Here is a 72,089-nt window from a genome sequence, read left to right as displayed (position 1 = left end):
AGTAGCGGACGGGAAAGGCTTTATGGACGGTAGAGAACAGTAAATAATAAAGACTACTAGTACACAGTAATACAGACTAGAAAGCATCGCGTCTCATCATTGTTGTAAATGGCATCATATTGACGAGGTATCGAAGCTATATGTCTAAGGTGTTTTGACCCATGCTAAATACTGTAAACCCACTTGAATATTTTCCAATAGCTTACCTACTAGATGATATACATATGTTATGGTGTTAAACTGAGGCGGGGTGCTTAGCGATTTCCTATAAAAATTATATGGGATCAGACAGACAGTAGTAAATTAGTTAAGAGTATAACATTCAAGCACGTAGATGTTCGGACGTCAACTGCAGTTATAATGCAACTGCAGTTGATGTCAGAATGTTTACGTGCAGTGCAGTTGCGGTTTTTACGATTTAGCGATAGTAGCTATTAAAAGTATGAAAAGTTCAATTATCAGAAAAACCATGAACCTTTCATTGACCCATAAGTCCATTTTCTAGACGAGTCTAAGGTCTCGGCGGTTAGGAGCTTATGCGTTTATTACCGGACACTCAGTATAAGTAAAAAATAAGAGCGTTATTTATTAAAAATAAGATAACAAATGTCAACATCTGCTCTAGAAGTTTTATCCTCAAGCTGCCTCCAGAGACTTTAATTAGGATTGTTATCAGGCAAATCAAAATTACATTTGTTTTGGTAGGTCTTGGTTTATGCGCGGCTAAAGTCAAAAGCAAATTACAATGTTGAACGAGTTATTTCACGTCTTTGTCCACCGGCATGCAACATGGCCATATTAGTCCTCGTCAGTGTCACGTTAAGCGTCGGCCGCCAGGACGCTCGCTTTGGAACGCTGTGCCTGGAATCTTACGGCGTTTGTGAGGGCTCCGTGCTTCTTGTAACACGCAACTATTAGATACGGGGCCAGTGGGATAGTATTTTAAAATAAACTGTTTTTTAAACAAGTTAAGACGAAAGACGATTGAAAAATATACTGACTTAATCTATAAGTATTTGGGCCTTCTGCAACTTCTGCAACTAAGATGAATAGTAAAAGGATAAAATATAGTAGATTGTTAACCAAGGGATGAAAGTCGTTTTTAGTCAAATTTTTTTATTTTAATTTCTCTATTTATTTTGGTTTAAATGTATGTGTGGAAGAAATAAAGCTCTTTATTATATTATTATTATCCGAGAGGATTAAAAATAGTTAAAAGTGGATGGCGCTGTATAAAATGCTTTTATTTTGTTTCATTGTATGACAGCGGTCAGGCAAATCTAATTTTACTGATCCACCACTGGGGCCCGTCAGTTGCATTTACATCTGTTTTAGCCTCGTAAGGCCCAAGGTTCTATCTATCATTCTACACGTGCAGCCTGTGGATCAATTATACGAAGCTCGCTTATAGTGCTCTGCGTGTTCAGTTCAATAATACCTTCAGGATGCTGTTGGGGCTGCCAGGCTTTTGCAGTGCATCAGGCATGTTTGCGCAAGCACGAATTGACGATTTTCATGCCATAATGAGGTAAAGAATCGCCTCTCAAATGTATCGCCTGCGGGGTAGCACCAACAACTTGCTGGTAGATATAGCGGAGAGATGGAATGTCCGTTTTTTAGTCACTGGGCGTCTGCTCATCGTCCTGTGCACTAGGACTCCAAATGAGTAATTTATAAACTGTTAGACGTAGGTTAAGATGCACTAACACTAGCATTGTATGTCTGTATATAACTAACAATCTATGGGCAAACTGGCCTGAAATAAATAATTTTATTATTATTATAGCACTTATTCACATTCAACAGAGTTGCATTTGTTTTGTTTCTTTCAATTTTTAAATAAAATAAAATCAACTGTATTCCCTGCACTATAGGTTCAAATTTCAATGGCAAATTTTGGATTTTTCATTTGTATGGCTGGGCCTTAGGAGGGTAATTATAACTTGCGCCGTTACATGTATAGCCGTGACAGTCCCTGATAGACATTTTGTGTATACTGTATAACATTGCATGTAAATTGTCTTTATTATTTGCTGGTCTCTAGTTTTATGGCGGCTGACGCTGACAAAACGACTCCCATCTGAACTGCAATCGCCCGTTACCGCCGACCTCTCGACTACGATTTTTAGGATTGATAGTTTAGGTATATTACTTCTCAACTTGTAAGCAGCGGGTCAATATTTTTCTGTGCTGATCCGGAATGTTAGAACGTGGGTAAAACAAACGATCAAAATATTTTGGACCGAAGTGAACTACTTCGGATAGATTTGACTAATTAAATACCAAATAAACACACAGAAATTAGGCTTGAGTTAAAATTTGGAAACACTTTTTTTTTCTGTTTAGGCTAGCCAATGATGCGGTGGAGCCAGTAGTACCTTTTTCAAATAAGCTACCAAAGCTTACTTGTATCAGTAGTATCAAACGACCCATCCATACGAGTGTAATATTGCCATTAGGCATTACACTTTCCTACACTTAATTATTTTTCCTTCAATCTCAAACTGTAATTTTGTTTGTAGTCAACATTAATTAACGACAGTTTATTTCCGCACTAGGCCAAAAAGAAAGTTGAAGAAAAAACATGCCAGGCCCAATCACGCCCCGGGCAATTAATGCCCCTCGGCATCCAATAAAACAGAAGCACGTATAAATCCGGACGAGTGGATAGTTTCCGTATAATCTGAGCATTATCGCCCGCCTTTGTTATCCTTAGGAAACGTCTAAAAAATGTACGGGTTTTAGGATAAGAATTTGATACTAGACAGTGATCAAATTGTATCATGTGGTTTTTGGTTAAGATAGAGATTTAGGCATTCTTTTTAAGAATTAATAATTAATAGCTTACATTTACATTTATTGGAAGAAGAAAAAGTACAAACAAGTCGTATTTAAGATTTCCGTAACTAAATTTGGGAAAACAAAATCCCACGTCACGAGTATACAGCGTGTATTTTTGATATTAACACATAATCAAAGGGCAGTTAGTTTAGGCTGTAATGAACACACTTTCATAGGTTTTATAAAAAATGGACGACTTTTATTTTTTCATACAAAATAATTCAGCAAGCAATGTATCACTACTTTGATTTAACTCAAAACGTCTCATTAATGACGCGACGGCGTCACAACTGTCAAAAGTGATCATGATGTACGATATAGTGAAGACTAAACTAAAAAAATCTTTCAGAATTGTTTTATAGCACTAAAACCTACGCCTTGTTTAAGTTTGAGGTTATATCAAAATTACACACTGTATGAGATTCAGCATAACGGATTTAAATAACATGATATTACATATTACAGTGCACCTCACACTGATATAGGTACATACAAAATGGTCGGCCTAATATTGATATTACGAGTTTGTTAATACTAACATGGTTAGTTCAAGACAGCAGTCACAAATTTATATAGAAATAAGATCATATATACCTAGGTAACTTTTCCTTCCTATTTAGTTACATATATACAAAGTCTAAGTAATTAGTTTATGTGCATACGTATATACACTATGTCTCTCTAAACACTTGTAATGTCAGTCTTAAGTCTTAAGTGGTATTAGGTATATGTTCTTCGTGAGATGCGTATGGAAGCATCTGTATTTAAGGACATTTATGCTATTTAAGTCTTTTTTGTTCATGCCATGTATGTTTTCTTTGTTATCTCCTCAATAAATAAATGGCTATAAAATTGTAACCACTGGAACCCTAAAATTTTGGTCTCTTCTGTTTGCATTAACCACCACCAATGCCAGCCTGTAGCAATATACCACGGTGCTCTAAGCGCTTATCTTTTAACTTACAGATTTTTTGGCAGAGTTCTCAGTTTTCCAGTCTCATAATTTTCTCCACGGTGACATAACGTTTCGAGCCACGCTGTTAGGAAGTTTAAAAGAGTTTGTCACGCGATACGTACCTAACTATCAAGCGAGTAAGTTGGGAGATGCAATGAGATTAGTTGACTGAAGTCTCTGAGGATGCTAGTATGTCTCTGTTTATCAATCTGAGTTTATGATGCAAACCCCTACCAAGCACAGTAAAAGCCGGAACGTCGCTCGCAAGTGAAACATTAAATAAATAAATTACAATATCACGTGACCATGTTACTACAATAAACCAAGACCTAAATGTAACCTAACTCAATTAGGACAATAATTCTTATGAATCACCAGTAATCAATCAATACCTACCAACGAGTGCGTTCACTGTCGAAACATAGGTATGGTAGGCAAGTGCCTACCATAGTTATAAAATATCAGAATATATATATGTACCTATAACAACCAACATGAAAAACCACGCGTACGAAGTCGCGGGCAACAGCGAGTAGATACGTATTTAATTCGAGGTCATGCCACTAATCGAAATACATGGCTCTAACGCGGCTTTCGAACCCTGGATTTTATCTTCTTTTAAGTCATCATTATTCCAAACGTAGAGACTACCGCAGGCATCAAAAACCAAAATTTCGTTCTGTCTCTCTATCACTCATACTTAGTCCACCGAAAGAGGCAGATAAGGAATGTAACTGAAATGAATAATTACGCTCTCGTACGACTGCATTAGTAGGGGGAGCGCCTCAATGTGTGGTGACCGCGAGTAATTTTCTAATTTTACGAGTAAGTACGTGGAATTTGTGCGTATAAGTCATGTTCTTAAAGCAATGGATGCAAAAATTATAATACTTGCGTACTGTCACGTATTTCCCACGCTTAAAAACTTTCAAGTGATTTAGGTACTTTTCTTTCCAATTTTGTAGTAGTTCCCGTCCTACCGTCACGAGGGACCATTAGGAACCCCTGGGACTATCCGGAATTATGATATTTACAGTGAAACCTGGATAAGTGTCTCACTGTAAATATTATATCACTTACCCAGGGTCTCAATTAGCCAGGTATAAATAAATGTTTGTCTCATTTACAGAGGGTTCCATTAATAGAGGTTAGAATAGAGGATATTTCAGTTATGGAGATCGTTAATAATAAGGTATTTTAGAAGCATTATTAATAAGGTACTCAAGTTGGGAAATTGTAGCACTTGCACTATAAATTAAAACTAGTAGAAATCTGACACTGATTTATTATTCACCAAGTTGTTGGTACAAAAATCGCAAGGGAAGAGTCGCCTCAGGTCACGACCCCTTTTATTAACATTCGCTAACCCCCTCCAGGAGTTGAATCAAGTAATTATTAAACATACTTTTAAAATATATTCTAATACAAATATATATCCTGAAATATATATTAACAATCAAAATATTTAAGTTTATAACGATTAATTAACTTATAGGGATAATTGGATGATTGCAATGAATATGACAGAAATTTCAGTGACGCCATCTAACGGACGCTGTAGTGACGTAGGCTGGTAGTTCCGATACCCCGCAGTATTTGGTGCTTTCGTAGTAGGTCTTCTTATAATGGCTTTCGTAGGTCCTATTATGCTGGTTTGGATGTCGGCAAGGTGGATGCCGGTAATGTTATGTATGAGTTGTAATCATAAAATAAATAAGGTAAAATAATCCTTGTCCTTAAATATTTTTAAGTCTGTTTAAAAGGATAGATTTTGTTAAATTAAATTTGACATGAAATTCATCGCGTCTTTCTAAGAACACGATAAATGAAAATTATTTTTTTGCTTTTCTCGTGTTACTTATTAAGATTTTACCTTACGTTTCAGTAATTTTTACTACTTAAACTTGAAGTCGTTTCGACACAATTTAAGATACATAAGATTTTAGATACAAGTTAAACAGTAAAAATACGGAATAAAGTCCAAGTTAGAGAGGTCATAGATTTACGTTATCTCAGATAAAGTACAGAGGTAAATTCCTATTCCATAAAAAAAAACAAGTGTAATCTTTCAAATATAGTCTCAGTAAAAGCGGTCAAATACACTCTCTGTGTCAGTAATAGAGGTACATGTGACTATAAAATCGAAACAGCTAAACCCAGTTATAGAGGTGTGTTTTATCTCACTAACAGAGGTAATTCAGTGCTAAAGTGTCGGAACCGCACCATGAGTCCCAGCTATAGAGGTTTACCACTTAACCAAGTTTCACGTATAAACTTTGAGTAGGATATCTAACGATTTTCAAAGAGCTTAGCCTAGTCGGTAGGTATATAAAGTCGGACCACGCTAAGTTTTCATGCCAAAGTGTTACATCAAGTACCTATGGAGCTTTTAGGGATTGGATGCATTCTTACTGCCGAGTTTACTCATTAATTAATTAATATTACAACATTGGTTAGTACAAGTAATACCCACTAAAAACAAATACAAAGTTCCTAAGTACTGGTTAGTACATAAACGAAATAATCATTTACATTTTCTTAAGTTTATTATTCACCTAAGAGTCCTAAGACGTAATAAATACCGAGATAGTAGTCTTTGCTACCTAGAAATTTCCATCGAAAAGAATCTTGTTTAAAATAAAATCAAGTCATTTCCAAGATATTGGAACCTTTCCATCTTTAATATTATGTAGTTCCTGGAATACATTTTACTGTCGTATGTACTGAGATAGAAGGTCACACCTAATCAAATTCAGCCAGGTTTACTTGATATGCCCGTTTTTATACTCAAACTAATAATTGTAGGTAGCTGCAGGAAAATTTTGCTATTAATAAGTCTTGACTTCAAAGGATTCAGATTTTTTTTTGTAAGACCCTTGACTATCGGCCAGATTCGAAGAATGATTAAGACACGTTTAGGGTCTTGGCAAGATCTTTAAAAGATCGATAAGTAAACGACATGTCAAAATTTACGTTTATTTCGATTCCGATATTTCTAACGTCAAAGTGACATTGGTTGCCCGAATCGAGCTGCTTCTGTCAATTATACGACATATAAACGATATCTAAATGAGAACTTATCTAAACCAGAACTTATCGTTATCGTATCTCGTTCTTCGAATCGGGCCGTATAGAACCGGCCGCTATAACTGTGATTATTTTTCGTCAGCAGCTAGACATAGTCTCCCATAGTCTCCCTCCGTTGGAGAAAAGAAGAGCATATAGATGTTTTAATTTTATTTAAAATTATTAGAAATCACATAGATTATAACATACTATTATAGAAAACGTTTGTAATATTAGTTTTCTTAGCAACGTGGGAAGCTTTAGGCCTATTTTTAGTTCATTTATGTAAGACATATTTGTAAAAGACTGTTTTCTATAAAAAAAGGTTTGGTTAAAAAAAGAATCCAATAATTTAAGGCATCGACAAAAACGTAGCTATTAATCTAAGAGCTTAAAATTGATATAAATTACAAGGATGCACGTTTTACTCCGACGGGATCCGTTCTGGCTGCTCTTATAGATAGCCGGCCTCATCTCTTACTTGCTCCATTTAATTTTAGTCCGCACCAGTTGGATTACACTTTAATAAACGGCCAAGCTGGGTAGCCCCCAGGTGTGACCCATTCGCATTAACAAGCGTGAAATAAGAATCGTTATCTTCGCACATAAGGGCTATTTTAATCAAAATAACACTAAACCGACACTTACATTATACTTATACTTATATCAACCCGTGTTATCCCTTAGAACCCATTTTCTTACAAGTCAGGTTACAGGAAATGAACGTCGCGCTTTCATGCTAAATATGAGAGTGCCGTGTGGTGACCTCAAGTTGTTTTATATGGCCCATTTAGTAGATACTTAAATGATCTCTGCGTTGAGATGTAGCATCGATGTTATATAACAGTGCAACTTTTGTACGTTAGTGCAATTATCTATTCTGTGCCCGCCGCACGTAGCCATATTCCATTTCCATTATTTATGTCTATGGAAAAGTCATACTAAACATGCCTTTCGTATTATTCCGCTCGTTCACTGCCCGAGATTATCCATCTAAATTCTGTCTTATTACGCAATAAAAATGCCACAATGAATGAAGCTATGTTGCCGCCGGTATACTTTTATCCAAAGTGTTTTGAGAATTTTAATATGAGGATACTTTTTCTCCGGACCTTTCGAGCCGAAATTTATTCTTTATTCATGACGATTTCCGAGATTAATGTATTAATCTTAATAAAAAAAAGTCATTTAAAGTTATGACAAAAATATTAAATGTAGATTGGGTAAAAATTAAACAAGGCGGGTATCAAGTCAGCTTACGTAAAATAAGTAAGTTAAACAAGATACGAAGTTAAGTATAAGTGCAGGGTCTCAAGTTTCCCTAAGATGCAAGAAGAAAATACTATTACACTTGCCAGCAAACGAAAATTTAGCTTCTTTTCTCTGCATTTATAATATGACCAAACTTGCGGAAACTTTCTTAATTAGATTCGTCTTAACGGAAAGTTAATGTAAAATACAGCCGACTTTTGCTCTCTTAATGTCACGTAGGTTCGCCAACATCTATAACTCAAAACTCTTTGAATGCACTCGAGTGGAAAACTTGAATTCTCGTTATTTTACGGGTCACTTAAATTCTGTTCCCGAATGTGCACTTTGTTAGGTACCGTTTCTGTGGAAATCACGTTTCTTTACTGGCTGTGGAAAAAGATTTTTTCTTTTCCTTCGTACCTGTTTCACCTGACTATTTTTTTGTGCTAGTATCTTACCAAGCAATGCATGACTCACATTTTAAAGTTAGAGAAAATGTACTATAATAATTATGCATTCGCAAAGCAATTATTTACAAGACAGTTAACATATTGGGTCGCTACGCTTTTGTATAAAAAATATTAATAGGGTTAGATTGCCGAGAGGCTCGCAGGTTCTTTACGGACGCTGCCGAAAAAACGTAAAAAAAAGGATAACAAAAAACCGGCCAAGAGCATGTAGGGTCATGCTCAGTGTAGGATAGTTACCCTTCCGTCACAATGAGCTGCCTTGAACGGGCGCTATTAGTTAGTATCATGTAATTTATTAGCGAAAGGGAGTACCGCTTTGTATTTAAGTAAGTTTTTTTACTAAGACGGGAAGATTGTTTGCTAAATTAATAACTAAAAAAACCGGCCAAGAGCATGTCGGGCCATGCTCAGTGTAGGGTTCCGTAGTTACTCTTCCGTCACAATAAGCTAAACTGGAGCTTAAAGTATAGTAAATTGTTAACCAAGGCATGAAACGCGAGTTAAACAAATAGACAAATTTGCATAATCAGTACCTAATTAAAGTCTTTTTACTATGAAGGGGAAACTTTTTGCGATAACTCAAAAACAGCTAAACTGATCATGTCCGCTATAGTTTTCATTTAAAGTCTTTCTTAAGCTCTACTTCCACGATTTTTTCATATTTTTTGTACCTATGGTTCCAAAGTTAGGGGGGGGACACATTTTTTTTTTCTTTCGGAGCGATCATCTCCGAATATATTCACTTTATCAAAAAATGTATGTTGAAGACCCCTATTAGTTTTGAAAGCCCTTTCCAACGATACCCCACACTGTAGGGTTGAAGCAGAAAAAAAATTCACCCCCACTTTACGTGTAGGGGAGGTACCCTCAAAAAAATTATTTTTTTTAGATTTTATTGTACGACTTTGTCGGCTTTATTGATTTATATATCCATGCCGAATTTCAGCTTTCTAGCACTAACGACCACGGAGCAAAGCCTCGGACAGACAGACAGACAGACAGACGGACATGGCGAAACTATAAGGGTTCCTAGTTGACTACGGAACCCTAAAAACGCCGTAACCGATCATGTTCGCTATAGTTTACATTGAAATTCTTTATCAAGCTTTACTTTCATGTTTGCTTTTTTATATTTTAGGACCCTTGGTTCCATTTTTATTTTGGAGCGATTATTTCCGATCTATGTCAGATGACTGAGCAGAAACCCATAGGACGGGAAATCCTTTCAAGGAAATGGCGTTGGATCGGCCACGTGCTCCGTAGACCGGACAACCATCTAGCCAAGCAGGTACTGGCAGTGGACGGTCGGAGAGGTTTAAATCAAGGCGATTAGTTGAGAAGGAGGCTGAATCAACTGGACTCGGCTGGAAAGAGCTGGAAGTAGTCGCTCAAGATCGCGAAAAATGGAAAATTCTTCTGCGAGCCGTATGTCTTTAACGAGGGATTTTCGTGAATATCCACTTTACATGCAAGGGAAATACCCTAACATTTTTTTTTAAGTTTTTATTTTACCACTATTTCAGCATGATTGATTTATATATCCATGCCAAATTGCAGACTTCTAGTGATTACGAAGCAAAGCCTCGAAAGGACAGACAGATAAACATGGTGAAACTATAAGGGTTTCTACTTACTTGACTATGGAACCCTAAGGTTCTATTGATTACCTTAAAAGCTATATAAATTACTAACTTAGGTAATAATGTGAGCTTGCTCCATTAAACAACACTAAATTCTTAAGAGGGAAGAATAGGTTTGCAATCCTAACGAAATAACGGTACCTATTTCTATGAAATTTCCATTCCGGGAGAAAGCGGTTTCCGCTAACTACATCTTAACAAATCACTTAAATTTTGATGTCGTCCGTTTCAGCCTAAAATATTCTAGGATTATATGTTTCGTTCGTTAAAAAAAATAATGAATAGAAATCCTATAAACCTAGTTTTTCATTGTGTTAATAAAATCACGAAGAATGGAAAATATTTAGAAGTGGAAATACATTTTGTATGGACAAGTACATGGTATAATTCCCTCTTAAACTAGAAACAACTAAAATTGTAGTCAGTATTTGGGACGAGGTTTATATATTATAATTTTTTTTTCACTTCAATGTCATATTGAAATCCAATATCCACATCTTGTCAAAATCATGCAATCGTTTCAGCTAGAACGACGGAAGGGACGAGCCAAGTCAACCGCATAAACGAGTTATCAAAATAAGAGTAACAAGCCCCAAATAGTTCCGGATTGAAATTAGGGCAACCCAGTCGAAAATATGATGAATCCTGTCGGGATAATAATTTACTCGCGTCATCTTTAATTTGCAGCCCCTACTAGGGATCACGCAAAAAGTATTTTTGCATAATTTTTGGATATATATTATGATTTTTTTACTCATCACTCACGCACTGAAGTCACTGTACAATGAAAATAGAAGTGTAGGTAGGTACAGTACCTAATGTAGTTGCTTCAATGCAGTTTTTCATAGTGTTAGTTACTAGCATGCAAAGTTTGGATCAGTTTCCGATATCTTATTGGGTAGAAGCCTAAAGAAACTTATGTAAAACGTTGTTGTATCATGTTATTGACAATTGAGTATACATATAGTTATGATTGCATCAACTGATATATGTAGTGATGAATACTGAAGAACTCTCTACTACATAAAACAACGTAACTTCATTGGGTTTAGGCTAATTAATATCAGGCTAATAATAATCACGACACATTTTCGCTACAAGCCCATGTTATTAGCTACGACGTAGCGCTACGATCATAGCTCAGCGGTGAATATGTTAGAATAGCTTCGATAAGTGACGGGTGACTGTTTAAAAATAAAAATAAAATAGTTTACGATAAAAGCAAAATCTATGTCAATTTTTTTATTTTAATGATATTTAATAAAATATTTGCAGGTATTAGGGCTCACAACTTTGGATAAGAGTAAATTTGGTCACAACTCGTTTCAAATAAGCTGAACAGGTTAATTAAGAGCTCCTCTGGGGTGTGAAATTGTAAACGTATGTGGAAACATTCGGCGGTTTATAACTGCGGATCTACCTACGTTACTGTCTCCTTGTTTCCGAATAATGAGATGAGAGTTCAACTTTTATATTAGATTCCGGAGTTTTTTTACGTCAGTGACAAATAAGCGTTATGCTGAGCTGTTTTTATAGGCTGCTTGTGTTAACAGGTTATCGTACACGCGTCATCGATCCTTTAATAGTTATTTGTTTTACACAAGGGGGCAAAGTTGTTGTTTAGCCGCTCGTGCTACTATCAAAGGACGCTGGTTCGATTCCAGCCTGGGGCACTGGAAACCTTCGTCACTTTTTCTTAGTATATGATATTTATTTCAGATTATAATTTATAGTCAGTAGTGTTTCTACTTGAAATAAAAACAAATTAAAAAAAAATCTGAAAATAATTTAATTTGTTCTAATACTTCTAATAGTAAGTATTATTACGTATTAGGATGTTATACTTGTATTTCATAAGCCCAAGGCTTTTGTTTAATAGGTAGCCGGCCACATAAAAGGTTTCAATAATATGAATAGCTTTTGTTCTCGTGCTAATTTTGTTACACTCCCTTCAAGCTTCTAAGTAAACAAATGTAAATACGTTTCCCATCATATACAAGCAGGCATCTCGCTCGTTTTTGCCCGTAACGTGCAAGTTGTGGAATGAGCTACGTTCTGAGTTGTTTCCCTTGCGCTATGACATGGGGTTCTACAAGAAGCAGATATTTAGGGTTCTCAACGGTTTATGGGCGGCGATGACTGCTTCCTATCAGTCATCGTCATTCACTAATTTATTCTCAATCGTTTCCTTTTACACTCTCATCATCCATCTCACATCTCACAATCTCACAATCCATCATCAGGGATTCTTTGGTTTATAGCTCTGGTTTTCTATACCACATCAGCGGGTATGTATCATTAAAATCAAATTAAATTCGGATTAAAACGTAGCACTTTGTTAATTACTTGGGTTTTAGGGTTCTATACACAAAAGGAGAAAACGTAACCCTATTACAAAGCCATTGCTGTCCGCCATATGTCCGCTTTTTAGATATACCTACGTGGTATGAATTGTACTAAGTTAGACAGTTTAAAATTTTCCAGAAAAGACGTGTGAACTTTACATTTACGTTCCATTGTAGCCATACGTAACAACAAGTAATAAAACTTATATCAAGCAATATTCGATATTCGTCGATTTAAAATGATACAGCTAAAATTTAGGCACCTATGGACGAGTCTCGTACTATAACGGTTTAAATAGGTACCATCCAATTTAACTAAATATTAGTTTTGTATCTCTATCCCTAGTATAGAAAACAATAGACGCGCAAAGCCGTATTTGTGGAAAAAGCATTACAAATTTAGTCAATTTAGCATCAAATTTATGTGTATTTTTATTCCCTAAAGCTTTACAAAACAGGAGCTAATTGAACAGTAACTGACTAACATTAAATACCCACTTCGAGTCCGGGACAACATTTACCTGAGTGTAATTAAATATTCAGGCATTCTTTCACTAACCTAATCGCTCCCAAGGTTATACGGTTGTCAGAAATAAAATGTACCATTTAAGAGCATCAAAGAAAAGTGGACACTGAATCGTTGAAAAGTGAGTGAATTCCATTAAGGAAATGGAATTAAAACCAAGGGTGTTTTAATTGCTAAGCGAGTCCCGGTGAGTTAAAAGTTCAGGCGAACAGTAAGTATAAAAAACCGGCCAAGAGTATGTTGGGCCATGCTCAGTACAAGGTTCCGTAGTTACCCGTCCGTCACAATAGGTTGCCTTGAACGGGGGCTCAATTATATTAATGATGTATAACGAGCAAAATGGCAGCGATTTATATGTCTTTTTACTAAGAAGGTAAGACTTTTGCGATAATTCAAAAACAGCTCTGCTTTTACTAATTTTTTTTCTTGGACCCATGGTACATGGGAAACATAGTTTTTTTCTTTCAGAGCGATTATTTCCGAATATATTCACTTTACGAAGCTCAAAACAGGCTTGTTGAAGACTCCTATTCATTTTGAAAGACCTATCCAACGACATCCCACGGTTGAAGCGAAAAAAAAATCACCTCCAGACAGATTTTTTTTTGTTTTTATTTTACCACTTTGTCAGCATGATTGACAATCAGACGGACATTGCGAAACTATAAGGGTTCCTAGTTGACTACGGAACCCTAAAAATAGTAGAAAAGTACACGGGCAACCAGACCCAGTCCTGTATGTGCGAGAAATCTGCCATAGTGATATGATAATACCTTAGGTAGGTAAAGTATTGCTTTCTTAAAGCAGGAAATGCAGGCAGGTGATTTTTTTTTGGTGAGGTGATTTCTCTATGAACGAAAATCGTGTTGGTTTAAATTAATATAGGTGATTTCCGCTCTTACAGGACTGACAAAAGGAACTTAATTTCCATGAAGAAGAATAATATAATAGATATACAGTCGATGAGATAAGATTAATTTTATTTAATTTGTATGCCAATTTATAAGCACAATGTGATCGAATGTACAAACATACATATTTTAAATACAGTGTCCATGAATGAATGTTTAAAGTCCAGTGACCCCTCTCTGCCCTCAGCTCTCACAACTGTGTTGCCATTGAGCCATCCTAGATGTCGCATTTTGTGGGGGCCCATCTTGAGGGGGTGAGTCACCGTCTACCGGAAATAAAATTGCATAATGTTTTATTAGGCAGGCGGTCGGTTTTTTATCCCATTCCAAGTAACAATTTTGAATGATTCACGGTTAGTTTCACTAAACTTAAATTGACCGGGATACAAACCGTGATTACCTTTTATATTGTTTATCGGGAGCTCCATATATATAATATAAAAGGTAATCACGGTTTATATCCCGGTCAATTTAAGTCATAGCCCAAGTATTTAGTCCATCGCTTTCACCCAATAGCCCAGTTCATTTTAGATTCCATCAACTTACAATAGTCTTTGCACCCTAGCGGCTGCTGCCTCTACGTGCGTCCGATCATCACACGAGCAAGGACAGCATCCCCTTGGTGTACCCCTTACATCTCATTAAAGTGTCAAAAGGGCCTCTAAGTGTTGGCTTCAGCTCCGCGCAAGCCCCCGAAATGTCCGGAACACCATTGTTCCGTAAAGGGTAAAGACAAACAAGTTAGATAATAAGCAAGATTAGTAAAAAAAAATGCAGTGGGAATCCCGGCCTCGGCCCTACTTACCCGGTCTCGCGTAAGCATTGAGAACCCCAGCGCGCTTGCTAAAAGATAATTTAGCTGTAAAGTAATTCCCTTACTGCAGTAGGTATATTGTTGAGCGATATACGATTGCCATTACATTTGAATGACAGACATGTAATGGTGTAAAAGAGGATAACGTTTTGTACGTTCAATTCTAAGGAAAAATATAGATATATATGCTACAAAGCTACTTCTGCTGTTGATCATACTAGTTTAAGTGTATACGCCCACGTTTTAAGAATCTTAAGTTATTCCGGTTTATTATAGGTATACTTACACACAGCCTCGCACGAGCAATGAGACCACCATTGCACTTGCTAAAAGATAATTGACAGTAAATAAAAATAGAGATACAGTTGAATTAAGCTGGCCTTTTGTTATCTCGCATCGTGGACGTCACTTTGTAACAAGGGCATTCTTTAAGTACGCATACGCACGACGCTATAGATAATAAACGTGGAAGTAGTGGAACCATCATAATATCCGTACTATTTTTGTTGTATTATAAGCTGTGATTACGAGTATTTGATAGCTACAAGTGCTAATTATACTAACAGGTTCAGAGACCCAGCAGTTTCAATTCGTAAACCCGAGCGCCCAGGGCTTTGCGGTAACATGTCAAGAATTTCGTTTACAATTAAAGAATTTTATCTGAATATTAGCATTTTTTAATACTTTCTGTTTATACCACGTCGGTGGCAAACAAGCATCTAATTATTCTTAAAAAAAATCGTGTCTCTTTTTTTGGATATTCAAATAAATCCAATGGTTAGTTATTTACTACAAAGACTTGATTATGGTAAGTGGTATTTGTATCCTGTTTTATAACTATAAATAATTAGATAGAATAGAAAACAGTTTATTCATATTACACGGCATTTCTGACCCGTTTATTTAGTTTCACTTCCAAAAGCTATTCCACTAATGCGAGCCAACTACAAATCATCACGTAAAAAGAATTGGGCGATTCTATCTGCCCGGCTTACCTATTGGGGCTTGAGTCCGGAGCGACGGAAAAATATTGAAATTTGAATTTATTACACGAAGGAAAAACAAATAGACCTGTTGAACAGTCTTTGTCTGACTTAGATTTACGCTCCCTCTTACAATTAGGGGGAGAATAAATATTTAAATATGCTACAAGAAAACAAAATTAAGATAGAACATCTCGTTTACATTCACGCAATTGTTGGCATAAGTAAACATTCTCAAGTTATTATTATTATGGTTTAGTAAATTGCGTTCAATTATGTATTACCCTAAATACGAAGGAAAAATATTCTTTTTATGTTTATATTTGCGATATTCATTTTGTAGGAATATTTTACAAGCATAGGTATCAGTTTTGCGTGTAGCCAATTAAATAACGTATTTATTTACTATTTAGTTGATTCAATTTTTAAATAAACTACCTACTTAATCAACTAAAAACGACATGATATACATAACAGTGGTGATTAATTTTGTATGAAAATTTAAACAAAATGTTTACGTTCGAAACAAACAAAATTAATTGAGCAGTTATCGCAAATTGCTTTTGCAGATATTATTGGATTTAGAATGAGATTCGCACTGTGCTAGTATACTGTAAGGGCATATAAAACAACAATGTGGTCGTCCGATCGTCGTAAATCTGTACAACGGTGATTGAATTGGGTGTTACTTTATTCTCAATCGTTTTATTAGAATACGATTGAGCAATGAGCATATATGTCGTTTTTGAATGAATACATGAAATGATATTGTCAATGGTAGAGTGTGCATATAAATGAAAATATTTATTTCAGTACGAAGAAGTTTTAAAGCTTGGAAGAAATTTCAAATTAATTTTATAAATATAGTTTCCGTTATTCAAATATTTAATTACATTAAAGATAATTTCCCGGCACCTATCGATTAATAATTTTTATGATTCATATTTTATAGAGAGATATTTAGCGTAGGTTTTTTGTACGCCACCTTTTTAGTACGGAACACTAAAAGGCGAATTTATTTATCAAGAATAGCGCCGCGATATTCGGTCGATAATACGACTATGGTCGTATGAACAAAATTATGGAGGTTGGAATTTACTGGATTAGCGGGTACGCAAAGATGTATGTGACATTCCTGAAATACCTACTTGTTTTGAAATTTATTTTGTATTTGAATACATTTTTAATTAAACCATTTACTATTTTATTACAAATACAAAAATTCAAAACTTAAACGGATCCCTACTATTTTTGTTCTTGTACATATGTAAACGATTGTCGATCAACAGGCAGAATACGATTCGAAATATTGCCGCTGAATGTTTTCCCCTTGATTTGTCTTGGACGCGATTTCCGGACGACAATAAGACACTCGGAAGGGTGCTGAAAGTGTTAAGTTAAACGCTCGAAGAAGCACGGAGCCTCAAATATTTAAGGAAACCGATTCTGTCGTCGCCCATAAGAGCTATTCCCATGGCAATGACATACCGACTGCAGTTCACTGAAGGAAAATCAATGGAAATATGGTCTCTGTTTTCGCATGAATTGGGCCTATTGTAGCATTGTTTCTATACCTAGTATTTTGTACAACTAACGTGTATCTGGAGAAAAGAAATAATGTTTGCTGAACTGTCCTCTGTTGCTACAGTGTGAATGAATTTATTTTGAGGAAGTGTGAATAACATATAAATTTGAGAATTGAAATAAATAAACATAATAATTGTAATTAAAATTGCAATCAATATAAATTGACCATTGTAATGTACTCGTAATAATATGGTTGACATTGTACAGTATGGTAAAGCAACCTCATTGAATTGACGTGTAAAATCTGTATAATTTTATCAATAAATGTATCTTATCTTATCTTATCTTAACTAAATTAGAATACTTTTATTCTATAACTGTGTACATATTAATACAAACGTGGTATTTTTTTTAAATATTATAAGATTCAACAGTTCCTTGCTAGGGCGTACAACTATGGTAAGTAACCTCCCTATCTGAAGACTAAGCTTAAATTTACATAGGTTACCAAAGAGAATTTGAAATAGAGGTGGATTGTCAAAGAAAACTTTATAGCCACAGTAAATTTACTGCCATCTTTCGACACATGATTAAAACTTCTAGAACGCCATTTGACTATGATCCTTATTCTTTTACTGATATGTGTTAAATTTGTTAAATATTAAAAAGTAACGGGCATCGGGTAGGTAAATATGTAAAATGTATGTAGTTGTAGATGACACTTACATATACACATAAGCATATGATACACTAATATCAACCCCTACTAAACACGGCAATAAAAACCAACGGTAGCCAAAACGCAAAAGAAAAGACCAATAGAAATCAACCGCATCAACAAAAAATCGACAAAATCAACAAACCGCAAACTGCCCCTAACTCAAGGACTGCATTCACCGGACTATGAATACTTACCACCACTCTGGCAAGAGTCAACGAGTCGAAAGAAAATTACGCTTATTATTTGCGGCATATTTATTACCCCAATGGTAACAAAACATTAGGTGGAGAGCGCACTTGATGTCCGTTGAACCTTCATACGGAGCGGATTCGGACCGCCAACTGGGCTCGTCATCACCTAGCCACTATATTTTTGGTATGTGAAAGAAAAGAGTCGTTTGGTCCTAGGTATGCCAACGCAGCGTATTCGTATGGACAGTAACAACTCGTAACCTTTTATTACTTGGATTTACTGAGTTGATACGTTGACAGCTTATGGGATTTAGAATTATGGGAAGCTCTGGTAACATGGGGAATGCAATACAACACACGCTTGCAAAGTATGTGGTACTTGTCTTATTATGGATTTTTTCTTCGGAAGACACTTCACAAGCTGGGTTGCTTTTGATTCGAACGAGATCAAAATACGAGGCGATAATCCGCTGTAAGTACCTCTCTTGCACGGAGTTTTCTCGGATATAGGTCACGGCTAAAACTCGGAAAAATTGATAGTCAGAAAAGATGATCGGACCAGAGGGCCTACCACGAACGTGGTTTGCGGTAGGCCCTCAGATACACGTAACTAAAAATCTGGAAGTGCCGGACAGCGCCGCTCAGCGCCGCTCTTCACGAGGCAACAGACCGCTACAGCTGGAGACAGATCATTGACCGCTTAAAAAGGAGGATAGTGACTCAGTGGAGACCAATTAAAAAAAAGAGCTCATAGTTATAGTGGTTAGCTAAAGGCGGCACTATGTAAGCAATACAAGACTATGGTGTCTCAAGACATTCCCTAATAGAAATATAAATCTCTCACGTTCGGGGGATTTATCGAGCTTCCGAACCGACTCAACCTTTTTATTAGTCACGTTTGCAACACGAATTTCTTTGCTTACAGGTAATTATGGAATTGGAATATTGCATAAACATATACAGTGTTTCATTTTACTGGGAAACGAAAAGAGAAACTGAAACTGCACTTATATTGATAGAAATATGAGTAGTCCTTACACATTAAATTTTTGCAGGACTTGATCATAACTACCTACGTACTCATTTCATAATTTTGTATTTGCGTAGATAAGTAATAGAAACGTGATTTCTTTTTAGCTTTTTTCTGTATGACAGCGAGCTGCATTTCATGAATCATTATCGTTGACATTTTCGAAAATTAAAGAGAACTAATAAGTACAACCAACCTACAAGTATTAAATAGGTATAAGGTAAGGTAAGATAGGTAGGTAAGTAGTGTGATTGTTTTTTTTTTTTTATAATGTATAAAATGAAATGTATGCGTAGGTCGCCTACAACACACGCACACACGCAATTTAAAGCTTATATCTATAATTCTACAAACAAATCATATGAAACTTCAGCAGGATTCATTACATACAGGTGCTACCATAAATCTCTGAAAAACGATTACTGGTTTTATCCTGTAACTTACAAAAATAAAGAATTTTATTATTTGTATCCTTTATTCCTTTAAGTATAAATAATTAGCAGAAATTGAACTGGACTTATACTTACATAAAATATTAAGTACAAATGGTGGACTTAATGCTTTAAGGCAGTCTCTACCAGTCAACAAAAAGAGACATTACTTAATAATACAAGGCATATTCAAGATGTACTTGTTAAATATACTTATAAAAATCTTATTTCAAAATGTAATATGCTAAGGAATTTTAAGAGGACAGACACACAAATCACAGAACATATATTATAAAGGGCGCTTTAAAACCCCTATCTTCATAAATGTAAAAAAAAAGCCAAAATCCGTGTACACCAATATTATCAACATGAGTAAAAGAACCGCGTTGCGGCTAACCGATGTTTTTTCAGTGCGGTTTGCAGGATTTGCATTGGCGTGTTCAGACAGCAACGTTCACCGCTCAAATTTCAGGAGTATTTTTTTAGTTTTAACCTACACTCAAAACGTAAACATCACTTCATATGAGGAAGGCAGCTTTTCTGTGCAAATCTGTACGAACTGGTTTAAATTGCCCCCAATGTGATCCCCATTTACATCAATTAAAAAATAAGAATATTTTCTTACATATAGTTTGTGGTATTTGTTTCATTAACGTTAAATTCTTTTTATATTACCTACAAGCTTTTATTTAGTTTCACCTGTCACGTTGTTTGTATGAAATGGTATCTTGCAAGTTAAATTTGACCCACTACCCGGTTTGGAATGAAGCTGAAAATTTTCATATACTTATATGTAAGTCGGCTGACAATGGAATATTATGGTACCATCGAGGTGATCTGATGATGGAGACAGGAGGTGGCCATAGGAACTCTGTGATAAAACAACGCAACCTAATTGTGTTTGAGATTGCTACGATTACCTCGATCAGTATTAGTTGTCTGTGGGAAGATACCCATAAGCCAATGACATACCAAAAACATACCAGTTGAGTAAATATTATATGTAATAAAAAATAAAAAAATAAAAAGTCATTTATTGTCGCAAAAAATAAATAAATAGTACATACAGCAAGCAGCAGCAAACATTATTGACGAATCGTTTTGACTGAGCAACTTGATTCCACTAAACAATCAACCACTCTATAAGCATTATTGAAATTGTATTTTTTTTATACTACGTCGGTGGCAAATAAGCATACGGCCCGCCTGATGGTAAGCAGTCTCCGTAGCCTGCAACTCCAGGGGAGTTACATGTGCGTTGCCGACCCTAACCCCCCCGCTGAGCTCTGGCAACCTTACTCACCGGCAGGAACACAACACTATGAGCCTGAATACGCCTATAGGTGGGCAACTGAGCAGCATATTTCGTTATATTTCCTTTGATTTTTTTCAACCTGCCTATTTGTCTGTTTAGCTGTTCGTAAATAGTTCTTTCATTAATGACAGAAATAGTTATTATTTAAGAAATACAATAATAATGATAAATAAATTTATTTATTTCGGACAAACAATGTATCCATAGTGTTAGTATGTACAACAAAAAATATCTTAGCCTAGTGTTAGTATTTATAAATAGAATTTAAACATGATGTGCTAATTTAACAGCATATATCTATATTATAAATTGCGCTACACTTTTAATTTGCTCGGTCCAGTGCCTTAAGATCGGACAACCGAATCTATTAGCAATTTCCTTTAGAATGCTGTTGGGCCTACATCTCACGCGACTTAGTAATACGTATATTTATTATTTGATTGAAATTATGACGTCTAAATAACACTTTTCACAGTTTGTGTTGTCAAAATCGTTGCAGAGTTATCTTGGTCTAACTCTTATCGCTTAGACGTTAATTTATAGGTTAACGGTAGAAATCAAATGGATAAATCCATCTGTTAAACATGAACTTACTTTGAAATACTTGTAGGTAGGTATTTAGGACCCCTAAAGCTTTTGTTGGTTAAAACATTTTCTATGTTAAGATCAGGAGACAATAGTAACGTAATTCCGCCCTGACATTCGCTCTCGCCGGGAACCAATTTATCAGCTAATAAAAGTACACATTCCACGGGGACAGTGCGCTCTAGAATTTATTGCCAATCAAGCGTACAATAACTAATTTCCGCCTGTGGAACGACCAAGATAACAAAGGACAAACAAAACATGCACAAAACATCGAGATTTTAAAGATCTAGCCAATTCGACTAAGATAAAAATACGAAGTGCCGTGATTCAATCTGTGTCGCGCGAAACAAACAAGGAAACAGGAGTAATTCTTTTAAAACTTTTAAAGCAAAAACTAAGAGACATTTTCTCGGTAGGGTTCCGTAATGGCCCAGTGAAATGTTTATAGCGAGCGTGCTCTGCCCGCTGCCGGTGGAGCCTTTAGCTTAAACAAAAGAAACAAATCTCAGATCGCAATAAATTCTACCGGCCAGGAGATTTATACTTTGATTAGCGTCTCTCTATTCGAATGTATGATACGGGCATGGCTCACGCCTGAGCTTCCAAAAAATAAATGTTATCTCGAATGATCAAACTTAGTCACTTTGATGTTTTTTAATTAAGAAATGAAAAAAGGAAATGAGAAATCTAAATGGATTTTTAAAGCCGTCTAAGTAAAAAAATATCACTTGACCAGAGTTTATCTTCAAAGCGTTTTTCAGTAAAGAAACCGAATGCCTGGGAAAGTATGCTCTTTCCACAAAGTTCCTGTGGTTTATTTGATTTAAATCAGGCAGTTGTTCCTTTTGCATTTACTTATTTCGTTTTTTCACAGTTTCTTAATAATTCCCGTAATGAGTCTTGTTTCAAAGAGCTATTTCGCCCAATTTTTCTAATTTGATTTCATTGGACACCTCTCCGAGACTGTATCCATAGTCGGCGTCAAAGTGTTTATAGAATTTCTAAATTTGCGATTTCTTTTACTTAACAATTACCTAATTAAGTGAAAACAAATGTATGATACCTAGCTATTATATATAAATATCAACACAGACGCGTAGACGGATAATTTATTATTTAAGTAGCGAACCATGGACGCAAAGCTGAGAACTTCTCTCTTTAATGTTTAAGTAAATTCCAGGCCCCAAACAAAATGGAAAATCAGAACTTGGGGTGAGAATTTTCATTCGGGCCTTCTTGGAAAAGTATAAGAAAAGGTAGCCAATTCCACCTTTTGTAACACTTAATGTTATTGTCAGAATAATAGACATTTTAAGATCGTTGCTGCTATTATCTATAAAATTAGCTGAATAGGTGTCGTTAAATGGAATTATTTAGGGACCTGTGTACCTACATTTAATTTTATAAGTTTCGCCAACTATAGGTAGGTACGACTGCCAGCCTAACGTATTTAATCTGTTAGAAAATACAAAGTGGCTAGCCCAGCGGTATCTAAGTACAAACAGCAACATTCTTAACTGTCCATCGGTGGACCTTATGCTTTTTGTAATAAGGTCCACCGATGGACAGTTAACAGTGTGGACGATGGTACGATTGAGAATACATTAAGCATCAATAATAGCGGAAGAACAACGCTCCAAGAGTATCTGAGGGCCTACCGCGAAACTTGAAATTTAGGTACTTAGATTTTCGTGTTTCGCGGTAGGCTCTCTGACATCCTGAAATATTTATCCAAGTAGAGATTTCCGATAGTTCGCGTTCAAAAGTATATATTACAAATACAGTCTAATTATCGACAATAAAGACATAGGATGTCTTTTGTTAAGTTATCAGAGAAAATAGTAGAGACCTACTTTTGACGCGTAGTCCGATCTTTGATGCAAGTTTCACACTGCAAGCGCTGTCTAAATAAAATTAAAATGAGCTTATATCTAAAATAGGCCCTTGATGCATTATATCAAGGATGCTGGCGGCATTTCCTCGTTGTATCGCAATACTGATACGTTGTTGAGGAAGCCGCCAGCTCTTCGGTCACCAGTTACGTCAACCAGACGTTTCGTGATTTCTCCAAAAAACTTGTGCGCGCTGGGACCCCATGGACCTAGAGTTTCAACGCCAAATAGTACAAAATGATACTCTCTACCGAGGCTCTTTATATTTATTACGTTTCAAAATTTCGGCGCTTCCGCCGCTGCGGCCGCTTTTACATTTAGTCCGTTGGAAATAGGAAAATCGTGCAAATTACTCATAAGCAACCTAATACGTGCTTATACCTAGTCCTCTTCTTCCTTCATGACATAATTTAGTCCTTTATCATTTAAAATAATTATTTAAAATTGAATGCTACCAGGCAACATGAGATAACAATAGGGTTGTTTCCATCTAGCCATCTACAAATTTCAGGGTCGAATTGTATCCTAATAAATTCTTTTGGATTATAAGAACATGTTAAACTACTTTTAAGGGACCTGTAATGACCATATTTTTGTAAATATTGAATTTAAAATATCTTTTGGCACACGTCACGTGACCAAACTCGAAACGTTATTAAAGGTTCTGATGACGTCACAACTCTCGGATTGACACTGTTGACAGTTAGGCGATAAACAACAAATGACAAATGTCAGTTGACAGCTCGTATTTTCTACGTGTGTATGTAGTTATGTGTCAAACCGTAAACTGTGACGTCACTCAATTTTCAAAGAGCATTTTGGGCGCGAAAGCATCCGTCAAAATATATTTTGTTAATTTAACATATTTAAAGCCGTTTTTAGTATAAAAGTTGAATTGTAGGGCAACTTTTAGTTAATATAGAACGTAATAGAAGCGTTTCAAAAAATTGGAAACAACCCTATATACCTTGGTAAAGCGCCAACTATATCCACAGTTCCCGATTTCGGGCCCGAAATCAGTCCCGATTTCGGACCTGCTAATCGTTTTCATTTTTCGGAATATCAGCACATCGTTAACAATATTCGAAATGTAAAAAACACTGTCTCTAATTGCCAAAATTTTCAATATTTTATATTTTGAACCATTTTTTACATTTCAAATATTGTTAACGATGTGCTGATATTTGGTGAAATGGAAAAATATTCTTTCTCGGGCTCATAATTGGATCTGATGCAAAATCTGAGCCTGATAAAGTGTGGGTGTAATTAGCAAGGAGGAAGGAGAAAAACGTGTCGAGTAAGAGGCAAGAGGTTACGGGTTACCATCTGTCCCTTTCTAAATGTTGCCATTCAGGAAAAGTAATCTCTTTGGTACGTGAAATTCAATAGTGTGTCCCTCGAGAGTTATAGCTTTTTTTTACAATCCTACGGGAACAATAAGTACATGCCTTTGACCTTCAGTATACCCGCCTGAAATAAGATCTTTTTTGAGCAAGTGTGATGAAAAATAAATTAAAATTAGTACTGTACCTATATACTTATTTTACTCTTTGTGGCATGTCATGCCATCATGCCGCATGACGATGGAATTAACTTTGTGTATTGGCTTAAAGAACTAGCATCCAGGCCATAATTGAAAAAAAAATAACTTTGTGTATGTGACAGTTGGTGACAGTTGACGGTGACAGTTGACAGTGACAGTTTAGACGTTTAGAGATAAATGGATGTTCTTGTAACTTGTTGTATTCTTATCACAAAATTGATAACTTTATCTCTTTAAACGATAGTTGTTATTACATCAATTACCGAAGATCAACCATACTAACTTTTAGTCGGTCGAATTGCTCAGTCACAAAGTTATAATAATGGTGCAAGTAGAACAAAGTTTTGGTAAGTTTTAAAGTCTTTTAACACTAGTCCTCGTTTTAATATGGAAGTTTTTTTAAAATAAAATTTAATTCCAGATCCTTCAATGTTCAAAAATATCCATATTAATAGAAATAGCGTGGATGCTCAAGTTAAAACAATTTTGGCTCAAAATCCGGTGACCACCACTGAGAACCTGAATGCTTGGTTACTTAAAGCTATCACTGTTATTGACTTGACTACTTTAGCTGGCGACGACACAGCGTCTAACGTTTCAAGACTCTGTATAAAGGTTTGTACCAATATCTCATAATAGTTTAATACTTACCTACTTTAAAAGTTAATACTAAAGTTTTACTTCAATACAATCAAATTAATATTTTTATAAACAAGGATGAAAGTGAGCTTTTTATTACCCTTACAGCCTTAATTTTTTTCTACAGTTAAATATATAAGTTCTGGTTAACCTTGTTATAAAAGTTGGAAAGAAAATTATACATTTTATTTATTTGTTAACACTTTTAGTGCCATATCCTATTCAAAATTAACCCATATAGTGTTTTTTGTAGTGAATGTTTTAATCTCTAGCAAGTAAATAATTTTACACATTGGACCAATACTAATGAGCAATTTTTTAATGGGTCTGAAAGTTTGGTCAAAAAATACCATTATAATTGCAGTAGGATACTATTAAAATTATAATTTGTTTTAATTATTTTTCTAGGCTGCCCATCCCTTACCAGCAAAATTAATCAGTGATTTAGGTCTCAGTGAGGATGAGAAGGTGGGCACAGCTGCAGTATGTGTGTACCCCAACAGAGTTTCTGATGCATATGGCACACTCAAGCGCATGGGCTTGACTGATGAAATACAAGTGGCTTCTGGTACATACCAAAATATAATTGAAATCCAACTTTTCTAAATCATTTCGTTGAAGATTTTACACTGTTTAAATTAATTTTGTTTAATAATTCCAAAGTCTGACATGACATAAATTTATTAATTTCCGCTACCTAAAGGTTGTTTGGAAGAGGTTGCATTTTACTGTTGGTTACTGCCTTTTCGTGGGTTGTTATATTCATTGTATTATTTTCTGTATTGAGGTATGCAATAAAGAGTATTTGTATTGTCACTGGCATGTTTCTTTAATTTTTTCTTGTGTTCAGTAAAACTACTAAACAGTCTTAATATTGTTACTTTATACTGGCATATTAAAGTATTGATGTCATAAGGAGACTTTAGTCCATTTAAGACCAAATAAAAGTGGGTACCTTGAAAAAACTCTGTGCACAATTTTGAGCACAAATTTTTAGATTCCCGGTTTGAAACTTGAAATGAAATGAAAAAGTAGTATATTTGCATAAAATTTTTGTACAATTTTTTCTCATATTCTGACTTAAAATGTTATTTATTTATTAATTTAATCTTTATTGCACAATTCATGAAGGTACAAATGGCGGACTTAATGCCTTAAGGCATTCTCTACCAGTCAACCAATGGGTTCAACCAGAAAGATTAAGTAGATGCAGTGTCTTTTAAAGTAAATGAATTTGTAACAGAGACTATATATGAATATAAACTATATATTGATAACTATATATTCTTATTCCAGTTGCTACTGGCTTCCCATCTGGCTTATATCCTCTGCAACCAAGGCTCCTCGAAATCAGAAAAGCTGTAGATGACGGAGCAACCGAAATAGATGTAGTTCTGGACCGCAGTCTTGTGCTGACTGGAAAATGGGACGTCTTGTATGATGAGGTGGTACAGATGCGGAAGGAGTGTGGGACAGCTCACCTTAAGGTCATACTTGGTGTAGGGGAACTTGGGACATATGAAAATGTAAGTACCTAATATATTAAAATTTCTCATGATTTGGATACTTTATTATTTATTAAAAGTAGTATATGAGCATTAACAGTAATCCCTAACTAAACTAGTTTTGTACTAAACTTATTGATTCTTGGGTACCTATCTTTCATTCCTGGGTTTTGATTATTGCCATATGGCCATATTTATTCACCAGAAATACCAGCATTCACAAGATGTCATTAACACAACTTAAAATTGCCTCCAGGTGTACAAAGCTTCGATGATATCTATGATGGCCGGTGCAGACTTTATAAAGACCTCCACGGGAAAGGAAGCAGTGAACGCGACCCTACCAGTAGGGCTGGTCATGTGCAGGGCCATACGGAAGTTCTACCAAACGACAGGACACAAGGTATGCCAATCCAGCTTGGTACTATAATGTAGACTTAGGGCTCCCCCAAGGATGCCACAACGAACGGTAGCGCGGTGCCTTGAGCGAACGAGTGCGTGCGATTTTGACCATCGATTTACCGCGTGGGCCTTCTCTGACTCTCTTCTCATCCTTCTGTTTGCGGTCGTCATTAGAACCTGTCTGCTCCAAGCCATCGGTTCTACGAGCAATATGCCCCACCCACCGCGACTTAGAGCCGGCAGCTTTCTGAGCTATGAAAAATGAATAAATATAGCTATGTAAAACAAAATAATTTGCCTCCAGGTGGGCCTGAAGCCAGCAGGCGGCATCAAGACGGGCCGCGACGCCGTCAACTGGTTAGTACTAGTGTACACCGAGCTCGGACCTGAGTGGTTGAACCCCAAGCTCTTCCGAATTGGCGCTTCCAGCGTTCTCGATGATATTGTCAACCATCTCAAAACTAACGCTGTAGAGTTTAAACTATGATTCCAAACGTGAGGGAGCACGCAATGCAACTGTAACAAACATTAATTTAAAAATTCATTGATTTTTGAATACCCTCTAAGTAAATTAGGTTCTATGGACTTGAATTAACGCCTTGCCTATCGTGCTCGCAAAGTCGTATTTAGGTATTTGCGAGACATCTGTGACACAAAACAAAATATTCAATATAATGTAAAATAAGTGATATTTTTAATTTTAAGAGGATTTTTGTAAGAATATATTTTATTGTAAGTGCTAATACCAGAGTTACAAAAATAAAACACAGTGTCAAAATATATTTTATTTTATTTGTGGTTTTATAAAATTATAAAATAACGAAACGCATACCGATTCAACAACACCACAACCAACAACAATCACTATGATCTATATTATTTATTACAATATGACACCGATACCTATATACTATAACGAGAGGTATGTTATACTTATAACCTAAACATAATTTATAATCTAAAATTAAATTATAAATCACATTGAAAAATAACTCTAAGAATACACTTCTTTTTAATTTTATTCCATGTGTATTGTAAGCTTCTTGCATACAAATCTAGTGGAAAAACCTATCTCACATGCCAGGCTAAAATAAACCCTTATATCAATAACAGAAATACTGACTTGGGCTGGGCAAGCTTTAACCATGCATTTTTGAGACCAAAAGAAGAAAATAATTACATGTTAACTTAGCCAAAAAAAATTTGCTCGTTTTTTTCGCTTTTTTTAATGTTTTTGTACATAAAAATCAAATATATCGGTAAATCTGTCACTTGAAATGAGTTTTTACTTTTTTTTGTAAAATATAGTTTCTGAAAAGTGTTATTTGTCACTTTTTTATTTACTTACTTACACTTACTTACACTTTTTTTTATTTGTTTACATCTATCAATGAGGATATTTAGACTAGTTGCAACATCGCCATCAAAAAGGCGTTTAGCACTAAGTAATAAAAAAAAGTTTTTTTACAGTTAGGCGTTAAGTCAGATTCCAGAAAAGTTTATAGAAAATTTTAGTTTTTAATTATGATCAGGAATACACTATTAAAATCTTTAGGGTTCCTCGTGAAACACCGTGTATTTATGAAAAAGGGCACATATTAGTTAGATTATAACTAACGCACAGATGGTTTAGGTACTAATGGAAATTATTTTTCTGACAGCTAAACGACATAAATCATGCTATTTCTCTCTCGCTTAGGTTGTTTGCGTCACGTGTATTAGGGTCATACACATATATACAGACAAACCAATGTTGTCTCTTCTATTTCCAAAAATTAAGGACAGGTACTGCAGCCTATAGTCCGGTTGTGATTTGTATTGGTGAAAACTGCTCCCGACGTAGCTTTAACTTGTAATGGGGTTGTGTGCGAAACGATTTGCCAATATGGAATTTCTATGAAAACTGCTAAAGTGACATCACGGTCAACTTGCCTATTCTATCTAAATAAATAGGCAATTGGAAATTATGTCAAAAAAATAACTTCTGTCTATGTTTTTTCTGTTAAGTATCTGGTGTTTTATTGGTGTGACATAGGTAATTTATTTTAAATCCAGAAACATCCCTATTGTAGTGTCGTGATAGAACGATAAATTCACAAATATCCTTAATTTTTGGAAACTGAAAATTTTGAATCTAAATTTGTGTATGACCTTTGAAACCTATTGGAATACTATAAGTCCTTTTGCACTCATATAAACTAATCAAGGCTCAGTCTCCACAGGAGCTTCGGCCCTGAAGCCGAGCTTGGGGTCGGCGTCGTAGTTGACCACCCGCAGTTTGCCGTGCTTGTCCACGTAGCCGTAGTGCCCGCGGACGTGGCCGTCGTTGTCGCGCTCCTCGAAACGGAATTGGCGGTTTTTACTGGAAGAAAAAACATTGGTTATCATTATCATCGTCGTAGTTTATGGCGTGTCGTCATTAGCTGTCAAAATGATTGTTATCCCTCTATTTTCAAATGTGTGACTAAACTCCGGCTACGTGTACTCGCCCGGCGTTTTACGTGAAGTGGGTATGACGCGGATATTCCATACAGGTGAAAATACAATGCTTTTAGACCGCGGACCAGGCGAAAATTTTGTCAGTCATTGCCTCCCGACTGATACTTTGTCAGGTACTATCACCATTACAGCTATTATGAATTTAAAAAACCGTCAGCCGGTTGTATCGCGGTGGAAAGACTGTCAGCTGGTAGCATGAACATGTATAAAAATACGCACCATACCATTTCATGTCCGCAAAGTAGGCGTGGAAACGCAGGCGTCTATAGAAACGCCTGATGGAACGCTACATGCAAAGTTTCATGTTTTTGATAGCACTATCATACTGAGGTACGGTAAATCAGTATATCCATTATATCATGATCATGACGTTATTTAAGCAATTTAATGTGATATTAGAAGAAGATAGTCTTCTTTAATATAATAATAATAATTCAGCCTATATACGTCCCACTGCTGGGCACAGACCTCCTCTCATGTGCGAGAGGGCTCGGGCTATAGTCCCCACGCTAGCCCAATGCGGATTGGGGACTTCACATACACAATTGAATTTCTTCACAGATGTATGCAGGTTTCCTCACGATGTTTTCCTTCACCGAAAAGCTAGTGGTAAATATATTTCGTACATACGTTCCAAAAAACTCATTGGTACGAGCCAGGATTTGAACCCGTGACCTCCGGATTGAAAGTCGGACGTCATATCTACTCAGCCACCTGTCGCCACATCAAACTCAATTAGATAATAAATTGTCATATGATGTATATATGATATAGTTTATATTTTACCTTAATATCTAAATGTGCGACAAGAACTTGAGTGACTTACGCTGAGAGGTTAATAGCTTTCATGAGCTTACTAAGTACTATAGATGAGAGCCGTAGATGGCACCATGAGTCAGATCGAGAGCCACTCATAGTGGTGAATCCCCTCTTAATGGATCCGACTCATTGCCATCACGGTTTCTCTACTCTCATCGTCTTATGTGGGACCCGCAGTTCCCTGGAGGTCCTACCACCTTCCCCAATAGACCTTCCCTTTCCACCATGATTTTACTCTTACTTAACCTCACAACCTATTTCGCTCATTATAATAATCATAAGCACTCACCAGGGGGATCCTTCTGGCTTAACACATTATCTCTCTGGCTTACAGCACTCACACAATCTTCAAACTAATTAACTTCTACTACATCTCTATTCAAATCCTTCATCATGTGTTCTTCCATAACTCTGTAAATTAGAATGTCAAGTTTGTTCTCGCCCGCCATTTTTATCTACCCAGGATTGCCAACATACAATAATCATATAAAGGTTGTTTGTTACTTACGCTTATTAGGAATCGCGTGGATTCGCGACACTCCCAGCTACGAGGCTGATTTACAAAAAGGCGAAAAGCTGACGAGTCCATTGTGCGATCTTTTCTCGTGCTCGAATAGCCGCAGCTCGCCTCGTCACCTCTTGTGGTTGACTCTCTTCTTGCGTCTCTATATCGGGTACATCACTAATGATATCGGTTGGATGAGAAGTCTTTAAACTATCCTCTTCTGGTTGTTGTGATGTAGTTGACATCCTCTCCTCAGAATTTTCTGTGTTACTCTCTCTCTCTTCTGTGTCATGATTAGAAACTATATCTGCACTTCCTTGACTTTCTGTCGAGATTTCTCTTTGCTCAGTCTCTTCTAGCATCTCATCTATATCAGTAGTACCAAGTCCGTTTTGTATAGTGTCTATAACGCTTGGCTGAGGCTCTACCGTCTCAATCGTCTCTACTGGTGCCGAAGGTGGCTCTTCCAATTCTAAGGGATACAGGTGCCCGATAGACCTTGTGAAAATACTTCCTCCTACTTGAACTTGAGCCACTCTACAGTATCCATCGGAACCTCTTATCAGTTGTACGATTTTGCCAACCCTCCAGGTGTTTCTATTTTTAGATTCGCCCTTTATCTGAATTAGATCTCCAACACTCGGTTCCTTGTGTGATTTCACCCTTGGTTGTTTATGACTATGTTGGTACCTTTCTCTTAGGCTTGTCAAGTATTGATTTATAAACATGTTCTTGAAGTGCTTCAACATGTTCTGACCTCTTTTCCAACTGTCTAACAAGTTCTGTTTCGCCCGAGTGTCATCTTGGTCAGGTCTATAACTCTCTGATATCTCCAAGTTTAGACAACGTCCTAGAGATAGAAAGTCACATGGTCTCAGAACTATATCCATGTCAGGACCTACTCGTGTCAAAGGCCGACTGTTAACAACAGCCTCAATCTCCTTAATGACAGTAAGAAGTTGTGTGTCATTCAGTAGCAGTTTCTCCAAAGTTCTCTTCATACAATGCTTCACTAACCCCACTAATCTTTCATAAAACGCACCATGCCATGGCGCTAATTGGGGAATAAATTTCCATTTGATGTTATTCTTGATGCAGTAGTCACTCTTCAGGATTTCAGAGCTCAATTTGAAGTATAGTGCATTGTCTGAGACTATGGCTACTGGTACTCCTCTTGTTGACATAAATCTTCTCAGTGCCATAATACACTCATCTGCAGTCAAATTCTTAACAACTTCCAAATGTATTGCTCTTACAGCTAAACAAGTCATAAGACAAATCCATCTCTTTTGCTGTCCATTTTCAGTTGCCACATAGACAGGTCCAAAATAATCAAGTCCGGTATAAGTGAATGGTGTGCTATAATTCGCACGTTCTGCTGGTAAAGCCGGTGTTGGAGGTAGTGGGTACGGGCCTCCACCGTGCTTTACACATTGAGTACATTTTCTTAGTATTCTCTCCACAACCGGTCTTCCTTTTGGAATCCAGTATTGCTGGCGAACTAAGTCGAGAGTATGAGATGCTCCTACATGGTAATTCTTCTCATGTATTTCTTTTACTACTTTCTTTGTGAATTCGCAGTCCCTAGGCAAAAGAACTGGATACCTCATGTCATACGACCAATTAGCATGCATCATTCGTCCTTTGCATCTCAACAATCCGTCAACATCTGTAAATAGCCCAAGATTTCTACTGAGGTCTGTCCGTTTGCCTTTTATTTCATCTGGAAAGAATCTTTGTTGCAGGTTTTTTATTTCTTTAACCTGAGATGTTACTTCATTCTGGTCAGACCTTTGTTCATTATCATTAACCGATTCCAAAGGTATGTCAATATCTGAAGACTGATCCTTTGGACCCTCTAATACTGCAGGAAAAGATGCTACTTCTTGATGGCTTTTAAGATGAATATCTTTTGGCCATTTACTCTTTTCTTTGGACAAGAAGGCTGGTCCTTCTAGCCATACACTCTTCTTTTGAATCCAAAGTTCAGGTCGCGTTGCAATATCAGCTGGATTCTCTTTAGTATTTACATAGTATGTTTCTAAGCCAACATTTCGCTTTATTTCTTCTGTTCTGTTGGCTATGAATGGTGGTAAAAGCTTATTCGAGTGAATCCAGTTGAGAACCACTAAACTGTCTGTCCACAGGTATTGTCTAGTAATGGGGAGTTCTATAGTCTCTTTTATGTATGTCAGTAAGCGGTTTCCAATAACACAGCCGAGTAGTTCTAATTGTGGAATAGTCATTTTTCTTTCAGTTTTCTTACCATCTTTCATTTTCTTATCCAATGGAGCAACTCTATTTTTTGACAATAAAAATGATGTCTTAATGTTGGAGCCGTCACTTGACCGTAAGTATACAACAGCTGCGTATGAGTCTTTAGCTGCATCTGCAAAGCAATGTAACTCATTTTCAGATCCTTTATTGACATTTGCCTCAACATATCGTGGTACTTCAACTTCTTTTATATCACTTAGGTTCTTCTCAATTTTCTTCCACTTTAGTAACAGCTCCTGCGATACTGGTGAATCCCATTTATAGTCTTTTCTCCATAATTCCTGAAGAAACAGTTTTATTGGCATAAGTAGTGGAGAGACTATACCGCAAGGATCATATAATGATGCTAATATACTTAAAACTTCTCTTTTTGTAACTTTGTCTGTTGATCTATCAGTAAACACTTCTTTATTTATGTTCAAAGTAAGTACATCTTGCTCTTTATTCCACAGCAACCCTAAGACTTTGATTTTGTCTGACTCTTTAGCTCTATATTTTTGTGGTACTTTTCGACTGAAAGCTTTATCATTTGATGTCCAATCTCTTAAGTTCATAGAGAGCTCTTCGAATGCCTTCTTGGATTCATCATATAGTTGGACAGCTTCTTCTAAAGTGTCTGTGCCAGTCACCAAATTATCAACATAACACTTATTTGCTACCTTCTTGAGTAGCATGCTATCCTTTTGAGAAATGTGGTAACGTATAGTTGCCGTCAGTAAGAAAGGGCTGGAAATAATTCCGAAAGGCACTCTGCAAAATCTTAGGTGTAGTATGTTTTCATCGGATAGTGGTTTGTTGATGTCCTTTAGCCATAAGAATCTTGTCACTTCCCTGTCTTCTTCCTGTAGACCAATTTGCAAAAAGGCCTTTTCAACATCTGCAATTATACCTATTTTATGTATTCTAAAATTCAGGAGCAGAGACGTCAGGTCTTGAAGCATACAAGGTCCTTTATACAAGCACTCGTTAAGGCTTTGCTGATCCTTTAACCTTGCTGAACCGTCATATACTATACGACCGCGCTTGGTACTCTGTTTTACTATATGATGTGGCAGGTAGTTAATTGGAGGCACAGACTGGTTTCGAACATCTGAATCCACTTGGACAACTTCTATTATCTCGGCCTTAAGTTGTTCCATCAATATTTCATTATATTCTTGCAGTGTGGGCTTATCCAATCGCTGTACTAATCCCTTGAGTCTTCCGTATGCTAACCCGTAGTTAGTAGGTACATGTGGTGGGTATGTTGTCCATGGCCATTTTACATAGTAACGACCTTCTTGATACTTGACAGTGTCATTAAAGTTTCTAACTGCCTCTTCCTCTCTAGTACCCTTTACTGAGTCAGTTATTCCTATGTTCTCTAAACTCCAAAGGAACTTTAAATCAGATTGTCTTAAAGGGAGGTCAGGTTCTGTGTAACACTTACATCCTACATTGTTTTGGTAGTAGGTAACAACTGCTAAGATGTTATCATTCTCTTGATTGTCCTTATCATGGTGTCCAGACATGATCCATCCGAAATCTGTATCTATTAGGTAAAGATCGGTGTCAATCTGTATCTTGTTATTCCTGATAAAGGAGAAGTAGTAATCGTTACCAATGAGCATGTTTACTGATTGATTCTTTGAGTAACTATCTGCTGGTATATCCACAATATCTATTTTAGGAATCTCTTGAATTGGTATCCTATCAGTAATGCGAGGAACAACATTCACATGGATACTTTTTTCTACTCCTCTTTTTGTCTTGATAGTAATATCTGTGCAAGGACTCAAAGTCTCATTAGGCTTGTCGGTTCCAAAAATAAATATTAGTAAATAGTCTACATTTGCTGATGTCAAATCCAGGTGTTTTGCCAAGTCCGTGGTAATATAGCTTCTTGAACTACCGGAGTCAAGAAGGAGTCTACAATTTAGGGTCTTGGTTTTGTGAACCACCTGCGCTGTTGCAGTCTGTAAAAAAGATTTCCGCTTAAAACAATGGCCAGTTGAGTTCAGCGTAACAGCATGGTGTGGTTCACTCTTACCTGGTTCTCTCTTTGGGCATAGGGCTCGGTTGTGGTTGCCCTTGCAGTGATAGCATTTCTTATGTCTCCTGCATTTATGTGCACGATGCCCTAACTTTAAGCACATAAAACATCGGTTTGATAGTTTCTTCTTTCTGTCATCAGGTGTCTTATAAGATGGGCATGTATCATTAAAGTGCGGTCCCGAGCAAAATATGCAACTCAACTTGGGTTTCTTCATTTCTCTGTCAGTATTAGACTTAGCTGGTCTTTTCCTATTGTTGTTCCTGGGTGTGTTATCCATTTTGTGAAGGGATGTTGTCTGTGTGTGTATCCTTTTCCCTCTGTGGTATCGAGGTCTGTTTTCTATTGAAATGAAGGCATCTGTGGTGGCAGTATGGTCCTTTTGTAGAGGTGGATTAGTCTTAGACTTCTCCAATGCCACCACAATTTTGTTTAATGTATTTCTGATCCCCGCTATTGTTTGGTCATCCACTAATAATAGGTTAAGTTCGTAGATTACCTTCTCTGGAAATTTGTCTAATATAATGCTCCTAAATGAATTGCTCTCTATATTCTCCCCTAGTGATGAAAGTACTCTTAAATGGTTCTCGATTTTATTTAATGTCTTCCTACAGTCTTCAGCTGTATATTCGCAGCGACTAGTTCTATTTAGGGCTTCATAATGCGAATCAATTACTTGTTGAGTACTCCCATATCTGGTCTTAAGTGTGTCTATTGCTACTTGGTAGTTAGCATTTGTCATTGTTAGGCCTTGGACTGCCTCCTTGGCCTCCTTTTCCAGTAAACTTATCAGATAAGCCAACTTTTCGACATCGTCTAAGTTTTGGGAGTGTACATTGGCCGTGAACCGGTCCCAGAACTCCGTCCATTTCAGAATATCTCCATCAAATTTGAGCAGCTCAATTCTAGGAAGTTTCACAGTTTTTGTTGAGATTTTATTATGAGAATTAGAATGAATATTGAGAATTAATTCCAATTCTATAAGAAGCTCCTCTGCTTTCATCTGCTTCTCGAGTGCAGAGCGTAAAATATCTGTATTTTCATTATTTGTTACAATATATTTGTCAATGTCCAACTGGATACTATTCAGAGATTGTTTCATACTTAATTGTAATTTCATTACTTCTTGTACCATGACGTCCGTTCCGGAATTACACTTTAATATTAGCGCCTCTGCGCTCTCTAAGTTTTCATCAAATCTTTTTATTCTTAGTTCCAATCGATCTCGCAAGAAATTTTCCATTTTGTGAAATTACAATGAGCAAGTATTCATAAACTTGCTCCCTGCAAATAACCCAAAACAAAATGGCGATATTAACTCGTAATACTCATAACTTTACACTAATGGCCGAAAGTGACTTGTTTGTACAGATTATTAAATAAAGTTTCCTCAAACAATGATGGAAATTATCTAAAGCTATCAATTTGTAATTGGCCTTTCCATATTTACATTACAGCTCTAGCCAATGAGTTTACAATACAATTCATTTATTGTTGCTTACCTCGAGGCTTCTTTTATATAAAAGTATTGATATCATCAATATAACCAAAATACCGGCTGCTATCTTAAGTATATCGCTGTATTTCACTATGCGTAGCTTACTTTCCTGGAATCTTATACACTTTACACGCAAACTTGTTCGAATCCTACTGGGATACTGGGAACGCTGCCGGCATGGCGGTAAAAACTTTATTTTCCTAGTCCAACAAAAATAAGCAATTTAGTTTAATAAGTAGGTTTTCAAATACTTAAAATGATATCTCATTACAATGACACGCAGCTCCCACTATCAACCAATAAGAAAATTCAGCTTTCGGTTTAGCCAATGAGGAACAGGAATTAGTTTAACAAAGTTACGGTTTGCACAATGAAAACAAAATCTCCAGTGTTACCAGTGCAAGATTTCATATCGATTACCAAATCGATTGCTCATGAACGAATCGTCGATTAGCGTTATATTAACTATAGTAAAACACATATCGATTATCTATCGCATAATCGATAATTTACTAGAATTAATCTTAAACTAAGTACAACAACAAAATATTATGGTTATTAGTATTATTATTCTTATTTGATATCTAGGAACCTTGAACTCATCTTAATAACACACACCTTTGCTCAAAAATCTTATAATAACACATTCAAAATACAGTCCTTCGAAGAGAGAGCTGTAGAAGGAGAGAGAGAGAGAGAGAGAAACAATATTCATTTCTTCCATATGAAACCTTTATTTTGACCGATAAATGCTATCAAACACTCTTATTGTTGGTAAAGTTTCAACCCAAGAGATCTTGACATTTTAATTTAATTTCTTGTTTATTCTTATTGTCCACTGCAATGGACGCAATTTTGCTAATATTAACTTCAGTATTACCTGATACAAGGTTCTTGTTCACTTACTTTGCTATGTCCCATACAGGGACTCATTAATGCTACTACCTCAGCGGTACCTAATTACCTATTACAAGGTTCTTGGTCAGTACTATGTCCTTTACTCTTTAAGGACTCATAAATGCTGATACTTTAGCAGTGCCTAATACAAGGCTCTTAATATTGTGCCCTTTGCTCTTAAGGACTCATAAATGCTGATACATTAGCAGTGCCTAATACAAGGCTCTTAATATTGTGCCCTTTGCTCTTAAGGACTCATAAATGCTGATACTTTAGCAGTGCCTACTACAAGGCTCTTAATATTGTGCCCTTTGCTCTTAAGGACTCATATATGCAGATACTTTAGCAGTGCCTAATACAAGGCTCTTAATATTGTGCCCTTTGCTCTTAAGGACTCATATATGCAGATACTTTAGCAGTGCCTAATACAAGGCTCTTAATTTGTGCCCTTTGCTCTTAAGGACTCATATATGCAGATACTTTAGCAGTGCCTAATACAAGGCTCTTAATTTGTGCCCTTTGCTCTTAAGGACTCATAAATGCAGATACTTTAGCAGTGCCTAATACAAGGCTCTTAATATTGTGCCCTTTGCTCTTAAGGACTCATATATGCAGATACTTTAGCAGTGCCTAATAAAAGGCTCTTAATTTGTGCCCTTTGCTCTTAAGGACTCATAAATGCTACTACTTCAGCGGTACCTAATACAAGGTTCTTGCTCTATATTATGTCCTCTAATGAATGAGAACTCATCAATGCTAATACTTCAGCGGTACCTAATACAAGGTTCTTATTAACTACAAATACTTTGCATGCATTCTTTATTGATGCATGTTTGTTACTGCTTCAACTATGCTTACTAAAGGCTCTTAACTGCAAATACTAAGCATATCCTATACTAGGACTCATGAATGTCGCTGAAAACTGAGTTCTTAGATAAATAATTTAGATATAATTTCATATACTTTACTGATTTATGGGAAAACAAATTATCTCAGCCATCTCCACCAATTTGTCGCCACATCAAACTCAATTAGATAATAAATTGTCATATGATGTATATATGATATAGTTTATATTTTACCTTAATATCTAAATGTGCGACAAGAACTTGAGTGACTTACGCTGAGAGGTTAATAGCTTTCATGAGCTTACTAAGTACTATAGATGAGAGCCGTAGATGGCACCATGAGTCAGATCGAGAGCCACTCATAGTGGTGAATCCCCTCTTAATGGATCCGACTCATTGCCATCACGGTTTCTCTACTCTCATCGTCTTATGTGGGACCCGCAGTTCCCTGGAGGTCCTACCACCTTCCCCAATAGACCTTCCCTTTCCACCATGATTTTACTCTTACTTAACCTCACAACCTATTTCGCTCATTATAATAATCATAAGCACTCACCAGGGGGATCCTTCTGGCTTAACACATTATCTCTCTGGCTTACAGCACTCACACAATCTTCAAACTAATTAACTTCTACTACATCTCTATTCAAATCCTTCATCATGTGTTCTTCCATAACTCTGTAAATTAGAATGTCAAGTTTGTTCTCGCCCGCCATTTTTATCTACCCAGGATTGCCAACATACAATAATCATATAAAGGTTGTTTGTTACTTACGCTTATTAGGAATCGCGTGGATTCGCGACACCACCACCGCTTCTAACCACCGCTTTCTTCTTAGTCTTCTTTATAAAAATATAAACATTCAATACTACCTAATACCTACATTTTTTTTTACACCAATGACTTCGGGCAGCTTATTTCGGAACATAACCTTATTTTACGTACAATAAGAAAAGAAAAGCTCCCAATATTATAGTAATCTTGCCTACTACTTGTCTTAACCAACATTCCTACACTCTAAAATTACCATACCTCATTATTAGTACTGTAATTACTACTTTATGGGGGCAATTATTATCCTTGTTATCATAATAATTGCAATGCGTGACAACTGATGAATCGTCGCGACCCCAAACCACTTTAATTTTACAAGTCAGATAAATAGACAAAAGCCATGATTTATACAAACTTGTCTATCGTTGATTCCTATCTTTATCGCCATCATCACGCGACCGACAATGAATGGTATATACGACAATGAACTTACAAATGGTACGCTTAATGGTGTTACGTTAATTAAGTGAAATGTGGGACCTTTGTACTCTGTTTCTGTGTCACACACTGTGTTGGTGAATTATTGATTAAAGGTCAATTACATTCGTGTGCGTATAAGTACCTATGTATCGACTACACTTGACACGTTTAACATTAAATATCTATTAAAACTATTGAAAAATAAATACGGACAAAAGTCATAATTACCTATAATTACGGCAGATTTAAAAGAGGTGCATTTGTACTCTAAATAATTAAGCCCTTCATAAATACCAATAATTTTTTATAACGTTATATATAACAAAGACACACCCTGGCGCGACACATCTTATTATTTTTCCTTTGAAACCTACGACTAAACATATTGAACCCTAAATTTATAGAAAACTTTCTTCGATACTGGAGAGCGGTAAAACTCGAATAAAAAACAAACAACATAGGTTCCCTTAATCTGTCAGTACAATGATTGCTCGTAAACCCTAAAATAATCGGCAAAGAGCTTGTGTTGTCACAGCTAGTAGCTAGCGTCTTTTGTCTAAGCTAGACGGTAACAGTTCAACGGAGCAACGAAGCCGGTATGTTTCTACTCACTCTGACTGAACTATCCATCAAACGACTATATTGGTGATCATTCTGGAAAATCAAAGCACCCATGTTAATATATGTGTTAGAGATAATTACATACTCACTCCTTTCATTTCGAATTTGTACCAAATACGTACTTGTAGCTAATATAATGATCCTGCAAGCTGTGCGGTTTTCTAGCGGCGGGAGCTTGACGAGTACTCCCTATGGATAAAACGTCACACTTCCTTGCCCGATATCGTAGCCGAACTAGTAGCGATGTGGCCCTTGCATGCGGAACTCCTTGCGGTCTCTGGTCTCCTGTCAGCAAGAGCTTTTGGTCCTAACACGTCATACTCTATTACTCACCCCTTCCCAGTATCGTAACCGAACTGGTAGCTATGAGGCCCCTTCATGCCATGCATGCGGAACTCGGTGCGGTCTCCTGCCGGTGGCAGCGCAGAGGGCGCTCCGCCTGAGAGCGGCCGCGGTGGCGGCGTCGGCGGAGCTTGCCGAAGCGGCGCGGGGTACACGTTGCCTGAAATCATAATGTAATTTATCATCATTTAGGCTATTGTTGATGCGCTTGTTAATTCTGCTGTGTAATCTGTCAGATTCGGGGAAAAAAGAACTTAAAAGTATATACCTGCCTATTTAAACCTTTATTTAGTCTTATTTCAGTTTTCAAAAAATCTGTCATGTCAACAATTTGTTTGTCTTAAATGTCCAGTTAGTGTTATGCGTTAGTAAAGGCGGTTTTAGAATCTGTTCAATGATGTCTCATTTAATTATATAATTAAGATGGTGTTATTAATTAGCAAATTTAGTTTACAATTCGACAAAAAACATCATAAAACCAATAATGTGTTATACTTCAATATACATTCAAAAGTCGAGAACTATCAGCTTACATATCTCGCATAAAATTATATACAGATGTAAATAAACCTTTTCGTCAATAATATAATTGTATCAAATTTCTAAATTAAATAGTATTCCATAATATAAATTTAACATTTTATATTTAACCACAATCTAATATTTTCATGCTTTTAACCATCTCTGATATCAGATACCTACAGTAATTACTCAAGCGATTAAATTACCATTAGCTGGGGGTGAAGCACTATTGTTTAACCTGTATTAGCACTAGCAGAGGGAGGCAGAGGCTAAATATTAGTTTGTGTAGTAGATATTTTGATTCCATGAAATTGGATTTTAATTACTATTATTTAAGCCTTTACAAGGAATGAACTACATTTTTTATAATTTTCATATATTATAGATTGATATATCGTCTTTTTAAATAACGTAATAAAAAGCGTACTACTATATTAGTATTACATGTGCCAGTCCCTCTTGTGCCAGAAAAACTTTAAAACTGCGCCGCACTTTATAAGGACTTTTTTTCACGTACCGTACCTAAACTGAATAGACGTTGATTTTTATCGGTGTTCAGGAGTTGAAAGATATGAATAACCAGCCAAAATATAACTCAATAGGCTGATGACTCTCATGTTCAATGCGTAAAAATTAATCTTAATTCATAATTCTTCAATAACTGGACTACTCATTCTTTTAAAATTTGTTTCTGGCTGGTTTTAGGCTCAAAATGCTAAACTAGAGGGGAGGGGTTTTTCTTTCGGAGCGATTATATCCGAAAATATTGATCCGAAAATTGGACTTGAACCCACGACCACTGGATCGCTAGGCCGGTGCTCTAACTAGTACTAGCCTACCCTTACCCAAAAAAAATTTTCAAAAAAAATATTTGAATGGGAGGTTTGCGATTGCATCTTGGACGGATGGACAGATAGACATAGCCTAGGTGACGAGGGTTCCGTACCCTAAAAATGGTACCTAAACTGATGAAAAATCATCGTGTACAACTACTTGCCTATCATTTAGAGATACTTACGTCCAGGGTATCTGAAGTGTGTTTCGGAAGTTTCTTGCTCTAAAACTGGTTGACCATGTGTCGGCTCTTCTAAGGCCGGGAGTTGTTGCTGAAACCGTAAAATAGATATAAGTTAAGCGAGTCTCGTTTCCTTCAATTCGTCGGTGTCTATAGAGAGACAAAATAATTATTATTCCAAAATGAAAAATTACCTTAGCGGCTTTTTCCTTCCTCATTTTATGCTTTTGCTTGAGTTTCTCGTACAAGTAAGTATCTTTATCGCTCGGTTTCGAATATTCAGATTCAGGATCAGCGGCGGGATTAAACGGTTTCGTAGGTTTCGCTTTGGGGACTTCGGCTGAAGATTCCTCCGCAAACTGATTTAAAGGAATCGGCACGGGCTGGAATCCCCCTGGATACTTTTTAGGATACAATTTCGTGGGATTTTTGTGCTTCGATAGAAGGGGCTTTGGCGGCGTGAGATGTAACGAAAGAGTCGGCTCAGCCGGCTTGAGGCGGAAATTTATAGGCTTGTTGTTCAACGGATTAAAATTATGATTGGGTCCCATAATAGGTAGTTCGTATACCTCCTCTGACGGAGCTACGAACTGTTGATGTTGTTCTTGGTATGGTACTTCCAATTCTGCTGAGGGAGTAGGCAGAAGGAAGTGGTTTTCGGCATCTTCCGCTGGAGGTATCAAGTGTCTTGACGGCACAGGTATCTCTTGTTTTTGTAGCTGGTGTGCTTTTCCTGTTCTACTGTGCTCAAATCGTGGCTGATGGTTTTCTCCTACCATAAATATTGGGATATCGTCTTGTTGTACTTGTGGTAAAATAAACCTCTGACTCTGAGGGACTGATTCAGGTAAAATGCTAGGATTTATATGGGGTAAAGACTGCGATAAGATGGCAGGGTTGTTTGGCGGATCTGATTGTATGGGGTACCAGTCTGACTGTGTTCCATCAGTTGGCACAACATAGAAATCCTCCTGCTTATCTTGTGTGGGAGGAAGGAGATATGTAGGGATTAGATCTTGTTTGTCCTCTGCAGTGTGCGTGTTGGGCGGTATGAGATAACTGTCAATTTTAGGTTCATCTGATTCATAGTAAATGGGAGCATCTGGAGTTGGACTCGTGTCATTGACTACCAAAGTTGTGGTTTCTTCTTTATTCTCAACTGGCACTTTGATCGCTGCTGCAGAGACTATAAGCAGCCAAATCTGAAATAATAAAAGAAAAAACATTATAATTTATTTTATAACGTTAAATATGTTTAACTATGGTATTCTTAACAACCTTCGACATTTCATAAAAATACGTTATTTAATTTTCTTATAAAAATATGTTTAATAAAATCTTTCAATTCTCCCATATTTCCTGTGGTCAGATTCGTGCTCGAACGGAAAACAATTGCGGATCCAATAACAAATATAAAAATTAAATAATAAAGTAACGTTACCAAAACCTTTGAATAAAAAAAAATGTCAAGAACTTGCTTAACCTGCTTTATTTATCTTAATATTATAGGAACAACCAATATTGCACAATAAAGCTACCGGAAGGTATGTAAAATGTAACACCGGATGCCAGTTTAATCGAATCTACCGGTAAAATAATTAAAGCCGCTACAACCATTAAACCAACAAAGCTCAAGAAAGTTATGGTTGCAATTGCTTAACGAACCCAAAAGCCGATTAACCGCCGACAAAAAATATATGACAATTTCTATTACATCGTAACACGTAATCATCAATTAAAAGGAAACTATGTCACTACCGGGGAAAAAAAAAGTGTATTTGAGGGCAAAAAATGTACGCGATGATTGCACTCGCGGGCATTGGAGCGGCGCAGACTACACTATTGGTTTTGTTGCTTCCATTTGGATGGCCCTGGATTCGACCCGTTCGGTGTCTGGCAAGTTGAACTGATTTTTTACGTTTGTTTTGATGATGTAAGAAAATCGGGGCACGACGCTGTTATGCTTCTTGATTGGAAATTAAAGATGCAGTAAGTAACAAAATCAATACCTATAAATGCCTGAGAATATACCTGTGGCCCTAGTGAAAAAGGGTACAAGTCTCTGGCAGCGCAGGTGTAAAGGGGTGTAAGTTCCACATAACACTTATGCCCTTATACACCTAAACTAAATAAATAAATAGTATTACTATTTTAACCCAAGGCATGAACGGCAGCCAATTGTTAATGAGATATTTTGGCGCTCGAAAGAAATAAATGTAATCGGGAGTTAAATATCCGAATGGAAATTATACAACCAATCCATTTAGAACCGAATTTCCATTGCTTATCGTAAAAATAAAAATAAACGCACTTGGACAGTTAAAACTCTCTAGGACCGAAACGTTTCATTTTCAACCCGCTTCATAGATAAACAATGATTCACGTTCGGAGCATCAGTGAAATAAAAAGCATTTTTGATACAAGTTTTCATTACCACTTGTATCGACATTTCTCATGCTTTTCTCTGTACAACTGGCCACTGCTTAAACCAGAGCTTAAACTTAAAAGGTTTGAGTTTTCGTACTATAATTACTAATAATTCTATTATTTTCCCAGAAATGACACAGATCATCTGATTTCATACGTAAGTATATGTATTTGTATAAATATTATTTACATCGTATGTGTGTTTATGTTTGTGTATTAGTTATGATTGTATGGTGTTAATACGAGTACCTAATTGTATCATCTATAGTTCTATAATACCACATAATTTTACATGCATGAACTTATTTGCTTTGTTTAAAGGTTGACTGGTAGAAAAATTGCAGCGAGTTTGGTCGCACATTTGCTGCAAAAATTGACTATATCAGTCACCTGGAGCGCACCAGCGACGCTCTCAGCGGTAGAACGCAGTCGCTGTGGTCGAAAACGGCTAGGAGAAGATGCTGATGGTAGAAAATGCCTTATAGCATTAAGTTCGCCTTTTGTACAGTTTGTTTTCTTTTGTGCAATAAAGATTAAATAAATTTATTTCATTCTAAAGTACATAGTATCAAATCGATCGCCACAACTTGTTCAGAAAGTTAGGTACCTGCTCTTTAAAATTATGATAACACTTGGCTTCCGCCGAACTTGGTTAGTTACGGAAGTTCTTTCAAGTTTTCCCACTAGCGATGTAATCGACTTATCTTCAAAATTCGAATTATATAACATTTGCCATTTTATCGGAGTGGCGAAGAAGAGTAATTTTAAAAACGTCCATACAGAAAGAGAAAACGTTTTTCCACTTTTAAATATTTTCCATTCTCCATGTTATTGACACCATGAAAAACTAGGTTTATAGGTTTACCTTTTTTTTTAAATAGACAAAACAAAAAAGAAAAAAAATATATATATAAAAAGCAAAACCTTTAAATATAGAATATATCTTGCTGAAGAAGATATACTTAGTGGAAAACGTTATCTCCCGAAATGGAATTTCATAGAAAAAAGACCGTTATTTCGTTAGGCTCGCAAAGCTATTCCTCCCTCTTAAGCCTTAAATCGACACGACAAAAGGAAAAGCCTCGCAACTGGCCTCGACCTCGACGCACTGCATGTTGTTACCAAGCGTCTTTGTACGTAAGTCGTTCACCGTTTTTGCATGCTACCCTCTCCTATTTAGATTTAAGCAAAATTATTGTTTTCTCAGTAAGTGATTTATGTAAATCTTTTGAGAAATAAATATCTTAAACCATAAAAGTAACCATTGAATTAAAGTCTACTTGGCGCTCAATAGTCGTAATTATTCTGGTCAAAAAATGGGAAAAGGAACACATGTATTAGTATTTTGTAATTTGTCGAATAACGTAACCTAGAGAAAATATATATTAGTCGATTCCTTTTTTGCCAATGTCGGTAGCAAAACAGATGCATGCAAATGCTATATCGACCCCCTGAAAGAGCCGACTCCCTTTTTAGAAACACATAAATAGGGTCCATTAACAAAATTTACACGGTGTTATTTTAAACTCCGTGAATTTCGGAGTATGGCTAAGTACATTTAAGGAAATTGAATGACATAGCTAATTAAAAAAAATGTATTTACTGTTATAATTTTTAGTTTTTCGTAAAAAGTAATTTAATGCTGCATATAGCGTTATTATTATTACAATTGAAAACTTTGACATGTGAATATAATTTCGAACATCGATCGTCCGAGATAGTAGGTACTTGAGTTTAGTAGCAAATTCATAAACTCAATAAACACTAATCAATATGTAAACAAGCCCAAGCAAGAGTACACGTTCTTAGAGGCCTTATAAAATAAAAATAAACTTTTTATCATTTCCAAAATGGAATTCATTAGAACACCGGTGTTTCCGAGAAAGTAACTTAAATTAAACTCAAGAATGCACCCTTAAAATTAAAGGAGATTAAAAAACCTGTATAAGTATTTACGTATGTAATTGGGTAGGTACATAAACAACTTTACGAAACCCAAATAATAACCACAACACTATTACCAACACATGTTCAGTCATTGAACTGAATTGAAAGTTGCAAAAAACAACTGGAAGTGTTTCATTGTCACGATTTGGTTGGGACATAATGGATGACATAATACTATGTAATGGAACCGCATTGATAATATTGCCGTAACTGTTTCACCGGCGGAGAAACTGTTAGACTTAAAAATGACTATTCCCTACTTCTGTGTTTGTAAACTAATACCATTCATAAAAGGATGTAAGTGCCGCATAAACGCGGTCAGGTTGCTAAAAGGTGGATTCCGGTCCACGGAACCGCTGATAGAGAGTGGAACACAGTGTGGAACGAGGTTTTCTAAGCACATCCGAAGATCCTGACTCCTGCCCAACCAATGCCGCTGAGACGACAATACTGGTACTGCGGGAGCGAAGAGACGTCCTTTGGTTTACTCGGCCCTGTAAAGAAGCTACTGTTCGCAAGCAAGCCGCTTACAGGACTTGGACCAAGGTCGTAGCTGATATAAGGATCCGAATGTTTCTAATGAGAAACGTAAATTAAACGCTACCTCAAGGTATAGTAAAAAAGCTATTGGCAGGGCTAAATTGGGCTCGTCAAAATTGATGATACCTCTCTGGGATTTGATTCGCGCGTTCTAATGCTGCCGAGGGTCATTATTGTCAGTCGTCTTTAACACCAATTCGTAATGCTGATGGTGATCTGGCCCACAGCGCAAAAGAGAAAGCCGGTCTTCTTTCTAGGTACTATTTTTGCCTCGAATTGGACCTTGAACGACGAGGATGGCACCGTACCACCCACCATCCCGCGGTATGCATACTCTATGCCAGAAATCACTATTACGCAGTCCTTGAACATACCATAAGTTGCTTCATAACATAAGTCGAACAGGCTAGATAGCAGTTGTGCTCCTGAGTTATGTCCTGTGCTAGCACGTTTTTTCACGCTTTCTCGCAACAAACAGCATATTCCATCTTCTTGGAAGACGACCGTTGTGCACCTTATGCCTAAAAAGGGCGAGACATCAGATCCATCGAATTATAGGCCTATCGCTGTCACCTCGTTTCTCTCTAAGGTAATAAGAGCGTATAATCACAACACAAAGCTCCTGAGATACCTAAAAGAACACGATCTGATCAGTGACCGCCACGCCAGTATGGCTTTGGCCACGGTCTAGTGTATTTTACACAACATTGGGCTTTGGCGATTGAGAGTCAAGGTGAGGCTGGCACTCAGCCTAGACATAGCGAAAGCGTCCGATCGGGTTTGGCCCCGACTCCGATCGTCTTCTGTCGAAATTACCATTGGACGCGCGCGAGATAGACTACCCTTTTTCTAACATTATTAATTAGGCATTAGAAAATAACGTGTAGTCCATTTTGCGCGCGAGATACTGTCGCGCTGCTCTCGTGACTACTGGAGTCTGCCGCGAATAAAAAAATCGAAGATCTTCTACCTCAATATTTTAATAAGCTCTTGCGTTTTTACAAGCTTATATTTAATTACACCTGTTCCGTTGTCTGTCTGTCGGTCTATAATCAAATCTTGCAAGTTAAATTTGACCCACTTCCCGGTTTCCGATGAAGCTGAAAATTTGCACACATATGTAAGTCGGGTGACAATGCAATATTATGGTACCATCGAGCTGATCTGATGATGGAGACAGGAGGTGGCCATTGGAGCTCTGTAATAAAACAACGCAACCTAATTGCGTTTGGGGTTTTGAGAATTAGTTGCGTGTGGAAAGAAAACTACAGTCAGCGATAAAAACTTGTACCAAAAATGAAATTTTTGCCAAAAACTTATTGAATTGAAACGCTCAATACACGCAAATCGCGTTGAGTAGAAACGAGAAGGAAAAAAAAACAAATTAGTAGTTGTAACGTCGGGCTCAGACCGATATGAATGTTTGTCACCCAAGCCGGAATAAATAAAAAACTAACGAAGCCAAACATTACTCTTTATTGCACAAGGTAGAACATAGAACACAGATAGACATAATTATATCTACCAGCACGGATATGCTGGTGGTATTTGCCTACGTGTAGGGTTTGCACGACGGATCTGAAATGCATGAGAAGATCCGTGGGTCCGAATCCAGATCCAGATAATTTTATACATTTTGGATCCGGACTGCAAACCCTACCTACGTGACAGCGGGATAATGACAGTTTCCGTCTCTTTTGATCGCATCGTTATAAAAATGGGCCAAGAGCATGTCGGGACATGCTCAGTGTAGGGTTTCGTAGTGACTATTCTGTCAGAACAAGCCAAACGAATAAAAAGTCCATTATTAAGTATCACGTATAAGTACATTACAAGCATAAGGCGTAAGTAAGGTGTAAGGGGTAAGTGCATTACCTTGCAGCGCTTTATACGTCTTTTTACTAAGAAGAGAAGATTTTTTGTAATAACTCAAAAACGACTGTGCCAATCATGTTCGCTATAGTTCATTCATGCATTGAAAGTATTTATTAAGCTCTCACGATTCACGATTGATCACATTCAGTTTCACGATTTTTTCGTATTTTTGGTTTAAATGTTAGAGAGGGACACATATTTTCTTTCTTTCGGAGCGGTTATTTCACCGATAATCTAAAACTTTAAAACCGGTTTTTGCACACCCTTATTCGTTTTGAAAGCCTTATCTAAATTTTAAAAAAATCTGTTTGGGAGGTACCCTATTTTTTTGTAGTTTTTATTTTACCGTTCTGTCGCCATGCATGATTAATGTATTCATGCCGAATTGCAGCTTTCTAGCATTAACGATCACGGAGTAAATCCGCGGCCGGACTACGGACATGGCGAAACTATAAAGGTTTCCAGGTAACTAGGTGTAAGGAGTTCTAGGTGAGGGTTCGGATCCGAAACCCTAAAAAGTGAAACTTTTTTATCACGTGGATATCCACTATCCATAACTCACCTGCTGTACCAGATAACCGTTGAGAAGAAAGATTTTCTTAAACACGGTTTACTGATATATACGTACTACCTACGTAGGTATCATCTCAAGTGGTGCGCGCCAACTTAAACTCCTAACTGGCGTATTTATTCTCCTAAATAGTTGCTTGCTCTTAAGTAATCTCGCGGACCGCTTTACCCGAACTGAACTAAAAACTTTAACCGCGAACCGCTAATGATGTGTTTTCTTTGCTTCCGTGTAAGCTTCCGCATAAAACCGCGTTTATATTTAAAATATGAAACGAAGCAGGTCAGAATTCAATGGACCGTATATTTTGCTTGGGGTCTTGTAATCGCTTAATGTGTCGTCTCTTTACTAGGATAATCTGGTGGAAATGGCCGGATTATAATGTTTAGTCGATGAATACAGCGTGGTACACATCTAAATATGGCTAAACAACAGAGTTGCATACGTACTTCTTATTCTGTGCCCTTGAAGCGTTGAATAATTTTATTTAAGTATTTATACAGCGGCATTATTTTTTTGTGATATTACATTCTCGATGCTCGACTGCGACATCAAGAACTTTCATAATGTCGCATACGCGCTATATCGTTATTTGTCAAGACCACAATTTTATTGTTGACTCAATTATTTAACAGGCACTGTAATTACACAAAAGCTTAAAATTATATCAAAATTATCTTGATGTCTTACAAAGTAACCATTGTGGCGTAATCGTGCCAAAACCGACCAGAGTAACTCAATCGGAAAATCTTGCGTCAGATGCAGACGTCGATAAAAGATACTGAAAGTGGTTCTGCTTTTGTTGAAAATCGATTAGTTTATAGGAAATCTCGCGATTATTGTACACTTGACCTGCCGCTCAAGGTCGGAGTGGGTTCTTTATAATGAAATTTATGTATATTTAAAGTTTTAAAGTAACGAGGCAGAAGTAATTGACCGAAGCGTAGCGAAGGTCTACGTTTTGACTCGGGCAATCTGCTTTCGTATGTCCGGATGTTCTCCTCTACAGGTCGCAATTCTCAATCGAATCGCGTGAAATTTTGTGACCATATTCTATGATTAAATAGATTTTTTTTGTCGATCCAGTTTTTGGAAATTTTTCAAATTGGCGGATTCATGGTACGTCGTGCCTAAACAAATAGCCGTATCGATATCATAAAAGTTTCTTCCTTGTGAGACATGTTTACAGAGTAATTTGCGAAAAAACCAGATATTTCAGATAGCTCGTTAAGGGGGGATTTTGAAATTTGGGTTTTACTCGAAAATAAGTAGCCTAATTTCACCACGTCTCATATATCCATTCGTGGCTCCGGTTCCGGTTCGGTTGACGAGGTTCCGGGTTCCAACCCCAATCAATGAATTCTTTTTTGTTGGTTATTTCTACTTTAATTTCCTATTTTTGGTTCAATAAGCTTTGTAGCAGGGAGAGAGAGGTCCCTGGATCTATCCCCTGAATTGAAACTTTTAGGTTTTTTTTTGCATTTAATATTCGTATTGTTGATAGATCAAATGAGCCCGAAGCGCGAGCTAAGCGCATTCGTTTCAGTTTTAGTGTCTGAACTTTTTTTCACCTGTTTAATTTCAAGGAGACGGACAGTTGCGCAGGCGAAAACGGGTGCGATGTGTGGGGGTCCATATTCAGAATTTTTCGGAGCAATTTTTGCACTTACATTAATTTATTAACTTTGGCTTCTCTATAGATTAGTTGTAGATCGGAATATTGATATTATTTTAGGAAGACTTTTAAACGTAAATGTATGTTAAATAGCTTTAATTACCAAAATGAATAGCATAACTAAAAGAGAGAAACAGTTTTCTAGCATTTTTCCCCAGCCCCGGCAGTAATGTTTCAAGATCACTGTTACGGCAGAAAGTAACGGTACGGCTAGGGACATTATTTTATATAATTTTGGTGTATATAGATTACTATATTAAAGGTGGGCGCACTTAGAACGGCATGGCATGGATGCCGTTCTAAGTGCGCCCACCTTTGATATATCGAAAACTGCTTATAGGACACTAGTAATATTACTAGTAGCTCTGTGAGCTATAGACCTCGCGATAAGATCGATAAGCTTAAAACATGTACAAACAAAAAAAAATTGTTCGATGAGTAATTTTCACAGCGTACTCACAATGGTCTTAATTGCCATAGACCATAATGGCATTTAAGACCCTTACGACTATGTCTTATTTATGACTTAAGTGCTTTATGCCAATTTCCACCATTTGGACATTTTCCAAAACACAAAACGACAGAAAAATTATATGTAGCTACTGAGCCTGCTTACAAAATTTCACGAGATTCAGTTGAGAATTGCGACCTGTAGAGGAGAACATCCGGACATACAAAAGCAAATTGCCCAAGTTAAAGCGTAGACCTTCGCTAACGCTTCGGTCAGCTAATAAAACTGCAAGCTACTAGTAATATTACTATTTTTTTTATACCACGTCGGTGGCAAACAAGCATACGGCCCGCCTGATGGTAAGCAGCCTCCGTAGCCTATGTACGCCTGCAACTCCAGAGGAGTTACATGCGCGTTGCCGACCCTTAACCCGCCCCCCCTCGTTGAGCTCTGGCAACCTTACTCACCGGCAGGAACACAACACAATGAGTAGGGTCTACTACTCTACTACTACTAGGGTACCAGTATTCTATAAGCAGTTTTCGATATATTAAAGGGACGATACGTTATGGCGCACTTTGCCCCCCTCTCCTTATGATATTTAAAAGATGTAAAACTTCAAATGATCACCCATTACTTTATCACTAAACATGTTTCTGAAGGTGAATTCGTCAGATTCGTCGGTTTTATTAAAAGTTATAATGGAATTGTTTCAGTCACCTATGTCCCGGGACAATAAAGTGAAAATAATTGTAAATTAATTTTAAAACTCCACGAAATAAGAGCGTTTGCGATCTAAAATTGAAAAGCTTTAAAAGTCTAACGAAGTCTATAAATGTTTTTATTTTATTATATAGGAGGCAAACGAGCAGACGAATTACCTGATAAGCGATTATCGTCGCCTATGGACACCTTCAACAACAGAGTAAGTTGTAAGTGCGTTGCCGGACTTTAAGATGGGAGCACGCTGTTTTTTTGAAGGCTTGAAGGTCAGGTCGGTCCGGAAATACCGCAGGCGACAGTTCATTTGGTTCATTCCACAGTTTAGCGCGAGGCAGGAAGTTTCTGGAGAAACTCACAGTTGAGGACTGCCAACCATCTAAGTAGTGAACCTAAATACCTAACGATATGTTTTTGTGTGCGTGCTTTGAACTCTAGTGGCGGACCAAGATTCAAGTTTTAACCGACTTCTAAATTTCAAAAGGTTCACAATCCGGTTGTTTTTGATGTTTGCTTCCTCGAACTCCGTCTTTTCTCAACCGATTAAAAAAATATGTTTTTGATTGAAAGTATATACTTACAGATTAGTCCCAGTTTTGTCAAAATCTAGTTCTAGTGATAGAATCCATTAGCTCGGTCTAACTATAGGTATTACCTAAAATGTAGTGACAGCGAGGTTTTGAAATTAGCGTTATTTCCAATTTAAAGTTTGACCCAAAAGTTTCTTAAAGATATTTAGTTAACACATGTATTTTATTTACCTACTACTTTTTTTGCAATTACTATTTACAGTATGTATCTACTTAATATACATACTGTATTATTTACCTCAACTCAGCTGCCGACAATTTTACCTCTCCGTTAAATCTATAAATCTGATATTATGAATTCGGCAGCCTTCGTATGTAAGTATGACATGTAACTCATCCATTACTATTGAAGCCCGTTCATCCATTGATAATATATTTCTCTGTTTATCTGCCCTGGACATTTGTTTACGTTCGCGGCCAGAATTAAATGGGGCGGATATTTTATTATTAACTTTCCTTTGGTGCCGCTTTCAATACCACTGACGCTTCAAACCTTGTGTTCCTCTTTTGTATTGTTTTCCGAAACTGCACTTTAATGCTCCAGTTACAAGTTAGTTTTTCCAGTACTCAGAAAGTTCAAGTAGGAGCTATTTATATACAGCAAACGAGAGTGGTCAATAGGTGATAGTAAGCGATACCGTTGCGAGATAGATCAAGTGTCGGCGCTTTAGAAATTGCCAGGAAAATGTGGTGTGGTTAATTATTGCAGTTGCACTTAGTTACTCGACTAATGGGGCAAGTCAGTGGTAATGAAAGCTACGCGTTACTTTTAAGTACCTATATCCAATGGTTTTAATTTTAAACCAATAGAACAGCGGTCATCAGAACCGCAACTTTTACATGTAAACCCCGTTTACACTCGTATTTTATGAAAAATCTATTACATAGGTAATGGATGGATGGTAATGTAGTATGTTTCTCTTACCCCACCTGACCATAGGGTCAGGTGGGGTAAGAGAAACATACTTATTTTTGCTTGGGGTAAGGGAGACCGTAAAAGAAAAGTCCTTCTACGTAGGTATTTTTAAGTCAATGTGATTTATGCATTCGGTTTATTTTTGATATTATCATTATTTTATAATATTTTTAAGTACCTCTAACTGTTTATTTTCACTGTAAGTGTCCCCCTTGCCCCATAATTCCTCTTACCCAACCTAACCTTACCTAAAATTATGATAGAGAAGCAGCCATAGCGCCATGATAATACAGTAGAATCCGGTTATAACGACGCCCAAGGGACCGCTGATATTACGTCGTAGCGTCGTACTAACCGGACGACGTACTGAACGAACTGCCAATTTTAATTTGTTTTATTTAAAATAATTGCATCATTTTGTATTTATAAATATCTTTGCCACCAACAAAGAAAAAAAACATTTGAATGAACATATTTATTTACGTTTTGTTGACTGTCGAAACATACCTAAAACCAAGTCTATCGCGAATTTATTTTGTTACCTTTATTTCCGATGTTTCGACGCATGTTTCGCTGGTCGTGGTCGCGGATAACTGATGTCCCAGCAAAATGTTAAAAAGGAGATTTGTGTAACTACCCGACGAAAAGTCTATGAAAAAGTTTGTGGTCGGCATCCGATTTCAAACCACCACACATGTGTTAATTATTGACAATAGTCCGACACGCAACACTTCTATATCCGCACGCATAGATCCCTTGGTTTAAGCTTCTGGATCACTGGTTCCCAAGTTGACGACAAATTAAAACCATCTTCCCTATTAAAATTCTGGGGTGTTTCTGGATTCCAGACACTTTCGTACAACTCGAGGATAATAATGGCGTTCAGTGGTTTTTGGTTCTATGAAGCTCAATCCAGTGATTCGCGCTAGATGTTAGAAGATGTTCGGCGATCCCGGATTTTGCTGGGACATCAGTTATCCGCCTTTGACATATATACATAGGACGGGCTTTACGAGCACTAAGAATGGTGCCAGTTCAGTGGTGTCACTCACGAATTCGAGCCAATCGTGCAGTATAACGCAACTAATTGCGACCAATCGCGCGCGTGATACGAACTCATCAACCAATTGCGTTGTGGCGTTAGACTGCACGATTGGCTCGAATTCGTGCGCGTGACACCGCTGCTCTGGCACAACTCTTATTGCCCGTAAGGTATTGCACCGTCTATTATATATGTCAATGTTAACCGCGACCACGACCAGTGAAACCTGCGTCGAAATGTCGGAAATAAAGGTAAGTAACATAATAAATTCGCGATATACTCGGTTTTAAATATATTTTAAAAAGTGTTGAAAACGCGAAAGCGTTAAATGTTATATTGAACTCACAATATTTTTATGTTGTCATGTAATTTCTTTATCTTATATTTTCAAGACGATGTGTGATAACATTTCCTTACACGCAAAATTCGCCTGAAGATTAATTAAATCTCGTCTCTTCTTCCTAATAATTAATAATCAAACGAACTTACCTGTGAAGTTTGATTACAATTATGCGAGTATCCAAATCCAAGACAACAAATATAATTTACTAGCAGCAGTACACGTTATCGTGCAGTCCAAGTCACACATTTTAGAGATTATAGTATTTAAAAAACAAGTTCGCGCTGTCCCTCTCACTCGCTACGCTGCGTTCCTGCTTCGACATCGCTCCTCCAGTACTCATTATTTCAGAGTTATTTTTGTGTTATTAACAGAGACTATTTTATTTTCATTTTTGGGGATGGGGGGCGGGTCTTTGTTGTCTTGGATTTGGATACTCGCATAATTGTAATCAAACTTCACAGGTAAGTTCGTTTGATTATTAATTATACTTCGTATCCAAATCCAAGACAACAAATATAATTTACTAGCAGATGTTCAGAGCTATGTATTTAAATTCAAATCCTGAATGCGAAAATAAAATAAAATATCGATATCAAATCAGTATGTTACGAACATACTGATATTATTGATTTTGAATAAAGAGAACAACGTACCACCTAGAAGTTATTAATTTATATCCAATTTAAATAATTATTTATGTATCCACATAGTATAAATGTAAAATGTATGTATAGCATAATAAAATTAAGGAGTGAAATTGCTCTTGGTATTTCATTTCGTTAATATTAAAAAAGTATAAAACTTTCTTTGATTTCACTGTAGTATATTGATAAAGTTGTATATATCTTAATATTCACAAGGTACAACTATTTTTATGTCATTTACAAGTCAGGACGCCATTAAGTGTAAATGTGTTTTCAAGCTTTAGTTGGCTCTAAATAAGGTTTAGATGGGCATTCTCTGTCTGTAACCATATAAACAAACCATTTTGTATAATTTAGAATTTACCAACCATTCTCTGGATGTAATTACAACGGAGACAAACAAGCATACGGCCTGCCTGATGGTAAACAATCACCGTAGCCTATGAATGCCCGCTACTGCAGAGGTATATTACATGCGCGTTACTGACCCTAAAATATAATCTAATTTTATGTTACGACACTTTAAAGTTAATTTTGAATACAGCAATCAATACTTTCCTCGGTAAATAGCCTTTGAGTGAGGTAGATAAAGGAGAATTTTCTTCATTGTAAACCTACCATAAATATCAAGGCTATATGTAAGTACTTTAAAACTAAGTCTGGACAATTACTAGTAGAGTATCCTGTAGGTATTAAGTATTTGAAACTTATCACTTTGAAAATATAGATGGACTAATTTTAGTTATTACCACAGATCAAGAAATAATAATATGATATTATTTATAACTAAATAGCTAATCTCATCTGCTTATGCGTATCTGAACGATGATGGCTACTACGCTAACAAGTGGCAAGGAACTTAGGTAGATTATGTGTTGAGTTATGATATATTTGTGAACAAAATATCTGGCATGACTTGTAACTTGTACTTCATTTTAAGGAGTAACATTTTTTAACGTTACCTACAATAAAACTGTACAGTGTGCATTGCGACGAAAAATGAAAACTATTTAAAAGTTCAAAGTTCAAAGTTCAAAGTTATTTATTGTATATAAGAATCAGGTTACATTGCAGGTCGAATATACAATTACACATTCCGTTACACTGAGACTTTACCTTTTCAGGTGTACATACATTTGCATATATAGGTATTTACATATTTATCTAAAGAATAACAATACTTATGAGTCACTTAAATAATCATTAACACAATAAAAACATTTTTCTATAAGCCACATTTTTGTGTTTGATTTGAACAGTTTGAGATCCATATCCTTAAAACGATCAGGTAACTTGTTATAAATTGTGATACACATAATATAGGCATTTTTTGCAGTGAGTGACAAGTTTACATATGGCTTAGGTAATCTGTGTCTGTATTTAGGTCTAGTTACGCGGCAATCCAATGGGTTATTATCCGTGAATAGGTATTTATATTTGTGAACGAAAACAGAAACTTCATAAATATAGAGACTGGGAAAAGTAAGAATGCTATGTTTTATAAAATATGGACGGCATGAATCTCTAGGATGAACTGAAAATATGGCTCGAATGCAGCGCTTTTGGACAATGAATACGTTATGTTTATCAGTGCAGTATCCCCAGATTGTTATGCCATATCTTAAAATCGAATGTACATATCCATGATATGCTATTAACGCTGCCTGAATGGAAATAGTTTGGCTAACTCTTCTCAGGGCAAATACAAACCTATTTACTTTGGAACATAATGTGTCTACATGTTCTCTCCAGTTTAGATGTTTGTCAATAAAAATACCTAAAAATCGCGCATGCTGTACTTCTTTTATGGAAATATTGTCATATTGTATGTCTAACTGTTGTGACTTGCCTTTACTAGTATGGAATTGAATGTAGCTAGTTTTGTCTAGGTTTATTTTCAAGTTATTTCTTTCTAACCATTTAATTGTTAGGGCTAGAGTTCTGTTTAGGTCATCATTATAAGTCGGAAAATCTCTACATTTCACAATAATTGACGTGTCATCTGCGAACAACAGGCTTTTATGTGGCAGGCTTTTGGGCATATCATTAATGTAAATTATGAATAGAAGAGGGCCCAAAATACTGCCTTGAGGCACTCCATAATGATTATTGATGAAGGATGATCTGTAATGATTTAGAGATTTAGTTACCGGACAGTATCTGACAGTCTCTACACATTGGGTTCTATCACTAATATACATTTTTCTAAGCTTTCTTTCACAGCAAGACAATATGACAACCCGAGCATTTACATTTCAGACAATAATAATGTTATTGTTAAAGGATTTCAACCCTTTATTGCGATTATTAATCTAGCTACTTAGCGCAAGCGACTGCAACACGTGGCAGCATAACTCTAGTTGCATGGTTGCACAATTTACAGCACTTATTTCGCGTCGCGGGATAGTGCATCAACGGCGGTTCACCTCTTGTTTGATGCGGCGATGTTCCCCTGAAGTTTGGAGCTGAGAATCCGTAAGTAAATTGTACCGGATTTATTACATTAGGCTCGTTGATATGGTATATTCTTGACAGCATATCAAAGCTGACGTTTGAAGTTATTAGGAGTATATAACAGCGTGATATGAGTACGAATCATAAATTTGGGTTAAAGGGTTTACAGATATATTTTTTCCTATATGTTGTTTACATACAGCATTTCTTTGTCTGTAAGGGCAATGACATTGCGTACATTTTGTTTAAGGTATTTTAGGCCGCATTAACACCTATTAAATTACCTCAGCGTAACAAGAACCTCCTTTATATTTCATTATTTTTACAAGTCCTGTAAACTTTAGCTCAACCTTAAATATTTTTGCTCTTTAGTCCCTTATATTTACATGCGTAAAGCTACTTCCAATACTATTAAAGTCTTCAATCATTACATTGGCATCAACACTGTTATAGTAGAGCAACGTTATATATCTTTGACGATATCATTTTGAGATATGTATAATGACCGACTGTAGACCGAAGAGCGAAGTGACCGAAGAGCGTAGCGACCGAAGTGCGAAGCGACCGAAGAGCGAAGCGACAAAAAGGAACAAAGCAACCGAAGAATCAAATGACCGAAGCATTATAACCTCGACACTTAAAATGAAGCACATATAGCCTCGACGCTGCGGAAATGGAGGCCTCGATACGATTATTGTATAGTACATATAACTTAAAGTGCGGCATATATCTTCGTCACTGCGACAGCTGCGACAGCGGACCCCTTGACACAATTATTGTGGAGTAATGATAGCATCCTCACTATGACGTGGGGCAAACATAGCCTCAACACTACGACAGCAGATCCCTCGACACAATGATTGTGGAGTAATGATAGCTTCCTCACTATTAAAGCGGGGTACATATAGCCTCGACGCTGTGAAAGCGGAGCCCTCGACACAATATTGTGGAGTAATGATAGCCTCTTCACTATTAAAGTGGGGCAAATATGGCTTCAACGCTGTGAAAGCGGAGCCCTCGACACAATGACTGTGGAGTAATGATAGCCTCTTCACTATTAAAGTGGGGCAAATATAGCTTCGACGCTGTGAAAGCGGAGCACTCGATACAATGGTTGTGGAGTAATGATAGCCTCATCACTATTAAAGTGGGGCAAATATAGCTTCAACGCTGTTAAAGCGGAGCCCTCGACACAGTGATTGTGGAGTAATGATAGCCTCATCACTATTAAAGTGGGGCAAATATAGCTTCGACGCTGTTAAAGCGGAGCCCTCGACACAATGGTTGTGGAGTAATGATAGCCTCATCACTATTAAAGTGGGGCAAATATAGCTTCAACGCTCTTAAAGCGGAGCCCTCGACACAGTGATTGTGGAGTAATGATAGCCTCATCACTATTAAAGTGGGGCAAATATAGCTTCGACGCTGTTAAAGCGGAGCCCTCGACACAATGGTTGTGGAGTAATGATAGCCTCATCACTATTAAAGTGGGGCAAATATAGCTTCAACGCTGTTAAAGCGGAGCCCTCGACACAGTGATTGTGGAGTAATGATAGCCTCATCACTATTAAAGTGGGGCAAATATAGCTTCGACGCTGTTAAAGCGGAGCCCTCGACACAATGGTTGTGGAGTAATGATAGCCTCATCACTATTAAAGTGGGGCAAATATAGCTTCAACGCTGTTAAAGCGGAGCCCTCGACACAGTGATTGTGGAGTAATGATAGCCTCATCACTATTAAAGTGGGGCAAATATAGCTTCGACGCTGTTAAAGCGGAGCCCTCGACACAATGGTTGTGGAGTAATGATAGCCTCATCACTATTAAAGTGGGGCAAATATAGCTTCGACGCTGTTAAAGCGGAGCCCTCGACACAATGATTGTGGAGTAATGATAGCCTCATCACTATTAAAGTGGGGCAAATATAGCTTCAACGCTGTTAAAGCGGAGCCCTCGACACAATGATTGTGGAGTAATGATAGCCTCATCACTATTAAAGTGGGGCAAATATAGCTTCGACGCTGTGAAAGCGGATATAGTACCATGTCGACATCTCATTTATAAGAAAATATTTATTTAATATGTGTTTTAATTTTGTACTATTAATTAATGTGCATTATAAAATTACATTAAAACTTTAATCAACACAGTTAATACCGATTTTCTGTTTGATGAATATCTTGTTGCACAGTAAACCTAAGCTTCTAAGTACTCACGGAAAGGAGAATTATTATTAGACGGAGTCCACAATATTACACAAATCAAGTATATCTTTCCATAATATATTTCATTTTAAAATCATATTATATTATGTTAATCAAAGCTGTTTAATAATAACAAAGCGGGTAACTAACTGATGATCAAATTTAGGAGGCGACCACATCGATTGGACCCAAGACTCGACGATACCGCGATGTCCGATTAAAGCCTACTACCTAATCCGTCATGATCCATACGATAGATTCACTATGGCCTTCATATGGGGCATGGGGCGCACGGTATCGGAGCACGCATAGCACGTCCCGTTTGTATACGTCGATTAATGACATTAAACACTTTAAACTGTCAGTCAGACTAAATAGTCTTCCAATGTCTTATAGATTGTGTATTGATTGACATTACTCCTGTATATTTATACCTATAGGTATCCTCATAAGACGCTCATTAAACTTGTTGGTACTGTGTATGTACATTTGCATAAAGACGCGTTTTGTTATCATTCACAGGCACTTATTACCAATCGGCAAGGATTACCATTGTTATCTGTTTTATTGTATGGTAGGGTAGATCGGACATGGTAAAAGCCGCTTTCGTGAAACGATTACCTAGTATATATTAACTTTATTCAGATATGGTTTGTATATTTAAATCTGTACGCGAAAGCATCTCGTAAAAAAAAATTGTGAGTGAACATTGCATTTTATGCAATCATAAAATGAAATCTAAATAATATTATATTAGTAAATAATACTATAATAGTACGTATTACAATTATTTAAAGTTCAAATTGTAATCTATTTGTAGCCCCATACTTATTTTTTCCGTAATTTATTTATTCAAAAAAGAAGGTAGTTGTAGTAAGTGATTTCGTATGAACGTAAAAATTACTTACTTGATTTCTTAGGTAATAAGTTTATTACGCTAAACGAATATACCTACAATTTCAAATTGAAAGTTTAACTGCCATTTAAGTATGGCAAACGAGACTAGACTTGCCGAGCTGAATAAACATCAATTTTTCGTTCGAGGGTACGGCGGTCGGCAGTTCAAATAATGTTTTGATTCTATACTTCTTATTCAGCGCACAATAAACATTAATCGAAACACAATTAGGTACACATATTTAGAGGAACACTATTTTGGCGAAAATACGTGTGACTCGGACTAACACAAAAACATGTAATGAGTACTGGAGGAGCGATGTCGAAGCAGGAACGCAGCGTAGCGAGTGAGAGGGACAGCGCGAACTTGTTTTTTAAATACTATAATCTCTAAAATGTGTGACTTGGACTGCACGATAACGTGTACTGCTGCTAGTAAATTATATTTGTTGTCTTGGATTTGGATACGAAGTATAATATTATAATAGGTAAGTACAGCTGAACTAACAGGCAAATAAAATCCATTTTACTGACCATTGTATTTATAATGAGCCCTCGCCTTTGCTTCTCGAGAAATTGGATGGAAAGTGAGACTAATAGGCCACGACTTGGCAAGCAAAATATTGGTGTAGGTACCTAAGAAAAAGTTCTTTAGTAATGCCCTTTCAACTAAAGGGTTTCTTTTTTCGTAATAACGGTTGGAAAAGATTGGATAACGTGAATTCGTGGAATGAGATTTAAATATTCAAAGTCTGGATAAATATACTAACTTTATTTTTAGAAACTTCGTAAAGGTTTAGGAAGTTTAGGTACAGTCAGCGTCAAATAATTCGTAGCAGTCAAAGTAGCCAAATAGTTCGGTACACCATATATTTAGTATGGTGTACCGAACTATTTGGCCACTTTGACTGCTACGAAGTATTTGACGCTGACTGTACCTACTTTAGATTCCCGGACGAACGGAAATCTTAATCATAATTAAAATCTTTTATTATCTTTGGGAGCCACAATGCCACTGATCTAAACATAAATACACGCGTCAAATATGCCTCGACTAATGAGACATATTATATGTATAATATGTCTTATTAGTCATATTACCGTATATATATATGTGTGTAAACGGTACCTAAGTACCAATATAAACAGCACTAATTTCAAATAATAGGTACATTTCTGACAAGTCAACTTTCTCAGTAGAATAAGTTGCTAATTTCAAATTTGGTATGGGATATCGATCCTTCGCGCCTACATTTATCGAATTTGCCGCCTTTTTCTACTGACAAACGGCTTGACAGAGTATATACTAGTAGTATAGAAGGTTAATTAAATGTATAACATTAGGAATGTCCCTTTTGGTCGTAGGTCATGCCAGAGGGTGGAATCGAATTAGGTACCTTTATATATCTTAATAAATATGATGACTTAATACTCATCCTCAAACATAGTGAAATGGGATCGTGGAATACATTTGCAAATAAGTAGTTCACAAGCTATAAGTTGCAACCAAATTGCTGAGTTTTATACCGATAGGATAGATAAGAGATAAAATTAAAAAGAAAATTGTTAACTAAGGGATGAAAGTCACCATTTCTGTCGAGGTAGTTTGCGTTCGAGAACCAAACTACCTCGACAGAAATGGTGACTTTCACCTGAGTTAAACACACTAATTTTCATATTGAATGCGAGGAAACCAAACAAAAACAAGGCAAATTTTTAAAATCAGTAATTAAAGTAAGTACGTACGTAAGTACGTGTCGGCCATGTTTTTTTTTCCTTAGGACTTACTTGCAATTGGAAATTTCACATGTCTGAAGATAAATAATCCCCAAAAAAAAATAGATTTCAATAATTATGAGAACACGCATATTTAATAAACTATAGTAATTTTAAGATTGTTCCTTAAAGTATGAAAATCAGCGGGATTGCCTCTTACTTTTGAATTTTTTACTTTTTCGTTCTAAAACTGCCAATAGTCAACGACATTATTCATACTGCCAATATAATGAAACTATTTTAGAGAATTTATATTATAAATAACAATTTAATTAGTAAAATAAGCAATGATTTTATTTTCATCAATACTGAAACAAGTCTTACATATTTTTTTATATAAAAAAAAAGATTCAACGCGGATCAAGAACGCGGCAAAAGGTCAGTAAAATTAGAACAATTACCAATTGTTCCAGGCGGGGAAATAGAGAATATTTTTATATTTATTTCCACCTAGTTATGGGACGGGGACACAGAAGAGAACACCACTTTTCGGCACTAGAGCACAGTGAATTCAATATATAGAAAAGTGTGTTAAAGAGAAAGGTCATGAAATCAAAATGGGGTTATATACTATTGATCGTCCGATCAGCTACTACCTATAAACCTACGTTGGAGAAATGTTACTTTCCTAGAAGGTCAACTTCAGCTAAAACTATATTAATATAAATTGACTGTTATTGAATCTGCTGTATCCTAAAGGCAATTAATTTAAATTACTCATGTACATAACTAGTTCCATCTTTATTCATCAATAATGCATACTACTTTGTATGTACTGTAATGTAATTTGTGCTTTTTTTCTTCGAATAAGAGCACGTGCATGTAAGCAATTAATAATTATATAGGTATGCTTATTATAACAAGAAAACAACGCGCCAAGCACCCTGTAATAATTATCATACAAACAGATGTCTTTACAATTCGCGTTCAACAGTATCTGTCACGCTAATTGTTTTACATAGGTAATATTAGTACATTACGATACAAGTGCGAAAAATAGGAAATTCGAAACGAGTGGCGATAAATTAAATCACGACCGAAGGGAGTGTTTTAAATCGACACGAGTTGCGAATTACCTATTCGCACATGTATCGTACAACGTTTTACAGTACATATGGCCCTTTAAATGTTCGACACAGTAACGTAATATGCTACTTCTCGCACTAGTGCTATAAAGTAGCCCCATATGTACTGTAAAATATTTTTTCTGTTTTATAAAGCTGCCATGCTATCAAAGATAATACTTTTGACGCGTATTTGTTACGTCCCGTCCGCTACGATTGATACTAAACATAAACTTTCTGTTAAAACATTATATTGCAGCGCCTACTAATTATCTTTGCCCGAATGTTGACTGGTAAACAAAACCTTACGTATATCATTAAGTCCGCCTTTTTTTAAGATTGTATTTTCTTTTGTGCAATAAAGATTAAATAAAATAAAAGGAATCGTTTAACCCCCTAACGCATGTCATATTTTATTCTTGTTTAAATTTGAACTTTAATAGCTGTCAATAGAGTTGAATATTATACAAATACTGACACAAATGGTTGGATATGTGGTAAAGGGTTAAAAATAGTTTATATATAGTTATTATGTTAATATAAATATATTTAATTTTAGTTAAATTAGATAAATGTATATTTTGCTTAGCTTGATATCCATAACAAATTAGGCGTATCCCTCACATTCATACTTAATATGTTAAATCAAACCCATTACTCCCGTGGGAGTAATGAATCTTCCTATATCCCTGTGTAGAATAACACTGTTTAAACACTAAGTGTGATTATAATGATTTTACGGTAGTTTTATACAAGACAAAGCAATTATGCTCACCAAATACATTTGCCGCCACATTTTTTCTTTTTAAATTCTATCACTATTCAAATCACTGTAATGGCACACCACATTGATTGCGCAGGTTCTCGCGCCGATTTATCTTAGTATACTGCACGCGCGCAGTCTGCGCACTTCATAATAAAATAATACGGGGGGGAGGGAACCAACAATTTATATAAGATTGCCGCTCTAGAGCTACTTATCTATTTTACTCCTTCCTTACTGTAGCCCGATAGATTATTTTAAAATTATTGATGCATGAAATGACTGCTTTGGATGATTTAACATAATAATTGAACAGGTGCGTAATTAAGTTGCTCGATTTGTTCTAGTGTCATTATCATTGCTAAACGGCATAAAAAATTAAGACTTAAATTACTTAATAGTGATCTAACCTAATTGCAGCATCTGATGCGTTCACCTCTTGGTACAAAAAGTGGCATTTCGGACTATAAGGATGTAATTTAGATCTGATATTGATTTGAGGTTATAATTAGACCAATTAGGCGGTGAGGCGGTAATTAATAACCAACAAAACCAACAGCGCTAAATATATCTAGAACTTACAATAGAATTACAGAGCCAATTATAGGTTCTCACTTATAGAAATATAATAAATTATAAAAAGTTTTTGCCCAACTTAATTTACACATACAAGTTCCTACAGCATAAGAACAGATATATATATATATATATGATCAGTTTTTACAAAAATAAATTAAAAAAGAAATAAAATAGTTGAATCCTGTAAGTACATATTCAATAATGCACCGAAGCCCTGACCTGCGCCAGAATTATTGTCACCCATGAAGTGTCTAATTAATTTCCTTTCTATTACTGTTATGCTATCATTCATTATATATGTCGATATCACAATTTATAGAAACTTTATTTAAACTCATGCCCGCCCTGCATGTGAAACTGTTTTTCCTATACCTAGTAGTAGCTTGGTAATTACTAATGGGACGAAAATGCCTGAGCCTCCTTGACGGAATATTAAAAGAGATCCTATTAAGCAAATTTGGACAATCTACATTACCTTTAATAATATTGACTATGTCCGCAATTTCACGGCGTTTAACAAGTGGGATGAAATTATGTGTCTTACACAGCTTGAAGTAGTCGATAGAACTATAGTTGACTCGCATTTTATAACAAACAAATTTGATAAATTTGGACTGTAATCTCTCAACCCTATCAACATAAATTTGATACTGAAGATTCCATATTTGAGATGCGTTTCTAGTTTGCTTCTCACGTAAGCGCAATACACGATTTTCAGAGTTTTGGGACGCGTAACTACGCAATTTAAAACCAAGTGACCTGGAAGCTTTACCTACTATATTATCAATATGCTACCTACCTACCTAATAATACCTAATAAATACCTAATCTTTCATGCTTGCTACTCGCTGACTTTAAGTATGTTATACCTCCCAGAGTGGTAATAGCTGGTTCACTCCCCGCCTCTAGCAAGTTATGGATTTATTAGTCTACATAGTTCGTGTCATCCACGATGACGCGCAGATTTGTCCAATCTAACCTTTAATAACATGAAAATACGAGTTAAGGCACACGTCTTCGTAATGACACGATCTATACTTACTGTAAAAATATTAATTAATTTTTCGTTAATTTATTTCTTTCATCTCAAAACGATTAAATTATAGTTTTGAGTAATATTTTTTACACTTTTGCAATCGTCTATGAGTTTCATGTCTCCCTCGAGTCTTCAGCTTTGCACGGGACCTCTATTATAATACTTACCTTGTTAGTATTTAGTATGTATGTTAGTGTGGGGCAGATTTTGGAAGCTAAATTTGACCCACTGTCCTATTTCCGATTGAGCTTAAAATTTGCGTACATATGTAAATCGGATGACAATGGAATATTATGACGGAGTCAGGAGGTGGCCATATGAACTCTGTGATAAATATTACTAATTGTGTTTGGGGTTTTTAGAATTGTCTCGATGAGTATTAGTTGCCTGTGGATAGAAAGGTACAGAGCCCCTAGTGTAAATTTATTCGATAGCGTTCCGTGACATACCTACGCGTTTGCGTTAAGTCTCATTTTGTATAGGATTTAGAAACAGCGCGCCAAGCGGAACGTTGTGGAAACTTAAAATCCCACAGATTTAGGTGGTCTGTGCAAAATCCCATATAAAATGAGACTTAACGCAAACGCGTACGTCACGTCACGCCATCGAATAAATTTACACTAGGGGTACAGATAGCGATTAAAGCTCGTACCAAAAACTTTTACTTACTGTAAAAGACTTTTAAAATTAAGTCGTAGCAAATATGTAATAATTATATTGCATATACAATATTTATGATCAATGATAACTTACATTAATTTAGGTTTGTAAGTAATAGGTACTTTTTTAAAAGCGTTTTTCAATGAAATGACATGTCAAGATTGTTTCCCTTTATTCTAATGCAAAAAAAACATAAAGTATAAACTGTCTTTAGCACTATTTCGCTTACCCCTACATTGCACAATGTACTTATTTAAAGCTCCAGATCTAATAAAGCACTTTATGCACATAATAATAAGCATAGGTAACATCCTCATGACAGACTGATTTATTGAGCCAGATATCTAAGTGTAAATAATGTGGCACGTACACTCCTGATATTTTATTATGCATTTGTGACATTATCTATGAAAAGGGACCTTATTGTCGGTGGCGCTTACGCCATTATCAACGATGCTCCCATATTATAAACAACGCCGCGCTACGCAGTGCGGCGTAAGCTCCATCGACAATAAGGTCCCTTTTCATAGATAATGTCACATTTATGTTTATGGGAGTGTAAATACATTTTTCTTCTTCTTCGCGTTGTCCCAGCATTTTGCCACGACTCATGGGAGCCTGGGATCCGCTTGGCAACTAATCCCCATAATTGGCGTAGGCACTAGTTTTTACGAAAGCGACTGCCATCTGACCTTCCAACCCAGAGGGTAAACTAGGCCTAGGTAGTGTAAATACATTATTCTTGTTAAAGGATAACGCACACTTGTCCACGCAACATCTTGTCGATTTTTTCATCCGCCACGGCTGCGTCGGCGGCGGATCGCTGCACGCCGTAATGAACGGTACTGTGGTATATTGTGACTTAAGTTGATTTTTATAATGTTTTCTATCAAATGCATATACTTATACAATTCTTCTATGCTTACTATTCCACATAATTAAAGTAATTATTGCTATTTGATTCGACTTATTAAAAAACGTAAGACAGTTTTTCAATACAATAAACAGTTAAACCAACAGGGTGTTACGAGTAGACATCGGTATTGTGAATAATTTAACATCAGTTACCTACGCCGGATACTAGGCAGTGCCAATAAATCAAATACATACTTTTATTCGATGTTTAAAATGTTAAGTTAAAAAAAAGCGCTGGTGGCCTAGCGGTAAGAGCGTGCGACTTGCAATCCGGAGGTCGCGGGTTCAAACCCCGGCTCGTACCAATGAGTTTTTTTCGGAACTTATGTACGAAATATCATTTGATATTTACCAGTCGCTTTTCGGTGAAGGAAAACATCGTGAGGAAACCGGACTAATCCCAACAAGGCCTAGTTTATCCTCTGGGTTGGAAGGTCTGATGGCAGTCGCCTTTCGTAAAAACTAGTGCCTACGCCAAATCTTGGGATTAGTTGACAAGCGGACCCCAGGCTCCCATGAGCCGTGGCAAATGCCGGAACAACGCGAGGAAGAGGAGTTTAAAATGTTAATATAAGGAACTAATTAATTTACACAGAAGGCGGTGACACATGTATCATAAAGTAGGTAAAATGTATTACAGTATTTACAGTACATAATTCATATAGGAATAAAAACCGGCAAAATGCGAATCAGACTCGCGTGCCCAGGGCTTCCATAATCATACCTACATATTTCTTACAAAGTTTAGTTTTTCTCTTTAAAGTTGATTCGTCAAGTTTGTTCGTTTTGATGTGACGAGTTTTGCTCTTGGGTTTTATCCTAAGATAAATCTTGATACACGATTAAGGATTTGTATATACCTACATGCCGCTCCTATGTACAGTCAGCATCAAAAGTAGCGGATCAAACAAGGTTTCAAAAGTATCTACCATTCTGAAACAGCTTAACAAAATGTGGTGGTTCTATATGCAGAATAATTACGATGGTAAAAGATATACTTTTGAATGTAAATTTTAGAGATTTATCTATATTTGCAAAAGTTATTCGGAATAACAGATACTTTTGGAGCTATAAAATTGCATGGACTCATTATGAATGAATTCATTCATAAAGTTGCCATGTATTTATGCGGCTGGGTGAAAATAATGAATTACTTCATTCTATCGACATTTACTTTAAAATTTTCTTTAAGGAAAGGACAATAGTTTCTTAATCAACATTTTCCTAGTAATGTACGCAGCAAGATGAATGGATAAGCAAAGTTATATTAATCTAAGAAGCGACCTAAGCCGTGCTAAGCTAAGCTAATAGTCTACTTAAATGCATTGCAAGCTACGGTAAACCACATAAATCCATCTCACTCCGCCACGTAACTGCGTCCTGTAAACTTTGAAGCTTGGTATTGTTGAGCATGTATAGGTTACAAGACAACTGAGAAAGTTAAGAATATAAGTGATACGTTAAGAACAAAGGGATTATGTATTTAAAATATAATTATTATTTCACATCATGCACAAAAAAAGTTTTAGAAAATTATTACAGAAAATGTAGACAGCAATTACTTTTTGACACACTTTCTTACTACACCGTGGCGTCACTTGTTCTATGTTTAATATAGGAAGTAGTTTTATGCTCGTTAGTTATTTATCTAATACTACTGGGCCCTTATTCGACATGCTAAAAGTGACGTTTCGTGTTGATTTCCATTTGATGTGAGAAATATTGTGACTTGTCGAATTGCTATTATCACCACCTGTCAGTGAACAATATCCACACTAGAGACGGGGCGTTGTACCGGAATAGTTTTTGGAACAGGTTATTTGTAATAGACTACTTTTAGCTTATCGAGTATTTAAAAGTACGGACTTTGATTTCTGAAATAAAACAAATATGAAACTTTTATCACCTCGTACCTCCATTCTTACCGTTACTTTAGGTAAAATAAAATTTTGTTAACAGATGGTCGTCTGGGTGTCTGTTGTATCTAAAAATAATGTAATAATATATAACAAAAATATGACAATAGATTCATAGCCTTCACTCAAAACGTCACCATATTTCCGACCCTTACCGAAATAATAAGTCGATATTTGTATAAATAATCCTTATTTGTAAGACGCCTAAGCACGGCAAATACGTAAACTGCCTATTGGGGGTCATACTCGTAAAACTGGTATTTTAGACGTACTTTTGGTACGAGTAACAGAGACGTACTTTTGGTACGCAGTCCCAGCTCTAGTCAGGATTCTAGTTGTCAAATATAAGCGTGTCGAATACGTATTAGTTAACTGTCAAATGAAATTAGATCAACGGTAGACTTTTTTGTCGATGGGTATGGCTGCCATGTTTGGATTTATGACATTTAAAAGGGGATCCTAAGGCAGAGAGTAGTTTTACCTGTACGATTTTGATTCTTCTACTGGACGCAAGATGGAGTTAGCTGCCAAATTCCGATCTGGCTGACGCAACTAGGAAGAAAAAAGTTTTGTATGGAATTTGTTTCGCAAATCATTGCCAACGAAGAAAAAGAAAACGTCAGTGCTATTTATTCTGTCAAGTTTACATCAAGTCTACTGTCAGCCTAATTGCTTTGTTTGTTTTGAAAGCTTCAATGTTTTGTTCGGGTATTTCGTGTAATTTCTTTATTATTTAGTGCAAAAATCGAAAATAGTCAACCGTGATCAGAGTAAAGAGCGAGTTTGTTACAATGCCAGCGAGAAAACGGTTTACTAAGTGTGAAATATGTGGCAAGCGAGCCACTCGAGAAAATCACGAAAAAAGGGATTTTATGGCGAAATTTCCCTTGGATGAAGACTGGTAAGTATTGCTTTAGATACTTTTGACCTTATTTTGGGTCAGCAGGCTATAAACACATCGAAAATTAGATATTTTACATTATTTTTCGTTGTGGACTAGGGATGTACTATAAGTATCGATAACTGTAGTTTTATTTGTATATCAGTGTAAATAATAAAATTAAATATGTGAAATTTCCTTAGAACTAGCATGCAATATGACCATAATTAATTCGTCGAAGATTAATAATGCATAAATTATCTATTACTTATGCATTAATGGTACACATATTTTTTTAATCTTTATTCTAAAATGTAAGAAAATTAATCTCTGTTTTTATGATAAATAAAGAAATATTATAGGATATTATTACACAAACTGACTTAGTACTAAAGTATGAATGGCATGTGTTGTGGGTACTTAGACAACAATATATATATATACCCACAACACATGCCATTCATACTTTAGTACTAAGTCAGTTTGTGTAAT

General features: G+C 36.3%; 3 protein-coding genes across 3 annotated transcripts; 1 reads left to right on the top strand and 2 right to left on the bottom strand.

The window, feature by feature from the left end:
- The first annotated feature begins 25,177 nt into the window (after window positions 1-25,177).
- Window positions 25,178-28,366, top strand: LOC133519694 (deoxyribose-phosphate aldolase). Its single transcript, XM_061853747.1, has 6 exons — window positions 25,178-25,387; window positions 25,462-25,655; window positions 26,088-26,247; window positions 26,976-27,205; window positions 27,441-27,587; window positions 27,891-28,366. Exons 1-6 carry the CDS (start codon window positions 25,363-25,365, stop codon window positions 28,071-28,073), a joined length of 939 nt encoding a protein of 312 aa, XP_061709731.1. The 5' UTR covers window positions 25,178-25,362; the 3' UTR covers window positions 28,074-28,366.
- On the bottom strand, window positions 28,359-65,778 carry LOC133519693 (uncharacterized). Its single transcript, XM_061853746.1, has 5 exons — window positions 65,624-65,778; window positions 42,911-43,918; window positions 42,720-42,807; window positions 41,171-41,339; window positions 28,359-29,948 (listed from the first exon to the last, which is right to left on the bottom strand). Exons 1-5 carry the CDS (start codon window positions 65,642-65,644, stop codon window positions 29,789-29,791), a joined length of 1,446 nt encoding a protein of 481 aa, XP_061709730.1. The 5' UTR covers window positions 65,645-65,778; the 3' UTR covers window positions 28,359-29,788.
- LOC133519692 (uncharacterized) lies at window positions 30,794-37,478 on the bottom strand. Its single transcript, XM_061853745.1, has 3 exons — window positions 37,221-37,478; window positions 31,413-37,002; window positions 30,794-31,315 (listed from the first exon to the last, which is right to left on the bottom strand). The coding sequence occupies exon 2, from the start codon at window positions 36,959-36,961 to the stop codon at window positions 31,463-31,465; it is 5,499 nt and encodes a 1,832-aa protein (XP_061709729.1). The 5' UTR covers window positions 36,962-37,002; window positions 37,221-37,478; the 3' UTR covers window positions 30,794-31,315; window positions 31,413-31,462.
- Window positions 65,779-72,089: the final 6,311 nt, after the last annotated feature.

This window comes from Cydia pomonella, chromosome 7 (assembly GCF_033807575.1).
Source record: "Cydia pomonella isolate Wapato2018A chromosome 7, ilCydPomo1, whole genome shotgun sequence".
NCBI lineage: Eukaryota > Metazoa > Arthropoda > Insecta > Lepidoptera > Tortricidae > Cydia > Cydia pomonella.
The sequence above is the reverse complement of the archived record's forward strand: the minus strand, read 5'-3'. Positions and strand labels throughout refer to the sequence as shown.

Excerpts from the sequence above, each read along its gene's own strand:
- LOC133519694 (XM_061853747.1), top strand. The coding sequence starts at position 25,363 with ATGGTGCAAGTAGAACAAAGTTTTG. Across the intron at positions 25,656-26,087 it reads TTTCAAGACTCTGTATAAAG|GCTGCCCATCCCTTACCAGC; the intron begins GTTTGTACCAAT and ends TTATTTTTCTAG. Across the intron at positions 26,248-26,975 it reads TGAAATACAAGTGGCTTCTG|TTGCTACTGGCTTCCCATCT; the intron begins GTACATACCAAA and ends TTCTTATTCCAG.
- LOC133519692 (XM_061853745.1), bottom strand. The coding sequence starts at position 36,961 with ATGGAAAATTTCTTGCGAGATCGATTGGAACTAAGAATAAAAAGATTT.
- LOC133519693 (XM_061853746.1), bottom strand. The coding sequence starts at position 65,644 with ATGTGGCGGCAAATGTATTTG. Across the intron at positions 43,919-65,623 it reads TGTGGCGGCAAATGTATTTG|ATTTGGCTGCTTATAGTCTC; the intron begins GTGAGCATAATT and ends TTATTATTTCAG. Across the intron at positions 42,808-42,910 it reads GGAAGGAAAAAGCCGCTAAG|CAACAACTCCCGGCCTTAGA; the intron begins GTAATTTTTCAT and ends TTACGGTTTCAG.